The sequence below is a fragment of the Dipodomys ordii genome, unplaced genomic scaffold (assembly GCF_000151885.1).
Source record: "Dipodomys ordii isolate 6190 unplaced genomic scaffold, Dord_2.0 Scaffold201, whole genome shotgun sequence".
NCBI classification, from domain to species: domain Eukaryota; kingdom Metazoa; phylum Chordata; class Mammalia; order Rodentia; family Heteromyidae; genus Dipodomys; species Dipodomys ordii.
The window spans coordinates 591745-657400 of NW_012267417.1; the positions used below are offsets into that span (position 1 = coordinate 591745).

Consider the following 65656-nt stretch of genomic DNA (forward strand, 5'->3'; position numbering starts at 1 on the left):
CCTTTTAACTTAGGGCTTCCTAGATGGCACAAAAAAAGAAATCATTTTTGTTGTAAAATATTCCTCTAAAGGTACTGGAGCAGTACTGCTGATTGCTTTTTAATAATGATTGCTGTAATCTGAAGATTTTGGTATTCTAACTTCAGTAACTTCTGTAGCTAAGTTAATAGAGTAGGGGGCCTGTTTCCAATGTCTTGAGCAAGTTGATTAAATGACTCCTAACTCACACTCTCCCAAAGTCTAGTTGTGAGAATCTATGTTAACTTCTCTTTATTTGGCAAATAGACCTCTTACTAAAATGCATCATTAATTCTAATAGATCTTTTCTCTTCATTGTTGTGCATTGTTGTTCTAACGTTCAATGCAATTCATACTAATTATTTTGTTTTCCTTTCAAGCATTTCACTTGTACATTATCAAGTTTATAATGTGCCCAACAGTACTGATGATAACTAACATTCCATTAGGAATAACATAATTAAATCATTTTCAGGTTGGTTCTGGAATGGAGTTAGAATATCTTTGCCACATTAATGATGTACTTCTATTCATTTTATAATTATGTTTAGTGCAGCTAAGGAAATTTATCAAATGTCATTTTAGAAGATTATATGTTCTCATTCTCATTAAACCCTTCTTCCATGGAAACAGTGAACATAAGTTATGGGTAGTATTTCTTGGCCAAGGGCAAAACTTGTGATATCTATCAGATTTACAGCTTTGCAAAGTACTATGTGATCCTCTATGTTTACCTCACTTTTTTGAGCCCATAAATGTTGCATATGAATATAGATAATAGTTTTTTGTTGGTCTTAGGACTTGAACTCTGGGCCTGGGCACTGTCCCTCAGCTCTTCAGCTAAAGGCTAGCACTCTACCACTTGAACCACAGCTCCACTTCTTGTTTTCAGGTAATTTATTGTAGATAAGAGTCTCATGGACTTTCCTGCCCGGGCTGTCTTTGAACCACAATCCTCAGATCTCAGCCTCCTGAGTAGTTTGGATTACAAGCATGAACCACCAGTGTTCGGCTAGATAGTATTTATTCCTGCTTCTTAGGGTTAAGTAGATGGATAAATCCTATTCAGCCCTTAGAACACTGCCCTGCTCAATATTAATATAGAATAAATGGTATTTGATATTATTTTAATGAGAAAATTTCAGTTTAATATTTGATGTATTATTTTCCCTCTATACTCATAAACAATACTGTTCTATAGAGCTTTCATGGTGCTGAATCTTTAAAAGTTGTCTGTTTAAGTTTTATCTTTAAGAATGAAACAATGTTTAGTATTACTGCCTTTGAAAGTGAGAAATTTAGCTGGGCGCTGGTGGCTCATGCCTGTAATCCTAGCTACTCAGAAGGCTGAGATCTGAGGATCATGGTTCAAAGCCAGCCTGGGAAAAAAAGTCCATGAGACTCTGATCTCCAATAAACCACTAGAAAACTGGAAGTGGTGCTGTGACTCAAGATGTAGAGCACTCGACTTGAGCTGAAGAGCCCAGGGACAGCGCTCAGACCCTGAGTTCAAGCCCCATGACCAACAAAAAAAAAAAAAAGCAAGCAAGAAAGAAAGTAAGAAATTTAGCAATAGTTACCTGAATTCCATATTTGTTCTCACATTTTCTTACTTTAGCTTTAAAATTTTGGGTTTCAACAAAACACAGCTAATATAGCTAAATGTCTCAGGATCAGCTAGTGATCAAGAACTGTATTTGTGTGCATGTGTGTGTGTGTGTGTGTGTGTGTGTGTGTGTGTGTGTAGATATGTGTGCATGAGAGAGAGAGAGAGAGAGAAACTAAAATAGTGACCCAACACTTCTGTGGGAACTTATGAATATCAGAGATAACAGGGAATTATTGTTTGTTTTACGTGCCAGTCTTGGGGATTGAGCTCAAAGCCGGGGCACTGTTCCTGAGCTTTTAGCTCAAGGCTAGTTCTGTACCACTTCAGTCACATCTCTACTTCTGGCTTGTTTGTAGTTAATTGTGGATAACTGTCTCACAGACTTTCCTGTCCAGGCTAGCTTTGAACCACATTCCTCAGATATCCACCTCCTTAGCTTCGATTACCATTGTGAGTCCCCAGTACCTGGGTAAAATTTAAAAACAATTTTTTGTTATTATAGAGTTGATGTACAGAAAGTTACAGTTTTATGCCAGGTAAAGAGTACAATATCACCCCTTCACTTGCACTCTCCCAGAGATTTTTGTTTTTATACCTATAACATATCGCTCCACACCAGCAACAGGGGACTTCTGGGAGAATCAGAATGGAATAGTGCCTAGGAAGATCTCTCCCCATGAAAACTTGTGGTCCTTAGTGTGGGAATGATTAATATTAACTCCAAATGGTTGTGTCAATTCTCCCTGTAAGCATGGAGAGGCCAGAGAGGCCTCAATAAAGCACAGGAAGGCTGGAATGCAAGACGATCTGTTGAGTTAGTTTATGTATTTCCTGTCTGGGTGGGTAGAGGTTGCATATTTTCTGCCACCCTCAGGACCTGGGCGCCTCAGTCCTGTAGGTTCCCATGATATAAAATAGAGCAATTCAACATTTCAAACTCCTTCTTTGAACTAACAATAACAAAGAAAGTGGGCAGAATAAATTGAACACTTAGCCAGAGCTGCTAGCAGATGTCAACATCATAAAATAAATATATAAAATTATTGCCTGGTGCCAGTGGTTCATGCCACTGACATATAATCCTAGCTATTCAAGAGGCTAAGATCTGAGGACTGTTGTTGGAAGCCAGCCTTAGCAGGATAGTCCATGAGACTCTTACCTCCATTTAACTACCAAACAAAGTGGAGCTGTGACTCAAGTGGTAGAGTTGCTAGCCTTAGGCAAAAAATGCACAGGGACAGATTACAGGCCTTGAGTTCAAGCCCCAAGACCATCACACACACACAAAATTTACTTAATGGTTGTGAATGTGGCTTAGTGGTAGATTACTTGCCTAGCATGCATGAAGCCCTGGGTTTGATTCCTCAGTACCATATAAACAGAAAAAGCCACAAGTAGCACTATGGCTCAAGTAGTAGAATGCTAGTCTTGAGCAAAAGAAGCTCAGGGATGGTGCCCAGGCCCTGAGTTCAAGCCCCAGGACTGTCCAACAAAAATTAAGTAAAGAATGCGTAGAACTGAAATTAAAAAATAAAAACATGATTTCTGAGTTTAATAATTCAGAGAAGAGCTGAAGGAGAAAAAAAATTCACTGACCCTTGGGACAATTATAAGGGCAAAACAGATCATAGAGATAGGAAAATGTTGTTGGAGACTTAAAGAATATGTCCAGGGTATTTTCTGAAAATAATTGTATACCAGTAAAACAAAATACCATAGATAGAAAAGGGAAAATGAAATAATAAACTAAAATATCCTTGAACTAAAAAAAATTACTGATTAGGTGTATTGAGAAGTCTACATTGGTAAGAAGGATTAGACTATAGTACTATAATTTTTATTATCTAAAGAAAAAAAACAGCTTACAAAATTCCATAAAATGTAATTACTCAAAGCCCACACATTCACTAATTTTTTTCCTTTTCACATTCGCAGATGAAGGACAGTGGAACAATGTTTGTACTTCAGAGGAAATAAGAGTGCAATGTAATGAATACTACTATATCCTTCCAAGGTACCTTTCCTCCATTTATTCATTTATTTTGCTTTTATTCTGAAGGTGATGTACACAGCAGTTACAGGCAATCAATACATTTCTTTTAGAACAGTGTCACCCCTCCCTCATTCTCTCCTTTCCTCTATTCAGATGGAAGAAAAACAAGTAAGTATATATGGATATCTTAGTATATATGACTCATTCCTTGTCTGTAGCAAACATTGAAGTACAGACTGCACATAACTAACAGTTGGACCATGTATTAGGGATAGATGATGATATGATGTGAGTCACATATACAGGGTAATGAATGAATGATAGAGAGATAGATCAGCACAATAATTTTCTTTAATGTATCAGTAGTAAGAGAACCAGTAAGAAGGGTGTAGTTAGAAAAGAAACAGAGCCCCTAAAAGGAAAAGTAAACCAAACCCTTTTATTTACCAAGGAAAATAATGAAATAATAAGAACAAAACTAACAAGAAAAGCAGAGGAAGGAGGACTTGACTAAATTATAAACAATATTACTTGGAAAAAGTAAAGTGAACTGTTTCCATCATTACATTCACTATTACCAGTTTACACTTCCTTCTTCCAGAAAGATTTTCAAAGAGTTAAATAGAGAGCACATTTAAAATGATGGCAGGCATGAGCCATAGGTCACCTTGTAATGTCAGCTAAAAGCTGATATCTTAAAACATTTATTTCATTACATTGTTGCATCCATACATGTTCACAATGTATTCCAATCAATTTCAAATTCTCTTTCACTCTCCCTTCCCCTCTTTCTCCCACTACTTTAAATAATTTCATTGTTCTTTTCTTTGTTTTTGTCAGTTGTCCTTCTTGAACTCAGGGTCTGGGTCCTGTTCATTAGCAATTTTGCTCAAGGCCAGTGCTCAACCACTTTGAGCCATGTTTTCTGGTGATTAATGGAGATAAGAGTCTCTCAGATTTTCTTGCCTTGGCTGCAAGATCCTCATATCTCAACCTCCTGAATAGTTAAGATTACAGGCATGAGTCACCGACATCTGGCTAGTAACTATTTTAATAAAATAAAGCTTCTGATCTTTTAACTCAACATCTATCTAGATGTGAAAGATTAAAAAAAAGTCAGTAACTACTTGAACATGTTGCTGTTATGCAAACACACACATGTATATGTATATATAAATTTAAGCCAGATGAGTTCACTAATAAATTTAAGCCAGATGAGTTCACTAAGCATTGCTTTATCACCATATACAAATATATGATGACCATGCTTGGAACTATCTATCCATGCATGAACTTGTGAAAACACCCAGACTGAGTGGTAATATTAAATAAGCAACAGGGAACACTAGATTGCTGAATGCATTTTTGTGTGTTCTTTTGATTTGTTTTTTGTTGTTTTGGTGGTTGGGGTTTGGGGTGTTTTGTTTTTGTTTTTTGTTTCTGTTTTTGTTTTTAGTTTTTTTGTTGCTGATCCTAGTGCTTGACTCGGGGCCTAAGAGTGTCCTTGAACATTTTTTGTTTAAGGCTAGCTCTCTACCATTAGAGGAACAAACACTTCTACTTCTGCCTTCTTAGTAGTTGCTTGGAGATAACAATCTTGTAGATTTTTCTTGCCCAGGCTGGCTTTGAACTATGAACATCCGATCTCTGCCTCCTAAGTAACTAGAATTATAGGCATAAGCCACCAGCATCCAGTGGGTTTTGTTTCCCAAGCGGCTTATGTATTCTGGTCATTAGATTCTTCTCAGACATATTTCTGGAAAAGATTTTCTCCCCCTCTGGAGGCTCTTTTTTTTCCGGTGTCTGGATTTCTATTCAGGAAGTTACTGCCTGTGCCAGGAATGGGACATGATAATAGCAGGTACCTAAGCCATTTTGAGTTTGATTTAAAATCAGTTGTGTTGTGGTAATAAAATAAAATCAGGAATTGTACCAAAGGTAACATGGAAAACCTTTATCTTTGAACTCATCGCCCATGCCTCATTCTGTGTTAAAGTTTATTTTGTAATTTCTTGTTCTTACATTATTTTTTATTGCTTCTGGTGCCATACCTGTGGCTTGAATTCTTAGTCTGAGGACTATCTCTGAGCCTTTTTGTTCAAGGCTAGTGTTCTAACACTTGAACCACAGCTCCAGTTCTGGCTTTTTGGTGGTTAACTGGAGATAAGAGTATCAAGGAGTTTCCTGCCCAAACTTCTTTGGATATTGATCATCCTGTTTCAGCCTCCTGAATATCTAGGATCACAGGTGTGAGCAACCAATGCCTGCCTCATACTATTTCTGCAAATGGTGAATTCTAGTATTTTGGAAGAGTTGAAATGGTAGTTGTAGCAACTTTTCAAATTTGTCTTTTCTTTTCATTCAATAAAAAAACTCACATTGCAAAAACCGAATAACAGGAAAGACAATTTTCTATCACTTTCTGCAGTAGTAGCCCCTGAGGATTCTAACTCTGTTCCTGTTCTTGAACCTTTTTAATGATTTTTATGTAATATCCATGAGAGCTACCATATGAGTCATTTGTCATATGCTAGAGCCTTTTGTGTAATAGTTTGATTCTCACAGCCATTGGCAAAGATATCTTTCCTTGTTTATTCACAGCAAAATGAAGCCTAGTGAAGTTAAATTTCTTTTGTTTATGCTAGTAATCTGTAATACCTGGGCAAAAATATACAAAAATGGTTCTATAGACTCTAGTTTTGATCTCTGTACTATTGCATCATAAAGCCAGTCGGTGTTCACAATGCAGTATTGTGAAAACCAATGTGACATGGTGCGACCTTTTCATTAGCAAAGTATTTATTAGAAATCTAATTTTTTTCTGGATTCAGCCCTAGCCCACTGCAAATAATTCTCATTTCTCAGATGAGTAGCTTTGGCCTACCAAGCTGGACATAAAACCTCATGGTTTTATTGGCAACTTTCAGGTTTTCTCTTACTTAGTTTTGGATTGGCTGTCAGTTTCTGCTAGGCCCACAACATCCCTCCCTTCCAGATAGTCACAACAATCTTGAGCTCTTGGATATCAAGATTAGTCCAGAATAGATAGGAAGGATGCTGAGCATTAAATGCACCTGATGAATTACAGGGATGGATGATTACAGGGAAGAGAGGGAAGATTCTCTTACCAAAAGAAGGAGTAACCCTGGATATTTACAAAAAGCAGAACATAAGTTAAAAATGTTTGCACAGTGTAGTTGTTGACTGTCACCAGTGACCTTTGGATTGTTTTAATTGAAAGTAACTATTTTATATGGATTGGGTCTTCTTCCTTTCCTCACCATGATTTCTATGGAAACCTGTTTTTCACATTTCAACTTTTCTTTCACATTTTGACTCTGAATAGAATGTGTGTTTAGCCTTCAAACTCTATTAGTACTCTATTATCTATATATAGGCTATACAGTAAGAGTTTGATGTCATTTTCTTCCCCTTTTGAAGTGAGGACCTAGGACAAAGTCACACTCTCTTAACTCTAAGAAGTGTACTTTCTCTTTCCTTTGAATGTTTTTTAGCACAGGAAGGATTACTATGTGAAAAATTAAAGTTTTAAATGTACAGGTTAGAATGACTGCAAGCAAAACTGATTTTTATGGAAAGTAAAGGCAGCTGCAGAACTGGGAAGGACTAACAACTTATTTCTTCCTCCTTTAATGCACATTTCCTTTTTATTATTAAGTAATCATACAAAGAAGTTACAATTTCTTAAGTCAGGTTATTAATACAATGCATCTTGATCAATGTTACCCTTCACATCATTCCTTTTGTATTGTCAAATATTTTGTCATCCTAAGGACTACACAATTTGATCTGGGGGGTTTCTATTTTCTATCTGGCAGTTTGTTTCATACAACAGAACATACAAATATTATCTTCAGAACTTCCAATTTGATAGTAGACCTGTTGCACAGAAATTAACATATTTGCAGAGAAAAACATTTCCTGAATTAGGAAGCAGACTTTAGCAATTTATTAATTTATACTATGTAGAGATGTCTGTTTCTTGGTTAGAAGAGAATTGTAGTCTCACTAAAAAGCCGTATCAGCTTCAAATTCTCTAGTTTTGAGAATCATTGTTAAATTCCCCATTTGGATTTTCTTCCATAGCTTTGCGTTAGCACTACTTTTTTTTATGTTCATAACATTTTGAGTCTCAGGTAACTTTTAATTAGTGAATAGTAATCTCCCACATCTCCAGGACTTTTTCTCAAGTTTTCTCTGTTGTTCCTCACTGTCTCTGTCAGATCTTAGGAGGTCACAGTCATAGGAGATAAATAGAAACTGAATTCAGGGTACATCAAATCTTTCCCATTTTGAAGTTTTCTTTTTTATTCACTGACACTCACTTAATGGAATTAAAGTCAATAGAAATCTCTCTTCTCTCAAAAAAAGTAGTTAAGCTAGTTTAGTGTTTTTGTTATGATAAAGGTGCTTTCTTTAAATAATTTCTTTAGAAAATTGTAGAAAACTCGGCTTTTATTGATTTAGAATTGGTACAAAGAAATTATGAAATTCTTAGAAGAGAACAAGGATTTTTATTAAAAAAATCAAGTTCCATTCAAGAAGATTAATACTAATGTAAAATAAAGAATAAAATACAATGTAGGGAAAATTATTTTCTAATACAATCGTGCCAGCATCTTTGGTACTTCTAACTAGATTTATTCTAGCTCCCTGGGATGAAGAGCAGGCCCTGAGAGGCAGCTAATACACCCTGTGGGGGGGGGGAGTGTGGTGGAACAAATTCAGCCATTAACACCGAGTGATCTCCCAGGGACAGGTCCCTTAACTACTAAGAATTTCATCTTGAGTAGAGGTCCTGAGTTGTCTTTCCAAATTTTCTAGGTAAATGGAGAATCCCACACAGAGAGAAACAACTAGAATAATGCAAGGGGGGGCAGGGAATCTAACCAAATCACACTCAATTCAAGCAGCAGCTCCAATTGAGTTTCTGGTTGTATTGTTTCATTGGGATCAACACAGAAAACAAATAAATGAAATGGAGGTCTGGATCTTTCAGGTGTAGGGAAAATAGAGTATGTAGCTATCCTTGTCAAAGAATTAAACATAAGTCAACAGTAAGCTGCCATTGTAATCCCCTGCCAACAGCCTTGGGTACTGAGAGGCTGCCACACAAGGATAGTCAACAAGGAACCTTGTTTTGTTGATGAGGCATGTCAATGTGAAAGAAAGTGAACTTGAGGGATTCTGCAATGCATTTGATAGGCTTTTCATGTCTCAGAGATCAACCATGATGGTTCCATGGAAGGGAACTAGGAATGCTAGATCCTGGATACTCCTGTATTATCTCCTTTAACTTTACAAGGAATTTGCCAGTCTTAATTTTTGAACAAGAATAAAAACCTTTCAGAAGGTAGCTGGTCTCACAGGATTTGGTTTTGGCTGCAAGGAAACTAGTTTGAATAATACAACAAAATCGATCTTGTAGGGTGTTCTTTTTACTGTTATTTTTATTGTCATTTTAACTTAAAAACTGTTTGCATCAGAGCATTGAGAACTGTTACGTTTGCTCAGGTTGTTTTGGTAAGATATTTTGCTTCCTATAGTCTTGGCTTTTGAGAGTATAAACTGGATATTATAATAGATAACTGGCCAAGTTGTGTATTTTAAGGAATTGATGTTATAAGAGACTCATCCATGCCAAATATTCAATAGATTTATCAAATTTAATTATATTCCCTTCTCTCACTCCCTGTCTGGCCAGTTCTTCTACCTATAACACTCCATGACCAGTGTCTGGGCAAATCAAGTGAGGGCTGAATCCCCCAAATCCACCTTTTCTTCTTTTCTTCCTCTCATGGCATCAAACCTTAATTTTCATATGCCCACAGTCATACGGACACTGGTTTCCAATAACAAGCATCTCTCTCCTCCAATGGACATGGTATATTCTGACTGAATACTTGGAAATTCATAGCAAAAATTGTCTATATAAACCAAAGTAGATTTTACAAATAACTGCTAAAAATATAATATTATTGGGGCTGGGAAGGTAGCTCAGTGGTAGAGCACTTGCCTTGCATGCATGAGGCCCTGGGTTCGATTCCTCAGCACCACATAAGCAAAAAGAAAAAAGCCGGAAGTAGAGCTGTGGCTCAAGTGGTAGAGCGCTAGCCTTGAGCTGAAGAACTGAGGTACAGCACACATGCCCAGAGTTCAGGCCCTACAACTAGACCCCCCCAAAAAATATATATATACATATATAATATTATTAAAATGCACTAGTTGTTTTACTGCTGTGTATTATACATTTTGAACAGCTTAGTTTAATGACTCAAATACATTCTTAACTAAAATTGCATAAACATTGTACATATTCATGACATTTGAGTGCATGTATACAATGTGGAAATTTTAAATCAGTGCATATATTATGTATTCTCAAATTTTATGTATCTTGATAAAAATATTTTAAATCTAGAAGCTTCTTTGAACATTTATCTACTGTGCAACAAAATGCCAGAAAAATACTTTCTCTATTCAGTGATTGCTCTCAATATAGATAAGTGCATGTGTATCAATGTGAACAAATACAAAATTCATTAAATTTAGTTGCTATATATTTATATTTCAGTCTATATGTATGTTAACATGTATAATAACATTATATATATATATATATATATACATTTAAGAGTTCACATGTATACAATGAGATACGCAAGACACTATGTTGCCTTTGAAATTTGTATTTTACCAGACTGCTAAATAAATCACAATTACACATACTACTAAAATAAGGTGTTTGAATCAAACTTGAAAACAAAATTGAATGTAAATTCTAAAGAGTTTTCTTACTTTGGAAACTTTAAAATGTAAATGTATGCTAGACACACAAATATTCATACACATATACTCACTACCATGCAGGCATAATCACATCACTTTGCAAAAGGACATGATTTTTTATATTTAACTTAAAAACACACATCTACAATAAAATTAAACATCATGAATAAAGTAACTTACATTTATATAAATGAAGACCTTATTTGCTTTTGTGAACAAATCAATCTAGTAGTACAAGGAATTGGGAAAATTGCCAGTAAACTGCTCCATATATATGTATATGTATACATGTATATGTATATATACACACATATACAGATGTATATCTGTGTATATATATTCATACACAAGGGCAAACAATAAACAACATTCCCTACTATGACAACTTACAGACAAATCAAAGTAAGATGATTTAAAAATTACTGGTCTTGGTGGTGGTGACTGTCCTTATTTACAGGCAGCTGACTGTTTTACCATTGCTACACCTGTAAAATGATTAAGCAAGAATAGGTGGAAAAGCTGCCATTGTATGTCAATTACCTGGATTCAGGGAAATAATTTAGCACTACAATTTAAAAGGCTAGTTACCTAGCAATCCTGATAATTAAAGGAGGTAGGTCTCTAGAGTTTAAATTCAATGACAGAAAGCCCCTTCATTACAGATAGGTTACGAATTCCTAATTTGGAACATTTTCCAACAAGACATCAAACCAGAACTGCTATTGTTTAGATGCTGGGAAACCAGATGGAGCAGGGCATTGACAAGACACTTTCTCTATGTGGCTGTTAAGCTGAAACAATGTGTAGGAGCCAAGGAATGAGGCCCAACAATACAGAAGCAGAAAAGGAATAAGATAGAGGGGGTGAACGGGATAAGAAAATAAGGAAAAACAAGGCATCAAATGTATCCGAATATCCCATGGCAATAAAAGTTTAATAAAGAAAGGCAAAGATGAAGGAGTGCTGCATTCAAGTAATGACAAATATCTATATTTAATGCCTGCTGTATGGAATCACATGAACTCAGAACACTATGGGGACAGAGTGAGGCTGAAAAATCGCCCAGACTGTTTAATATTGCTGATGACTATACAAGCTGACAGCTGCCAATATTTCTGTCACGTAGGCTGACGAACATAGCACCTCTATTAAAAGGCTATTATAAACTGGAGCTCAAAAAGGTCAGATGATTGAGTTCAAAGTTATTTTGTCTACTTATAAAAAAAACTATTAGAAAGAGTTTTGAGAAGAATGAAGAATCATCATGATTGATTTAAGGGCAGTACGGGAATATAAAGGAAAAGCTAGAAAATTAAGATTATCTAAGACCATTCATTTAAAATATTTTTTAAAGAGAAGAGCTGAAGAAGAATATTGGGGATATGATTTTTACTTTTTATGGTTTTTTAGCTAGAAAAACTACACTTAGTTTGGTATTCATAAGGGAAGGGGTAACAATGCCTGACAAGAAATATACTCATTTCCTTACTCATGTAACTGTAAGCCCTCTGTACAGCATCTTTACAATAAAGTAAAAGTTAAGAGGCTGGCTCAGTGGTAAAGCACTTGCCTTGCATGCATGAGGCCCTGGATTCGATTCCTCAGTACCACATAAGCAAAAAGAAAAAAGCCAGAAGTGGCGCTGTGGCTCAAGTGGTAGAGCGCTAGCCTTGAGCTGAAGAGCTGAGGGACAGCTCCCAGGCCCAGAGTTCAGGCCCCACGACCGGATCCCCCCCCAAAAAAAGTAAAAGTTAAAATAGTAACAATAAACACCTTTTCCACTAAAGGATATGAAGAGATAATCTCTCCTAATTGGAAGGCTAAAATTAAATTCTTGGTTGATAATAATGTTAAATAACAATAAATAATAATAATGTTACACACAAACACAAAATACTGCCAATTTTTGAAAAGTGTCTTTAATATTTTAATTTTATATAATGCATATTAGAACTAAACTTTCTGTTAATCTTGTTAAACTAAAATGAAAGCATTGGAGTGCTGCATCTATAGACTTATTTTCCAATATTAAAAGAAAATTCATTTGATTAAGGAACATCATTTATTAAGTTTGTTTGTGTAAATGCTGCCCACCAAATCTATTACATCAGCAGTTTTTTTTTCCTTTTTGGTGTAATTACAGGACCTTGTACCCAGGCCTTACTAGTACTTTCACTCAGCTTTTGTGGTCATGGTTGTGTCTACCACTTGAGCTATGCCTCCAGGAGATCTTGCCTCATGAATAGCCAGGATTGTATGCATGACCCTTAAGTGCCCAGCCCTAATGTTTTTTAAAAACTGGAAACTGTCGAATTTTCCTAGAACTCTCATCCTGAAATTATTCCCTATTCAAAAATTCTGTGTAGTAGTTTTGGATAATTCTGATGCCAAAAATAGGTTTTTTAAAATTCCAAATAAGATTCTAGTTTTAGAAGCATAAATTATAGAATCCTATTCCAACATTACTGCTCTCATTCCTATACTTTGTAGAGCGGAATTAAAAGGGAACATAAGAAAAATGAAATAATATCAGAAATGCCTTAATATAATTTTCTGTAATACATTACTCCCATATCCTCAAATCTTTGTATCTCAGATAAAATCTTTAAAATCACCAAATACTCTTCCAATTGACCTACAAAATGCCATCAGTATCTACCATTTATTAAATGTCTTTTACTGACAAACTCACATACACCGTTTGATTTGGTCACCCAAATGGTTATCACAGCCTGTTTTTCAGTGATGAGGAAAGAGCCAGAAAAGAATTTGTAGCATTAAAATGCAACTATAGATGGAGTGACTTTATTGTAAAAAAGTTCCAGTTTCCACAGAAATAAAGTTGATAATCTGTCCCTTTTATCCTCTCTCTAAATTTAGGAAGAATCTAGAGTAAAACTAAACTCCTTTCAGATAATACTTCGCCTCATGAATATCTCTGAAAATTCCTTTCTTTTCATTCTTCAGTGACTTTGACACAAAAGAAAATCTTAAGCCAGTCAATAAGTCTAATTGCTTCTTTTTCTAACATATACACCTGATCTCTTTAATACAAAGATTCTTTAGTAAAAAGTTTTCATTGTCTGTGAAAAATGAGTTTCACTATTAAACACATAAGGAATATTGATTCTGGCATTTTAAAAACAGACGTGGACACAGATTAAAAAGGTTTTGTCTAATATCTATAAATGACATTAAAACTGAATTTCCTAAAGTATGTTAAGCTTAATAATGGAACTGAAATCAAGGTAAAAATGTGAAACTCTGTTCCATTTTCCTAAAAATATTTTTTCTCATGCTTGTTGGATAGAGAATCATTAGCACAAATATTAGCACACTGACTCATGTTATATAAAATATACACCCCAGCTCAATAAGAACTATGTTGAAAATGAACCATTTAACATGTGGGTAGGGATGGGAAGGAAAAACTAGGAGAGAATGAGAGAAGGGGTGACATTGTCCACAAAGAAATGTACTCATTACCTGACATGATACAGTAATCACTTTGTACATGTTTATAATAATAAAATCACAGAATAATTCAATGGTAATGAAAATTTCTAATAATCAAATAATAAAATATAATTCATAAAAATAAACAATAATAACAATACATAATAATAAATTTATAAGAATAATAATTAAAAAGAAACTCAAAAGGAAAATATGGTTAAGAAATAAAATGTAAGTCAAAAAACTCTATACCCAAAACATGTCTCATGTATGCTTAGCAAGAAAACGCTTGAATTTAGTATAAAATCACAGTTATTTATCAATAACACTGTAGAGCACTCTACCACATTTGATGTATTTCAGATGTACATTAGCCAATTGATTGATAATCTACAACAAAGTTTAACTCTTAACAGGCACTAGGTAAAATAGCTTTATCTTTTTCAAATCTTGAAGCCTAATATTGAACCATATCACTTCAATATTATGACGATGATTTTTTATACTTTCAGCATGGCTCATTCTTTATTACCAAAGCTAATGGAGGGGACTGGGAAGGTGGCTCAGTGGTAGAGTGCTTGCTTTGCATGCATGAGGCCCTAGGTTCAATTCCTCAGCACCACATAAGCAGAAAAAGCTGGAAGTAGCACTGTGGCTCAAGTGGTAGAGCGCTAGCCTTGAGTTGAAGAGCTGAGGGACAGTGCCCCGGCCCAGAGTTAAGGCCCCACGACCAACAAAAATAAAGAATAAAATTTTTAAAAAGCTAATGGAAGGCAAATGATCTCACTGTATTTACTGTGACTGTGTTCTAGAATTATAGAATGGAATATACACATTCAAAGCAAAAGAATAAAATCCAAAACAAACCCTTTAGAGTTGATAACCTCCTTTTCTAAACTAGTACAAAGTTTTCTCAGGAGATAAAAAAAAATCATGCTTACAAATTTGTTGCCCTTTTCCAAATTCTACCCTAGGCATCACTTCTGGGGAGAATTATTATTGAGGAATATATACAATAAATACCCATGGACTTTACATTTACTCTCAATATATATTATTAAAAGTAAATGTCAGAGATGTTGAGCATTTCTTCATGTATTTCCTCTTCAGAGAAGTCTCTTTTTAAGTCTTTTTTTTTTTTTGGTTGGTCATGGGTCCTGAACTCTGGGCCTAGGCACTGTCTCTCAGCTCTTCAGCTCAAGGCAAGTGCTCTACCACTTGAGCCACAGCCCCACTTCCAGCTTTTTCTGCTTATGTGGTGCTGAGGAGAACCCAGGGCCTTATGCATGTGAGACAAGCACTCTACTACTGAGCTACCTTCTCAGCCCCTCTCTTAAGCATACTTATTAATGGAGAGGTTATTTCTTTGAGGATTTGGGGGGGGGATTTATTTTTTTGCGTTATATTTTAGATGTGAGGTCCTTGTCTGTTGTATGACTAGTAAAAAAATCTCCCAATTGGCAGACTTTCTATTGATCTTGCTAGCTATGTCCTTTGCCATTGCAGAACTTCTGCTGGCTAATGCAATCCCATTTGCCCAAACTTTCTTTGATTTGTTATTTTTGAGTATTTTTTGAGAAAATTTTGGCTTGTGCCAAGGAGCCCTAGAGTTTCTCCTATTCCTTCCTGTAATGTTTTCAGGATGTCTGCTTTTACTTCGAGGTCTTTGACCCATTTGGAGTTGCTTCTCATGCACGGCGATATATAAACATCTAACTTTAATATTCTACAGGTGTTTAACCAATTTTGCCAGCACCATTTACTGAAGAGACTCTCTTCTATTCGATTTTTTTTGCTTCCTGTATGAAGATTAGGGGTAGCTATAGGTATACATGTTTGTTTCTGGGAGCTCATCTCTGGCCATAAAAAAGTGCATATCAAAACAACATTGAGATTCCAGCTCACCCCAGTTAGGATGGCTATAATCAAGAAATCTAATAACAACAGATGCTGGGGGGATTGTAGCCAAAAGGGAACCCTATTGTACTGTTGGTGGGAGCATGAACTTGTTCAACCACTCTGGAAAGCAGTATGGAAGTTCCTCAAAAGACTAAAGTTCCTCTATGACCTAGCAATTCCACTTCTGGTCATTTACCTAGATGACCACAAACAAGACCATACTAAAGCTACCAGCACAACTCTGTTTATTGCAGCATGATTCACCATAGCAAAGATATGAAATCAACCCAAATGCCCCTCAGTAGATTAATGGATCAAGAAATTGTGAGATATGTATATATATGATATACATGGAATTCTATGCTTCATTCAGAAAGAATGACACTACCCCATTTGTAAGGAAATGGAAAGACTTGGAACAATCATATTAAGTGAAGTAAGCCAGACCCAAAGAAACATAGGTCCCATGATTTCCCTTATTTGCATACATCTGAGATACATCTAGGATAATCTTAGCAGATGAGCAGAATAGCTCAATAGCTATGTACATATGACTATATGAGATGATGTTATGTGAAATGAACTCCAAAACCTGGGCACAAGAGGTTTTTCTTTGTTGTTGTTTCTTTGAAAGTATTATGTGATTTCTTGTTTCTTTTGTATGTTCTTCCCCCTATGGTTGATCCCCTATTGTATTTGATTTTGGTACCCTGGTATTGTATATACATTTATCTGAATTAGAGAAGGGATGAGGAACAACAGAATGGTGAGCCAAAGGACAAAGGGGAAATGAATGCACAAACGACATACACAAGACAATATGTTGGAAATGATTTGTATAACTGGTGGCAGGGTGGGGGGTTGTGGGAAAGAGGGAAAGGAGGAGAAAAAGGAGGAAAGGGGTAACAAGTTTGAGAAGAAATGCACTTATTACCTTACTTATGTAACTATAACCCCTCTATATATCAGCTTGACAACTTTAAAAAAGTTAAAAAATAAAAGTATTCAGTACATGCCTTAAGATTTCAAACTTTTTCCATAAAGGAGTTGGGTAACTAAAGATAATTCAGAGCTACTAAATAAAGGTAGGTAAGAACTACCCTGTTCAATCCTAGTTTTGTTGTTGTTGTTATTGTTGTTTTTACTTTTTACAGGTAGCTGTTAAGACAATTTTTTATGATTTCTTTTTTTTATTTTTTATTGTGAACATACTGTACAGAGGGGTTACAATTACATGGGCAAGATAATGAGTACATTTCTTGTCAAGCATTGCAGCCTCCTCCTTTGTTTACCCTTTCAATCCTAGTTTTATATCAATACTTCCCATTCTTAATTTTTATACTAATTAATATCAGCAGTACTGTATGTAGGAGCTATACATTAATATATAGATAGATGTTTCTTTAGCTCCCATTTTCATATAAAGTGAAACTATTTACAAATGGAAGTACTTTTCCTTACTTTTATTTCCCTTCTCCCTTACAACTTAAGGGAAAAACTACATAGAATTTTGAGCCTATGCAAACAAAGCAATGGAAACTACTATATTCTTTAAAGATGGAGGGCCCCCAGGAGTCTCTGTATCCCTCTTGGAGGATGCACTGGTTTGCATTGAAGGGACTTGACTCATCATCAAGGTAGACACCAAGATCTCAGCACTTAGCCCTCTAGAGCTGTTGTGCCGTACTATACAAATGCCTACACAACTGTCATTTATTTTAGGTCGCAAGTTCCACATTTTGGTACACCAGACATTTTAACTTATTTTTTTTCTGGATAGATACATGATATTGCTCCCAGTCTATTAAATTTTCACAGGATTTTTAGTAAATGAAGCTTGAAGAGGTTGCATTTTGATTAACAGGACAATGGAGTACAGCAATCTTATCCTGCATATTCACTGCACTTTTCCCAACGTAGCATCATTAATATTCCCTTTTCTTACCTACAAAATGGAGATAGGAAACAAAGAGCTTCCTTCTTGTAGGTGTTGCCATTTTAAGATCAAAATATAAATCAGATGATGATGATGATGATTGATGATTAAATTATTCCAAAGAACCTTCAGCCACTTTGTCACAGAGTTAGAAATCATAATATCTGAGTTTAGAGATTAGGTGCATTTTTCCTAACACTTCTATGTGAAGTAGTACATTAACTCAAGATGCTTCTCCATTCCTCCAGTCTGTATTTTAGCTCCATGAATACAGTGCTCAAGTTAGTTTCTCAAAAAGCATTTGGAAAAAAATGTAAAGAAGTTGCAGCCCTCCCCAGGCTTGCTTTACACAATATTAATCTACATAATTTGAAAGAATGTTTCATGCTTAGAGTTCAGCCCAGTGAAACCAACTGAGGCACCCAGCACAGGCCATTGGAGAGCAAGAGAAGACAAAGGGAGATGCACCTTTCCAGTGAGTGTAAGAAAACGCTGTAAGCCAGCACTGAGTGCACTCTTGAAGGGATGTTCAACAGACATACTAGAAAATAGCCCTGGCAGACCCAAAAGAGGCAGTTTTTTTTCTGTCACATCCAGAAACCACTCACTGCAGGAATGTTCTAGAATAGAACTAGCTCCATGGTCCTTACTTATACCTCCAGAGTGTAATGGATTCTTCCTAATCTACCAAAGGTTGGAGATACACAATCGCCCAGGAACTTCATATTGCTTGTGTGAAATCACAAACCAGCTCAGGCAGGAACACACATAAACACCGCTTCCAGAATACAGGGGATGAAAAGGAGACTGAACCATAATGGGGAAGAGATCTGTAATTGAACATTACACAGGAGGTGACACCAAGTTGCAGGCTTATAAGTGTTCTCAGAGCACAATTCACATCTGCAATAAAACTTCTCCCAAGGTGTGAGAACTCAAAAGATATGGCAGCCTGTGTTTGCACAAACTCTCTCTCTCTCTCTCTGTCTCTCTCTGTCTCTGTCTTTCTCTGTCTCTCTCTGTCTCTCTGTCTCTTTCTGTCCTCTCTCTGTCTCTGTCTCTCTGTCTCTATCTCTCCCTCTCTCTCTCTTCTGTCTCTTTGTCTCTCTCTCTCTTTCTGTCCTCTCTCTGTCTCTCTGTCTCTGTCTCTATCTCTGTCTCTCTCTCTCAAAATACTGGAGCACCAGTGAGGCGGTCCAACCTCTGGTTAGTGCAGATGATGCCCCTTGTGCCTCTGCATGCCTCTCAAATTCACTTGGCATCCTGATGCCCTGACCCGGCACAAGCTTGACCTCATGTCCAGGCTTAGATGATGCCTGAGCCCAGCATCTCTCCTTGGAGCTCAGCTTACCTGGGCTGGCTGAGCTCTTCATCTTCCTGCTGGCAGCTGCCTGCACCCTGGCATCCAGGAGCAGCACACCCCGGGTCTGTCTGTGTCTGAGGTTCCATGGCTGCCCACCTGTGGCTTTCTGAGTGGTAGTGGTAGTGCCAAGCACTGATCGGGGCCCACAGGGAATGGTGTCTGTTGTTCAGGTTCATGCTGTGCCTTGGTGCTGGATGGAGGTGGCTGTGCCCACTGTGCTGGACAAACCAACCAAGTGGCAAGTGGCAGTGCCACTGTGCTAGACAAACCAACCAAGGTTACACTGGCCCCAGGTACACTGGACTGTGGAAAGGGGCAGCCAATGTAGAGAGGGGCACCATCTGTGGGGCTGGAGGGAGACACCGGGTTCCAGCATAAGAACTGCTTTAAGGAGTCCAGTGCTGGGGTTCATACCTAGATACTCAGAAGCCTGAGATCTGAGGATTATGGTTCAAAGCCATGACTCTTATCTAGAATTAACTACCAGAAAACTGGAAGAGGCTCTGTGCTCAATGTGGTAGAGCACTAGCCTTGAGTGAAAGAGCGCAGGGATAGTGCCCAGGCCCTGAGGTCAAGCCCCATGAAAGACAAATGAAAAGAAAATTGCTTTAAGGGAATGAGTGGGTAGATGCATGTGAGAGGGAAATACTAGAAGAAATACATCCAGAGGTGCCTTCTGGAGGTCAATTGATTTTAAAATTGGACACTTCTCAAACCCCAGAAGTAGTATGTCTAAATGTAGGTTTCATTTCACTATGTCCCTACATCAAGAGCCACCATTGAGGCCGCTACTGTATGGCTGTCTTTACAGCCAGTCCTCCTCTTCAAATCTGTAACACTTTAGCTATCAGCTTACTAGAGAGAAGGTTCTGGCTCCATGGGACTGAGATAGGCCATGGTTTGGGGCTTGTATTTGCAGTACAGATTTGCACATGAAGACATGGGTCCCATACTCTGCACTACTTGCAATTGGTGTGGCTGAGACTCCTTAAATTTTCTTTCCTGAAATGTGGAGTAAGCACAAATATACTACATCTCTGACCTATGGAAAACATTCTGATAAATGTCAGGTGTTAACATTAGAGCAGTCAAGGTATGGTGAGCACAATCATGTCCCCTCTATGGGGCTAACTTTGGTTTTAGAAAGAGCAGAAAAGATTCTCCCTAGAGAAGTGATGGTTCAGGAGTCTACTATGGTGCTTCTCTTTGAAGTCCATCTATTGTGTTCCCCTTGATTCCTCTTGGGGTTCTGTCTCTCTCTCCAGCAGACTCCGGCCTGGCATGCTCTCATAAGTTCTACAGAGCAGAAGAGTACTACCTCTCAGCATTCCATCCTGGATACTAGGTTCAGATAATTCTTTTTTCTCTCCTTATTGCTATTAGCTTTAAATTTGTATGCTTTATTTGTTAAACGTTTTATAGACCCAAATGCATGCATATCATTTTAGAAATTGAGCTTTATTTTTCTCTGTATACCTGTAAGAAATGGTGTGGTACTTTGAAATAAATCACAGACATGTGGGTGGCTATGATTTGGGTTTGTGCTCCAGAAGTTCATGTGGTAATAAGAGAGAAGAATCAAAAAGAGGCACTGCCTTTTCAGCCATGGTTAATAAATAGATTTATTCTATTGATAAAGGTTCATGATTCAGAACCTCAGAAGTAATGCAATAGAAGGAAGTTCCCCCCCTCCCCAAACTGACCAATTTAAATTGATGCATGATGATCTCTTGTTTTTGTAGCTGGGACTTCGTCAATTTTTGATAATTTGTGAGCATGACCAATGAGTGTAAACCATGAGGATGCTAATCTGTAATACTAGATTTAATTTTATTAAACTTTTTTGTGCTGGTACTGGGGCTTGAGGTCAGGGCATTACGCTCATACTTGGCTTTTTTATTCCTTTTTTGTTGGTTGTGGGGCCTGAACTCTGGGCCTAGGCACTGTCCCTCAGCACTTCAGCTCAAGGCTAGAGCCACAGCACCAGTTCTGGGTTTTTCTGCTTATGTGGTGCTAAGGAATGGAACCAGGGCGTAATGCATGCAAGGCAAGCACTCTACCACTGAGCCACCTTCCCAGCCCCAGGCTTGGCTGGTCCTCTACCACTTGAGCCACAACTGTATTTCTGGCTTGTTTGTTTCTGAACTTGAGATAAATTCCACAGAAAAAACTCCTGTCTTGGGTAGGGAGAAACTATGAATAAAAGAGGATTACTGTACCATTAACTTATGTAAATGCAGTTATTGTTGTCTTCATTACATGCCATTCTCTTGAATATGGTGTGTCTGCTGTTTCCTACTGTCTGCCCTCTGTCCTTGACTGCTATTTCCTAGTCTCTGTCTTCTGTCCCTGCCTCTGCTCTGTCCATGCCTCTGCTCCTTCACACGGCAGGCTGGACAGTTCTGGAAGGTTCTGTCTTCTATTTTGATTAAATCTGAGCTCTCGTTGGAAGCTTTCTGAATTGCCTAGAGGGGTTCCATAGGGGATTCAAGGAGAAGAGTCCTGATTACTGTCCTCTGCTTGTAGGTGCCACAGATAAGGGTTTGTCATTTGTCTTATGAAATGTGTAGTAACCAGCTAATTGTGAGACTAAACCTAGAGTAGAATGTGGAAGGTAGATCGCTTTGGAGCCAGGGAAGCAAGCAGTGGCTTGGGGATGCCCAATCGTTTCCAGGGGAAAAGACTCCAAATCACCTATTGGATTTCAAAAAGGAATTGATAATTAGTGGAAAAACCAAGTCTAGGGTACTCAGGTTGTGATTCACCTCAGATGGATGGACCCAGCATCACTTTCAGAAGAGTAGGAACTTAAGAGGCTCAAGAAGCTGGCCTGAAATCTTCATCGAGGTTCTCCATGCTTCCACACCTCACCTGCCTAAAGACCAGCTTAAAAAGACCAGAAAATGTCAGCATTCAGAGAGATATTTCTCTATTATAGACAGTAATGTTGATTAAACAGATGCAGTGAGGGGCAAGTACTTCTGACTCTGGTGTGGTCAGTTCTGACTTCTGAGAGAACAATGAGGTACACCCACAGCAATCGCTAGAGACCCCCACTGAAACTCCTACATAACACTTCAGAGTCCTGAAAAGACTCCAGAGAGGCCTATACCAAAATTCTCAGAGCCCCCTAGCCACTTCACAGAGATCTTAACAGAGACCCCAGAGAAAATATCACAGATTAAATAATTTAAATAATGATTAAAATATGGTGAAATGTTAAGAAAATGCACTGATTGGTACTTGACATCTACTCTATAATTGTACATTAAGGATTCTTAATAATTGTAGGTGGTTGATTATTAATCAGACAACAGCATCATCTAGGTTGTCTGATGCCTCTGCACAAAAGTGCACAAAGTCTTCTCAAAAAGAAACAGGATGAAAGAAAGATTCAGCAAGATCCTGAATTCATTCATCCTGACAAATCCTAAAAGCTTTCTGTTGTCCTGAAGAGTACGTGCTTATGTGAGTGTGTGTGTGTGCATGCATGTGTGTGCGTGTGCGTGTGTGCATGTGTGTGTGTGTGTGTGTGTGTGTGTGTGGCATAAGGAGCAAAGAGAGAGAAATTTGGTGCAAGCGTTGGTCCTCAGAACCACTGTCCCATGCACCACCATACCTTCTAAAGAAGCTTCTAGGAAAACCACATGCTGACCTTCCTTCCACCCAAGCTGGCACAGAAAGATCATCTCTTTCATTTTAAAAATGAAACAAATTTATAGAAAAGTGGTACACATTTTATTTAAAGAAAAGCCATTAGTAAATTCAGGTCTTGCACATTTTAGAACACACAATAACCTTTTTCTCAACCATGAGCCATGATAAACATGCTCTAGTCAGATAGGACACATTTTTTTTTGGAACAGTCTGTTATTTAACTAGGAATGTGGTCTGAGATAATTACACCACATAGTCTACTTTGGCAGAAGCTGGCTGCAGACACGAGCTCTCTGGACATCTCTGACCCTGTCTGCAGCCCACTTGATCTTGATAGGGGGGTATCGTGGATCTTTGTGACCAGTCTGGTGACCATGACCCTTATTTCCTATCATTGAGCTTTCCTGGTAGTCACAGGAACCTGTCTGGTAGCTGAAATGTCTGTGCAGCAGTGTCTGAGGTTTTCCTTTATGCACCTCCGGTGGACCATCACCATGCTGAAGTCCCAGTTTGTCTACCACAATCTTCCCAACAGCCGTCATAAGTGTCTGGGCTTCTGTTGTTACACTGTGCATGAATGGTTTCCTCTGGGTAAGAACGGATGAACATTTGGCTTTTGGCAGGGGGTTATTCTGCCTTCTCTCTTTGGTACTAGCATTGGCAAAGTGCAGAAAATTCTGCACCCTTTTGTGGACATTACTTTCTGTAGAATTGTGTGCCTTCTGTGGGGAAGTTGGAAATGACTTTCTCCCAATGGCACCTTGTTCATTAACCTCAACAAGGGGGCTGAGCCCACAGGACTGGGAAGGCCTCACCACTGCCCGCCTTTCTTCGGGCAGTCCTGATGCAAGCTTCCTACAGCCCTGCCTTCCATCGGAGGCAGTGAACATTTTACTCTGATTCTTTCCTGTAACCTGAGCTCTAGAGCTCTTTGTTTCTGGCTGTTCCTGGCTGGGCCTCGTCCCCAGTTTGAGGCTACGCTTGATTTGAGGAGTTGATATTTTGCTGCCAGTCATGATCTGGGATGTAGAGCCAGAGGCCCAAGAAGGCAGGCTCACTTGGGTGGAGAGTTTGTCAGTATGGCCATGTTGAAAGATCCCAGCTTTCTGGTGCTGGAACTGTTTTTCTAATTTGAGTTCCACTTGTTTTTGAATCTCGCTAACTACCCAAGATTTCAGGTCTGTATATACTGGGTCTTGCAAAATAGACCTGCTAGATGGGGAGCAGCTTTTCTCGGTCTTAGGAGACCCTGAAATGTTTCCATTATTCATTATTTTGGAATTTTCTATTACACTGGCTCCCCCAGTTGGAGGAGGTGTCTCTTTGATCTCAACTGTCTCACTTGTCTCAGCTACTGAAAGCTGGGACATTCCTTTAATGTATGGAGATGTCCTGCTAAGGCAGGGCTCTTCGAAGGCTATGCTGCCACTCATCTCTCCTGGCTCATGCATAGACACTGCTAAGTTTGGACTTGGCTTAAGTCTTCCCTGTCCAGTCTCCAGAACAGGCCTGTTCTTTCTGGGGTACTGAACGTCTAGACTGTCCTGTCTAGATGGAGCAGCCTCTGCTGGCCCATGGATGTCACCAGATAGAGTACTGCTCTGAGTTTTTAGCAGCTCTGTAGGCTTATGGACAGAAAATGGATCTTGTACTGTGGGAGATAGCATTTTCTTAACCATCTTCTCCACTAGACCTTCCTGAAGATCTTCCTGGCTATTAGCCACCTTGGCAATGGAGCTCACCTGAGAGTCTGTGGAAGGTGGGGAGGAAATGGCAGGCTGTACCAAGGGCAAGGCTGGAGTCTCATGTAAGTTGAGAGTCCCTGGGTCACTGATCTGCATTTGTGGATCCCACTTGTGCCTCACCCGGTATCTCACAATATGCGTTTCTAGAATCAGGAGAGTTTGGGCATCCAGGAAGGAAAGCTCCTGGGAGGTGTTTGCGATGGCTGGCAAACACTTGTAGGATGATTGATTGGTGGATGTGACATGGGCATTGGGTTTGGGAGAGGCATGGCTAGCAGCGAGGCAGGACTGCCGCACACACACTGGGATCATGCCCTCCTTCATCTGGTTCAACTTCCTGCCCATGTGGAATGTCAGGACTTTTTCTACATGTTTCTTGTTTGAAGTATTAGGTAAATAACTGCTTGTCTGGTTCTGAGATGTTTTGGGGATGATACAGTCACCTTCTGAAAGGTTGGCCTTGCACCCCTTCACTAGGGTGCTTCCTGAACTCCAGGCTTGATCTTCAGACAGATCCCTTTCCTGATAATGCTCTACACCCTTGCTTGGGTCATTCAGTGCTACCATTGCTAGGTCTATCTTCTGCACACAGTTGCTGCCTTTACAAGGGATGGCAGAAGGCTGGGATGTCTGTGCTAAGAGTTCGTGCTTGCACTGTGCCTGGCGCTGACCGTTCACTGTCAGTTTGCCTGGAAGTTGCATCAAATCCTGGGATACTGTTTGTCTTAAGGAACAGCCATGCTGCTGTTCATCTCTAGTGGTTGTCTCTTTGTGCTCCTGGATGTTGGAGCTCATAGAATCACCAAAAAGGTTGGAGACCAACTTGTAAGTCTGGGAGTCCTTGCTGACCTGGGGAAGGTTGCCAGTGGGTGGGATAAGTGCTTCTGCTGTTGTTTGTAACTTAGAAGCTAATTCCTTCCTCCCATTTAATTGCTGCAAAGACCTGTCTAGATCTTGGTGCTCATTTAGAATGAATGGTTGTTTCCTCTGTTGAAGTGGAGAGTAAGGTACATTCCTAATCTTGGATGGGGAAGGTGGCGGGTGATTTTGGATAGAGCATGGGAGGTGGGGCTCAGTGTGGATCTGAGATACTGTTGGTGGAATGTTTTGTGACCAACGTTCAGATTCATCCATATTTGGGCGCAGGGTCTCTGCCTGGGAAAGACGTGGAGCCTCTTTAGGTTGAGGCTCAGTTGAGCAAATGTAATTAAATGCAAAAGATAGACGTTGGACAGAGGATGACCTCGTTTGCTTCCAGGAAAGATGCATCAAGGACTCACTGTGCAGAGAGGGCAGGCCCCAGAAAAGCTGGGTGCCATCCTGCCGTAAGTGATTAGCAGATATCCCGGATAAAATGAGCTGCTGGGGACGAGCAAGCTGTTCTGGTTTTCCTTTTGTGTTGCAAAAGGATTGTGGGGTAGCAGTGTCTTGCTCACTGTCCAGTGAGCTTAGTATATTCCTCAGAGATTTCTCCTCCTTGTCTTCTCCCTCCTTTTCCCTCCCCTGACAAACATCCAGTGTGGGTTTATTACTGATCTCTGTCTCCAACAGCTCCTGGATGTCAAGGTTGGTAGCAGGTGGGGTGGTACCAGGTGGGGTTTCCATCAAATCACAAGGAGAAAAACCCAGGATTGGATCAGGCATGGAAGGAGGGCAGGCCACAGGTTGAGAAGAAACTGGGCTAGAAGAATGTATAGGTGGGGATATACTGTCTCCAAGAAGATTCAAAGTCTCTGGAGGCTGAAACACACTCTGGGATGTGTGTGACCCCAGAGAACCTGAGGAAGAGATCAGCACTGTTGACAAGGGAACGTCTAAAGGCTCTAGGCAGTCAGTTGAAGGAGCAGGGGAGGCCACTGGGAACACAGTGTTGGTAAAACTATCCTCCTCAGTCTGCCAGGATGACTGATGATCTGCAGAACATTCTGAATCAAGCATTTCACCCAGGCCATTTCCTCCTAAGATATCATGAAAGCTGCTGCTGTCATGGAGCTTTCCTATGTAGCTGTAGGAGACAGGAGGCATAGACTGCAATCAGCAAGACAGGCTCCGATTGAAGGAGAAGAAGAGCAAGCATGGGTACCTGCTGTTCATACCTAAGTTCTACAAAGCCCTTACTACCCTGCGTCCTGAGTGTTCAGTAATACCCCAGACTAACTTGAAGTCTTCCCCAGCCCCGTGGCAACCCCATTCACTAGAGTAGAAATTCAGGCAAAGGGACAGGTGGAAAATCCTTACCTAGTTAGAAGTGTAATCAGGTCATAAATCTCTTCCAGCTGCTCCCGGGAACAACTTCGATCTAGAAACAGAGCCAGGAGTTATGGCAGACAAGGAAGGGACCAGGGTTCTTACAGGTGGCCAAATGAAATGTCTCTTTGCAAGAGACTGTTGGAATCTGAAACTAGACATGGTAAATCAAGCATGTAGCCCTACCTGGGAGGCAAGAGATTAGAGAATTCTGGTTCAAGGCCAGCCTAGCCAAAAGAAGTTTGTAAGTGGTGTCTGTTATCCTGATATGTCATTTCCAGACACAGGGAAGCACAAGTAGGAGAAACTCAGGCTAGACAGGCTTCCATGTCAGGTGAAACTATCTCAAAAGTATGTAATGCAGAAAGGCCCTGAAGGCAGGCATGATTGAAATGGCAGTTTGCCTAGTAAAAACAAGAAAGAAAAATGGATTGCAAGCCTCTGTCCACAGCCACAGTGCTAGGAAGGCAAAGCAGAGGGGCAGCACTTGGTTCCTTGTATGTCAAGCTCTCCCAATCTCCAGGACCTTCAGAACCTGCTGTAGGGGAAGAAGAACTTGTCCCCTGGGTATTAGGAAACTGAAAATCAGTTCACGTTGTGCCTTAAAGTCCCACCTCTGAATCAAGGCAGTATTATTCTCCAGTCTCCAGCCACCCTCCCTAGGCTCCATCCAACCATGGCCCACTGCAGCTTCATTCCAAACACAGGACTTGAGAAGTGTCCCCATGTCTGATGTCTACTGTAGGAGCCTCTCTCGAAGGGCACTGCCTTTACTTCTTCCAAAACCTGGCTCTTGTCAGAAACCAGCAATCTCCTCTCCCATTAGGAGGAAGGAAGGAGCCTACCTTTCATGGTGCTGCTCTTCCTCCGGCTCTTGATATGACCTCTCTTCTCCACATGACACTGAGAGACAAAGACAGAGACTTGGATCCTCTCCTCACCCTAGACATGCCACAGATATTCACACTTCCTGAACAATATTACATTCTGCTTTCCCTGTTTCCTTCTCTTATTTTCAGTGCAGGTGAAATTGATTTCTGCCTGTCTTCCTGAACAACACATTGGAATGTCTATGTAAAGTTAAGACTCCCCATGCACACCCTCAGTGCTCAGGGCCACATCTCTGCAGGTACCTCATAGCCACCAGTTTGACCTTTGCTTCTGAGGCCAGAGTTTACTCCAGCTTCTGACCAAAGCCTCTCAAGGACTCAGCACAGCCCTTATACCAACCTATCCTTGGGTAATGATGTGGCCTTCAGCCATTTGCCTTGACAAGGAGACAACTGAGCCAGTGCTCAAGTAGCCAGTGATTAGGATCCTAGTCCTTGGTCAGCAACAAGTAAAGTTTGGCTTTACTCTTGCACTTTCTGGCACTTGCTGACCACTATACAGGTGGATGGAGAGCTCAGTAGATGACCTCATGCCTACTGTAACCCTGCCCTGTCCCAGCAGTGCTGCTTGATTTGCAAAAGGGGAGGTGACAGTTTAAAAAAAAACGGTTATTTTTGCTGTGTCTGGCTCGAGGGCTCTTACCTTCCTGGGCTTTTTCCGTGTCTCAGGTGGAGGTAACGGTGGGTTACTCGGTATGTAAAGGGTTATTAGGTAGAAGAGCCCCAGTCCACACAGAAAGGCAAGGATCAAATCCATTGCCGCTGTGGTGATGCTGGGGCTCAGCCATGGGGTATTGTCGCTCTTCAGATTAAAGAGAAAGTTCTCCATCATCTGAATAGCACTGTCGCTCTTGAGCAACTGAGCTCTGGGAGTTGCCTTCAGGAGCAGGCAGTGATGCTCACTGTTGCATCACAGACTCAATCACCTGTGATGTGGCCTCCTCATCACAAAGGGATTCTGAGAGAGGGAAGGGCGGGGGAAGGAGAGGCTGCACCCCTCTACCCTGCCTCCACAGTAGCACATCCTTCACTCTTCTGGGCCTTGTAGATCCCCACATCCAATTCCACTTGCCCAATCTTTCAGACGGATGTCAGTCCATTCACCGTGCTTTCCCCTTGAACTCTAGCACTGCCCAAATCATTTCATCCTTTGGAGAATCTTGGTTTGAGCCGACCAATGTCACTAATTTTCAAAGTCTGGACCTCTCCTAGGGATGTTAGTTACTTTGTAGAGAGGTATTTAAGATATGTATTCAAATGTTTTTTTCTTTCATGCGATTGCTTCTAACACATAAGATGATTTCTTTGTTGCTTTGTATGACCCTCCCCCATGGTATAACCCCTGCTTTCACTGTATTTGATGTTGTTGTTATTTGTGGAGGGGAAGGGAATAAACATTTAAATAGGGATACAGGTGGACCCATTGCAACAATAAGACGTACAAGTCATTATGTCGAAAACGGACTTTACAACTTTGGTGGGGGGGGAGGGTGGGAAGGGGAAACAAAAGAGGAGGCTACAATGCTTGATATGAAATGTATTATCTTGCTCATGTAATTGTAACCCCTCTGTACAGTATTTTCACAATAATAAATAAATAAATAAGAACAAAAAAGAATCTCCTCCACCCATGTAATTTTCTTCGACGACAAGGTTTCATTTTTATTAATATGGAAAGTGAACTTATTTTATACATACTCAATTTTAAACATTTAATTGGTGTTTTCAGTGTTTAGAAACACCAAAATGGTTTAAAGTATTCTTGTTTATTTTTTCTTATTCTTATTTGTAAACAAAAGTATCTACTACTTTGTTATTTGAAAATTTGAACAGAATATAAGAAATTAAATAATTGTGCCAGTTACATTTATACTTCTGAATTAACAAATTTGTACAAAGCTTTACTGACATGCTTTTCACACATTTAATGAACCAGATATGTCTTTCAAACAAAAGCAAGCGTTTCCTGTTCCTTATTATTTTTTATGCTGGTTCTAGAGGCTTGAACTCAGGGACGAAGTGCTGTTCCTGAGCTGCTTTGTTTGCTCAAGGCTATCACTGTACAACTTGATCCACAGTGCCACTTCTAGCTATTTCTGTGAGGTTTATTGGAGATGAGTCCCATGGACGGAGGGGAAGCAAGAGAAAATGTGGGAGGAGGTAACACTTTTCCAAAAGAACTTTACTTATGTAACTGTAACACCTTTGTCCATCACCTTTACAATTAAAAAAGAAAAACGTGTCTCACAGATTTTCCTACCCAGGCTGGCTTTGGGCCATGTTCCTTAGATCACAGCCTTGTAGGTAGCTAGGATTATTGGCATAAGCCACCAGCACCTAGCTTACTTGCTTGCTGCTTCCTTCTTTTCTTTCTTGTACTGAGATTTGAACCTGGACCTTCTGCTTCCTAGATGGGTGGCTTATTATTAAAATAAACCTCCACCTCATTTTACACTATTTTTTTTCTGGTGCCAGTTCTGAAAGTCTCAAGAGGTTTTTATTTGAACATTAGTAGAAATTCACTTTTAATTTAGTTCTATGTAAGTCAAAACAAGGTGTAATTGTGAAGAAGTAAACACTTTTTTGTAAACTTTAATTATTACAAAGAAGAAAAGACATCTACTACCTAATGGGTGTACATTTAAATCCAATGTTTGCCACATTTTCTTTTTTTTTCTTTTCTTTTTCAATTGTGAAAATACCATACAGAGGAGTTACAATTACATGGGCAAGATAATGAGCACATTTCTTATCAAGCATTGTTGCCTCCTCTTTTGTTTCCCCTTCTATCCCTTCCCATCTCCCCCTCCCCTGGCCTGTCTCCCTCCGCCCCCAGGAACGCCAAAGTTGTAAAGTTCGTTTTTCACCATAACGACTTGTACATATCCTTGTTGCAATAGGTCCACCTGTATCCTTATTTAAACAATTTGTTTTTTCCCTTCCCCTCCACAAATTATACCAACATCAAATACAGTGAAAGCAGGGGTTATATCGTGGGGGAGGGACATACAAAGCAACAACGAAATATCTTATAAATATGTTAGAAACAATCACATGAAAGAAAAAACATTTGAATACTTATCTTGGGGTTCATTTTGCCTAACATCAACTTATCTCATCTTTTCTGGTTGTCTCAGACATATACTAATTATTGCAAATAAGGGAAACCATGGGGCCTGTGTTTCTTCGGGCCTGGCTTACTTCACTTAATATAATTTTTTCCAAGTCTTTCCATTTCCTAACAAATGGGGCCATGTCATTCTTTCTGATGGAGGCAGAGAATTCCATTGTATATGTGTATATATATATATATATATATATATATATATATATATATATACCACATTTTTTTGATCCATTCATCTACTGAGGGGCATCTGGGTTGGTTCCATATCTTAGCTATGGTAAATAATGATGCAATAAACATAGTTGTGCTGGTAGCTTTAGTGTGACCTTGTTTGTGATCATTTGGGTAAACGCCCAAAAGTGGGATTGCTGGCTCATAGGGGAGCTCTATGTGGAGTCTTTTGAGGAACCTCCATACTGCTTTCCAAAGTGGTTGAACAAGTTTACACTCCCACCAACAATGCAGTAAGGTTCCCTTCTGTCCACATCCCCTCCAGCATCTGTTGTTATTAGAGTTCTTGATTATAGCCATTCTAACTGGGGTGAGGTGGTATCTCAATGTTGTTTTGATTTGCATTTCTTTTATGGCTAAGGGGGTTGAGCATTTCTTCATGTGTCTATTGATCATCCTTTCCTCTTCAGAGAAGTTTCTCTTTAAGTCTTTAGCCCACTTATTTATTGGGCAGTTGTTTCTTTGAGGATTTGTTGTTGGGGGATTTAATTTTTTTAGTTCCAAGTATATTTTAGATATGAGACACTTGCCCGTTGTATGGCTAGTGAAGATCTTCTCCCAGTCTGTGGGCTTTCTAATGATTTTCCTAGCTATGTCCTTTGCCATGCAGAAGCTCTGTAATTGCATGCAATCCCATTTGTGCAATCTTTCTTTGATTTGTTGTGTTTCTGGGTCTCTATTAAGAAAATTTTGGCCTGTGCCAAGGAGACCTAGGGTTTCTCCTATTCCATCCTGTAATGTTTTCAGAGTGTCTTTTTAACTCTGAGGTCTTTGATGCATTTGGAGTTGATTCTGGTGCAGGGTGATATATAAGGATCTAGCTTTAGTTTTCTACAAGTGATTAACCAATTTTGGCAGCACCATTGACTGAAGAGGCTGTCTTTCTTCCATTCTATTTTTTTAGCTCCTTTATCAAAGATTATATGGCTATAGGTCTGTGGGTTCATTTCTGGGTTTTCAATTCTATTCCATTGGTCCTGAGGTCTGTTCTTGTGCCAGTACCAAACTGTTTTCATTACTATGGCTTTGTAGTAGAGTTTGAAATTTGGTATTGATATTTCTCCAGCACCATTCTTTCTGTTAAGGATCATTTTTTGCTATTCGGGGTCTTTTATTGTTCCATATGAACTTTTGGATTGCCTCTTCTATTTCCTTGAAGAATGAGGTTGGAATATTGATAGGTATAGCATTGAATTTGTAGATAGCCTTGGGAAGTATTGCCATTTTCATGATGTTGATCCTTCCAATCCAGGAGCATAGGAGGTTTTTCCACTTTCTAAGTTTTGTTTTGCTTTCCTTTTTCAGGTTTTTAAAGTTTTCATCTTAGAGGTCCTTCACTTCTTTGGTTAAGTTAAATCCTAGGTATTTTTTTTTTGTTGGGCTATTACGAATGGAGTTGCTTTCCTAATTTCAGCCACGCTTTTCTCATTGTTCGTTTGCCACATTTTCTCATGCTGCTTCTATAATTGTTTTAAATGCAACTTTTTTTTGTTTTGTCCAGGGTCATGTGCAGTGTAGGTGAGTGGACCACACTGAGTTACAACCCCACATCAGTGTTGGAATATTTTAAAATTCTTATTTCATTATTATTTGTTCTTTATTAGTAATTTGCAACTAGAGAATAAGCACAAATGATAATAGTATGGCTGTTTGTCCTGTTGCCTCTGTAAAAACTGCTTAGTAATAAGAAAACCAAAAATAACAAACCCAGAATCTTCTAAATTAATGAAGTAACCAATTAATTAATTACTAATTAGTATATACTGGATTTTATCTACTCAGTTACCACAGGTAAGATATGACCATTTAATGACAGTAGGTTTATGCCCAGGGCTTTCAGCCTCTTTGCAGTAAAAAAGAAAAAAAAATGCTGAACGAATGATCACACTAGCTAAACTGTTTTATGTCTATCAATATGATATTACTTTAGCAAAATGGCTTCTACATACTTGCTATTTTCCTCTTAAGAATCAGCAACTAGTCTCAAATTCAGCTCTTAAAAAAATAATCTGTAGTGAGTAGTAGTAGAACACATGGTTAGCAATCTATGGTGATTAGTGGTAGGACACATGCTCAGCTTGTCCAAGGTCCTGAGTTCAATCTCCAACAACACAAAGATAGGGAAAGAAGGAAGGAAAGAAAAAATTAATGAAGAAGGAAGGAAGGAAGGAAGGAAGGAAGGAAGGAAGGGAGGGAGGTAGGAAAAGAGGGAGGGAGGAAGAGAGGGAGGGAGGGAGACAGGAAGACAGGAAGGAAGATAGGAAAGAAGGAAGAAAGGAAGAAAGAAAAAGAAAGAAAGAAAGAACAAAAGAAAGAAGTTTTCTTCCTTTGTCATGTGAAGTTTATGAATTTTTTTATTAGAAGCAATTATTTTATTTCTCCCTCAACAGACTGTCTACCATTTATCTGTTATGCATAAGTGGCCATCCTGTTAGTACTGATAGCTACAAGCTCTCTCCTCTCCCAACACTTACTTACACTGCCTTTTAGCACATGGCCAGGTTTATCCATTATAGAAAATTTGCAAAAAGAGAATGTGTAGAGCCTTATCATTTTACAGTATTTATCTTCCAAAGTAACCCAAAGACACACTTCTGTCTCCCTCAGTCAGAGACCAAAGCCTGACTTCTAGTGGCAGATTTGGAATTACTCATCATATGTTCTTCCTCCCATAAAAGGATGTGCTCTCTGTGTGTTCTATCTGGATCAGTGTTTGTTCACACACTGTGCTTTGGGGTGATTCCCAGGTCTAACTTTAGAGAAAGTGACGCTAAGATTTTGAGGTCTATACATTCAACCCTATTTTATCATTAATACTAATATCTGTTGCTTTCTTTTCTAATTCCATTTAAATATTTAGAACTTACAAGGGTGAAAAAAGGTTGATCTCCTGAGGAACCATCACAAGTTTGATACTGTAGCATCTCATCAAATAAAATTTCTCTGTGCCCCTTTGCAGATCTCTCTTCCTCACATTCTCTGCTTCTCACACAATAGTCATCTGGTTGCTGTTATGTTGAACATTTTTGTTGTTCTCTCAACTTACCCTTGTCACTTTTCTTCTTCAAATTATGGTTGCAGAGACCCTAGGGATTAGGCTCTCCATGCAGTTCCATTCTGGGAGTGATGATGGACAATCCCATAGCATCAGAGGGCAGAAGGAAGATTTGCGTCATATGCATCTGTCCTGGCTTTATGCTTTTCTGTAAGTTGTGACATTCATTGATAAATAAGTACACATATTGAGACTCTTTCCCTAGGATTTTTTTAAATCTTTAAGTCATTGTGCAACAATTCACATCACAAGGTCTGTTTGATCAATTCCATTTTCCCAATTCATATTGTTTTGAAAATTAACTACTAACAATACATGATTTTTACATGGTATATAAAACAAAATTTTTTATTATATTTTGTATTGTGTACAAAATATAAATGTATATATAAATGTATATAAATATATATGTAATTTATATAAATTATTTTTTGTGTATAAAACAAATATAAATGTATATAAAACAAAAACGTATATAAAACAAAACAAAAAATAGCAAGGCAATCCGTAGGCAGGAACTTACTGTACAGGTCTACTTGCATAATGAGTTTTAAAGGCTTTCTGTCATGAGCTGAAACAACCAGGGACAAGATAACAGTGGACACCAGACCATGGATTGAGGTTTGGCATGGCAGGAGCCTCAAGTCTTCCACCAGCTTCAAGGGGTCCTGGGTCTATTTTACAAGGTATTCATTGAGTAGGGAACAGGTGCATCCATAGAAAGTGAAGTCACAGTTTCCTTGAAGTCACGAGCACCAGTAATGCAATACAATCTTAATCCTTAAAGTCACAAGCACCAGTCATGTGGTATAATTTAACTCAAGTGAGAAATAAGTCCTTTATCTTAAGAAGCAGGTGCAAGCAGCAAATGACTGACAGTTAGCATAGATTTTTGTCTGTCCCCATATTCCCAGAAAGTTTGGCCTACACCTGGGTAGAAATGCGAAGGTCCTTCAATCCAGGACTGATCCACCTTTTCAGGAAACTCTCAGCATTCTGAGAATTCATGTTGGTAGGAGGCATTCCATCCTCCCAATTCTTTTGGGTCTCACAGCTTGGCTTTTGGGGACTCTCACAGCTTTCTTTAGATATGGAACACTTAAGTTTGTCTTATACTTCATTGAGTAACACAAGCCACATGGAGCATGGTAAATTCTGTTCAGCAGGAAAATGTAGTCCTGCCTTAGGAAGGGCAATGACAACCTTCCAACAAAAACATTTTTTACAAAGTAGCTGCCACTATTTGTGCAAGATATCAATTAATTTTTAGCATTTTACTATTAAAACATTTTACCAGTTATTTCTAAGATATTCTTTATCAAATCAAGCAAAGCTATATATTTCTTCTTTATTATGGCTTTTATCACAAACCAAAATTTACTTTGATCTAATATTATTTATATCTGTCAATGCTCTTATAATCTTGTCTACTAAGAATTGAACATAATAAATCATACTCATATCATAATTACCTAATAAAAAGAGGTTGCATTACTCAAAATAGTAAATGATACTTGATCATTTGTTGTTTTCTGTAAGCATACTATTATCAATTGTTAGATTATTATACCAAGAATCATTTCATTAACTTCCTTCTTATATGAATGATAATATTACTAACAAAAAAACCCAATTATGTATTGTCAAAATGGTTAAATGCATAGGAAACTTACACAAAATTCTTTCTTGTTGTAATGATTATGTAATTGTGGTGGGGAACACAAGATTGAGTTAAGCTGATGGATTGCTAAATCACATAGAACTAAGGTTTTAGTAAGTTAATGACATTGTCTCAGTGTGCTCTATAATCCAGACAGTCTTCCTTAAATTAGTATTATTTCCTACTTATACTATTATGATTAGGAGATATTTATTTTCATAAACTCTTAATGACAGAAATATATTTATCTAGACCATTTTGACATTCTGTGTAGCACCAGCCCACTACTGAAAAACAGTGCACATTTAAAATATGTATTTCAATAATACATAATATATGTTAAAATATGGAGCAATTTTTCTGTGTATGTTTGTTCTGGTCCTGAGACTACATCTCAGAGCCTGGTGCTGTCCCTGAGTTATTTTGCTTAAGTCAAATGCTCTACCACTTGAGCCACATTTCCACTTCTGATTTTTTTTGATGGTTAATTGGAGATAAGATAATTTCCCATTAGAGGAGTATCATAATTTTACATAAATCCACACAGTGCAAATTATACATGCACCCAGATTGTATGGTAGAGCTATTGCTCATGGACTGCAGACAATTTTATTGTATGGGTAAGATAAATATATCTGTGGTTAGACATGTCTAAAAATACAAAGAGCATAGTAAAAAGAGGCCATAAAGGTAAACAATGCCATACAGATTAGTGTACTTACCATGACCAAAGATTGCAGAACTGGGACTTATTCTGAATCAGTCAGTGATGAGTGATGTGAAAATTCTGGCATGCAGAAATTTGACAGGCCATAGTTACAAAATTCATTCTGTCATGATACCTGCCATATGGAGGGAGACTGTTAGATTCTGCAACTCCGTAATTCTTCGTTGATCCTCTACTTCAAATTTACAAATTACATAGGTTGGGGTGAAGGGATGGAGAAAGAGAAAGGAAAAAAAACATAATCCTGGGAGATTTTTAGGGCCAATATATGAGGACAGTGTATTCAGCCAACATTTCATTAACCACAACATTTCATTGGTCAGAAGTAATCATAACTTGTCTGCCTAATGCTAGGCAGCAGGAAAAAGCAGATTTGTTATGTCCTTAATATGTAAAGTAAGGCTTCGTGATAATGAACACTTTTTCCTTGCCACCAGTAACTTTGTGTTTTTTTGATAGGAATTATCCTCTTCATGGTGAAGAGTTCAATATGTGAAGCAGAAGAATCATTGGCCTGGTACTAGACATCACTTCCAAGGTAAAGTCAAGGCACTTAACAAATTGATACAATCTTTATCTTGTCATCTTCTGATCTTGACCTCTAACTTCAGCAAACCCGTTAAAAAGTCATTGGACACCTGTTGTAACAAATATGCATGATCTTCCCTGTTATTAACATCTATTGCCTTCACACCCTACATGAGACCCTATGCTGACTATTTAAACAAATACAATCAAGTAAATAATGAATTAGGGAATTTCTATAGTTTTTTGTATGTTTTTATTGTAAAAATACTGTATAGAGGGGTTACAGTTACACGAGCAAGGTAATGAGTACATTTCCTATGGGGCATTATTGCCTTCTCCTTTGTTTTTCCCCTACCACCCCTTCCCTCCCAACTCCACAACGGCTCCTTCCCCCAACCACTCCAGCCAAAGTTGCAAAGTTCGTACAGTGGGTCAACCTGTATCCCTATTTAAGCATTTTGTTTTTTCCCTTCCCCTCCCCGCATTAGAGAAGTGTATATACAAGATGCAGGGCACCGACATCAAATTCAGTGAAAACAGGGGTTATACCATGGGGGAGGAACGTACAAAGCAACAAAAAAAATCACATACATTTTAAATACACTAGAAACAACAGCAAGAAAGAAAAAAATATTGCTGTCCCTATCTTGGGGTTTATTTCACTTAACATCATCTTATATGGTCATATGGAATCCAGGGAGGCCACAAAGGGAATGTTAAATGGAACCCATCAGAAAGAAAGGGAGTCCAATAAGAAACCATAACCAATCAACTAAGAGATTTGAGAATAAACATTGAAAACCAAATTAAGGAAGTAAAGAAGTCCATACAAGATCTAAAACAAAGCTCCAACAAAAAATTTGAAGCCATCAAAGCCAACCAATTAGAAGGAAAGGAAATAAAAAGTAGAAAGTCTTGACAGTAGGTTAGGCCATGCAGAAGATCGAATCTCTGGAATTGAAGACAGCCTAGATATTATAGAGAAAGAACATACAACTATCCAAGAAAAATCCAAGAAATATGATAGATCTATTCAGCATTTAGAAGACACCATCAGAAGGCCTAATCTGAGGATAATGGGTGTAGAGGAGCACCTAGAGACAGAAGTTAATGATCTAAGAAATTTATTTAACAGGATCCCAGCAGAGAACTTCCCAAACATGCAAAAAGATAGGCCTATTCAAATACAAGAAGCTTTTAGAACCCCAAATAGACCAGAACAGAACAGGACATCCGACCATCACATTATAATCCACACAGGATCAGTTCAGACCAAGGAAAGGATCCTTACAGCTGTCAAGGAGAAAAGATTTATAGTTTTTAAGACTTTTTGTTGTACAAAGTGAACTTCATTGTTTTCTTTCCCCTTCTATCAATCTCCTGTAAACCTCTTCAAATATATTGTCTCCTATAAGCAGGATCAAGAACTCAGCAAAAAATCAGTTAAAGCAAGTAATATATAACTAACATATTTTTATGTTTAATACATATGAAAGTGTACATTAACATCTAAATGCAGGCCATAAGCACCAGTGGGTGTTTATCATTACTTATCCTTTGTAATTTATGATGTGTGCTCTACCTACAGCTTACTATGATTATCTGCTCAATAGCTACCTCTTTCCCATTTGATAAGTACTTTGCTTCCTCTTGTGATCACTCCATCCCAAGTGAATTGGATGATTGTCTACCTTGCTAGTAAGTGGCATTAGATGTATAACCTGTTCCTCAACAATCATAGATGATAGAGTGTCTTTGTAATAAATTTTTGCTCTTTAAATCAATTTACAGAAAGGGGTTGAGTGCAACTGTTTCTTTTCTGCCTTTGGGAAATAGCTTGTAAATGTGAGGTCTCTCTACTGTTGTAAATATTTTGATATATAAATGATGTTCACCAATAAAATAGTGGATAAAATGGAGGAAATGATATAGAATGACTTAATTAAGCTGTTATCTTTCAAATATCTCAGGAGCTTTGCTACCTTAGAACTTCAGCCCAGCAGAAATGATGATTCTATTATTTTTATAAGCCATTAAAGTGTCTAGTACATACAGTTGAAACTATCTGAATTAAACTACCTTAACTCCTAGCTTGGGTTTTTTAAATCTTCAGCAAAATATTAAGAACACTCAAGGAAGTGGCGATGTGGCTCAAGCAGTAGAGTGCTCACCTTGAGCTGAAGAGCTGAGGGACAGCGCCCAGGCCCAGAGTTCAGGCCCACAACCAGACCACCCCCCCCCCAAAAAAAAAGAACACTCAATAAGACATTACGTGCCCAGAGTCCTTCAGATTGTTGTGATTTTTTCTGGTCTTTCATTAACATTTTAAAAATTTGAAAACTTTAATTTTTATAGATGTGACATCTTTTTCACAAAACATTTCATGAGCTTAATGCAATTTTTAACTAAAATAAATAACTTCAATAATAAGTAAAACCAAATTGGTTTAATTGTAGAAATTATATTACTAAACTCATAAGAGCAAGGATACATGAACTTTAGCCCCCTGGAAGCTTGGTGGAGAAGGGAAGGTGATTCTGATAGAATAGAGATCTGAAGGCTATGGATGAAGGCTGTTGTTGCATAGTGTTCAGTTAGCACCTAGAAACAGAGTTAAGTCATGTGTAATGACCAGTTTTGTCTTTCAGAAATGTTTAAAAAGTGACAATTTCATGGTGATCAGCCTAAAGAAACCTACAACACATATATAAATAAAATCTTATTTTGTAAATAAGGAAAATGTCACCATAAATACAAAATGCTGGGAGTGGAGGAAAAATTCCAGTGGTAGAGTTTCAGCCATAGGCAAAAAAGCTGAGCAAGAGTTCAAGGCCTTTAGTTCAAGTCCCAGTAAAGAGAAAAATAGAGAGACAGAGGGAAGAGAGAGGGAAAGAAATAAGGGAAGGAGGGAGGGGGGGAAAGGAGGAAGGAAAATTTCAAAATATTTGAATAACGTGCCAGAAACTGTGCCTGGTTCTTGGAAAGGAGAACATCTGAAGAGGAAGAGAAAAGGTTTATAATGTATCTTAAGCATTGTGTTACTGTATAATACTGACAGAATTGTAGCAATAACTACAGTCAAATATGTGTTTCCTGATGCACCTTTGACTAAAATATTGACTTTAGAAATAAAAAGCATTTTTATTTTGCTAAAAAAATTTGAATAATTATACATCCAAGAGAAGCAATAAAAACAAAACTGAGTGAATTTTTTAACTTACTCAACATCAAATTGATTTTATAGAACAGTCTCACAAAGGTTTAAAATAAAAAACCAGGAAACAGGGACTCAGAAGAGGTGGAATGGGTCAAAAGGAAAGGTGGAGAAGGGGGTGGAAATTCAGACAGAATATTATTTATAGCCTACAAATTTAAGAAAAGTGAGGGAAGGGGTGGATAAAGGCGGGATGGGTGAGAATGACGAAGGAGAGGATGTTGTCAAGATATGTTGTCCTCACAAACTGCTTTGCTAAATGGCAAGTCCTTTGTACTACTACTTAAAGATAATACTTTAAAAATTAAAAAAGAATTTAATACGGGCTTAATTTCTATGGAAATTAAAAATGAAAAGATAGAATGAAAGCAGGCAGAAAATGACAAAAGAGAATTTTCAATAACATTCCAATGTACCGATTAGAAAGCTGAAATTAAAATACATTAAATAGGCAAAAACTGAGTAAGTTCAGTGTCAAGAAGAAAGAGTGAATTTACTGCAGAGACAAACAAGGAGAAAAAACACAAAAAATAGTTAAGAGACACAAAATGTTATGCTTTAGTCTTTGTAGGCTGTTCATAATCTATGCTAACCATAAGTGTGACTAGTGACCATTTGAAATGGGGGTAGTATGGGATGACATGTGCTACAAATGATTCAGAACAGTCACTAGTGCTTGCTATATTAATTACATGTTGGTATATTTTTTAATATTTAGATTAAGATATATTAAAATCGACATCACCCATTTCTTTTTTTCATGCGGCTATCTAAATGGTTTGCATTATTTTATAGTTGACAATGTTGTTCTATATAGTACTTTTATATAAGTTCCCATAAATAATATAAGAGAAAAAAGTGGAGAAGCAATATTTGAAAAATGAATTAATGAGAAATTGGTATAATTGCAAAGATAGATATAAGCATATTAAAGTGGTATTACCAGGTAATATTTAACATTAGTTAAGTCATGCTTAAGAACTTTCCAGTGAAATTTGAATATCCTTGGGTATAAAGAGAATTATTATTTTTTGGGGGTCCAGTCGTGGGGCCTGAGCTCTGGGCCTGGGCACTGTCCCTCAGCTCTTCAGCTCAATGCTAGTGCACTACCACTTGCGCCATAGAACCACTTCCAGCTTTTTTTTCTGTTTATGTGGTGCTGAGAAATTGAACCCAGGGCCTCATACATGCAAGGCAAGCACTCTACCACTGACCCACCTTCCCAGCCCCAAAGAGAATTGTTTTAAAAGTAGAGGTTTGTACATGGCTGGTCGATGACAGTGAACTTGAATCTATTGATAGTACACTTTTCTGTAGGCCACAGAAAATGCATGGAGAAATACTTAAATTGGTGAGCAAAAATCACAATCCAGAAATTCTGAGCCAAACCAAACCATTGTTCAAAGATAAAGGAAAAAGGATATACAAGCACAATTTCCAGTGAATAACATTTATTTAATTTCACAGTTATTTTAACAACTGGTTAACTTTCCATTCTCCTAAAGAAGTAGTGGAATGCTATACATTGACAAGTACTTGGGCCAGATGCAGGCTTGACCTATGGAAACTATCATAGAAAATGGTGCGACATTACTGACTTGAATTAATTCTTTTTGATTACTTTTAAATTTTCATTTCTCAATTAAGTTAGGCTACAAAATAGTAAGACAATGAAGCAAATGATTGCGGCATACATAAAATGTGCTAATGCTAAGGATATAAAAACATTAAATCTTTGATTATTGTAGCATTATTTAAAACTTAATTTATCCAAGGGGAGCATAAAGTACAAAGGAAAAGGGAATGGGAGTGAACAGCAGGCAACAAGAAATAAAATTTCTTTAATGTCTAAGTGGATCAATAACCATAGTGTATATAAGTAGATTACAAGCATTGATAAAAGCCAGAAATTATCTGACAAAACAGGTAATCCAAATAAAGTCATCAGTAAAAAATTCCGATAAGGCAAGAAAAAGAATGGAAAAATCATACATGTTGCAAGATAGCTAATCGCCTGCTAGTCATTCAATAAATGGTACCTATTTCCCAAGTTCTTTTTTGTGTGTGTGGGTCCTGAACTCTGAGCCTGGACACTGTCCCTCAGCTCTTCAGCTCAAGGCTAGTGCTCTACCACTTAAGCCACATCGCCACTTCCAGCTTTTTCTGCTTATGTGGTGCTGAGGAATCCGAACCCAGGGCCTCATGCATGCAAGGCAAGCACTCTACCCTGAGCAATCTTTCCAGCCACTTCTCAAGTTCTTATTCTCAAATGTGAGATATTTTCATGTTCAAGTTATTAGGTTCTTCATTTTTACCATTCAGATTTAAGACCAAACAAAGAGAAACACTTTAGGAAATAGCAATGTTCTCTTCTATACAAGGTCAACCGAGCAAAGATGACAAATGCCATCTATGTTGCATTGCTCCTCTCCCATGGCCCAGAGATCAGTTTAAAAACACACCAGGCTGTTCTCTTCTTCCATGCAGCCTGTAGTCTGTCACTGACTACAAAATGAGGAACAACGGCATCACTTGTTATGCAAAGACTTTAGTCTAGGGGATAATCTCATAGCTCTGTGGAGGACCTCCATGAACATTCATGTTGGGCTTCAGAGGGGGAAAAAGGTTAAATTTTTCTGACTGACACACGAAAATGTGGCTATGTGTCATACAACAATAACATTCATCAAGTCCTGTAAGAAGATGATGTTTCAAGAAGCTTCTTTTATAACCTATTTTTAGCAAATATATAAAAATATTAAGGACTTAGGGCAAGATAGCGACTGAATGACATCACCTGGCATGCTCTCTCACAGAGGGACCTTATTGAACAGATGTTCTCACACCTGAATCCTCACAGAGCGCTAAAGAAGGTAGTGCTGAGAGCCAAGTAGTTTTTGATTCCATCAGCATCCCACAAGCTGACCTGTGACTGTGGGCAATGTGTTCTCAGGGCTAGGGCACAGAAGCATGGTGCTGCTGAAGCTGTATGACAGGCAGAGCAGTTGTTGTGAGAAACTGTCCATACAGAATGCCTTGGGATGAAACGCAGGTCCTTGGAATCTGACTGAGCACTACTATCAGCTCCAGGTCCATCTAGGAAACTGCAGCAACCTGATCTAAGCACTCACCTGGATAAGACTGTGCTAATATAGACAACACCTTGATGTGGACCAAGGGTATGGTTAAAGTCTGAATTCAGGATGAAGTGAGAGTGGGGGCTGAGAGCCACAGATTCCAGAGCCTTCACTAGAGATTGTATTCACATCTCCTATCCCAATTTTGAGAGAGCAGCTCAAGAGTATTCCAAAGTCAAATCTCCAGTTAGGCTGCCACCTACCAGACTCCAACTTGGACTTTGATGAGGAAAACAAACCCAGCTGCTCAGGAGAGCAATGGAAAAATGATTAGATTTGGTCATTGTAAGAGCCCTTGAAACTGTCTAAAATCAACTTAGTAGAGTTGTGTAAAAACAGAAGCCAGATCCCAAAGGAATCCACAGGACCTAAGGCTACATAGGCAATGTGTGTGTATATATGCACTTATATGTGGATGTGCCATTTTAAGATGCTTCTAGCAAACAAAGGCAGGCAGAAGGAGGGGACACGGCCTGGAAAAGGATGGTGGGAAACGCGTGCACTCGAAGTGAAGTGTTCCTTGGGCAACTTGTGCAGGAGGAGCAACAGAAGAGGAGCTGTGTGGAGATAGGATGTGCTATGTAGCACAACCCAGAGAATTATCTATTATTTGTCCAGTGAGTAATTAGTGATTAAATTATAGAGGGTCTCAGTGACAATAAAAGTTTGCAAGTAAGAAAAAAAGGGAAATTGCAAAACTTTTATGTTAGCGTATTCTTTTTACTATTCATTTCATTTTATATTTGCCAGTATTGATTGGTTTTTCTATATTTGATTTGAGTAATTTCACACTGTTTTACTTTCCTTTTTAGCACTTTCTTCTCTACTTCTTTCCTATGCAGTCATTGTGTATGAGCCATGACACCCAGATTCCATTACTAGATCTTAAAGTGTGTTCTCTCCTTTCCTCTGTTATCATCCTCTGATATTCATAACTTTCTGTCTACATATTTTCTCCCCATCAATAATCCTTTGTTAACTATATTTCATGGCCAGGTTGGTTTTGCTTGTCTATTAGCTTCTCCTCCTATTCTTTTTCTCCTTTTTTCCTCATTATAATAATAACTATGTCTTTCCACCTATCTCAATTTGCCTTTTTTTTCTTTTTTTTTCCTTTTGCTTGTCCTGGGGCTTGAACTCAGGACTTGGGTTTTGTGCCTGAGCTTTTGTGCTCAAGACTAGCGCTCTGTCATTTGAGCCACAGCTCCACTTCTGGCCTTTTGGTGATTAATTGGACATAAGAGTTCTATGGATTTTCCTGCTGTGGTTGGCTTTGAACCTCTATCCTTAGACTCAGCTTCCTCAGTAGCTAGGATTCTAGGTATGAGCCAACAGCACCTGGCTCATTTTGCTTTTTAAGTTGCCCAGTTCAGTAGCTTTAGCCTTCACCCTTGTTTTCCTTATAAAACCAAGTATCTTCTACTATTCATTGATATTTTATTTTCATCTACTTTCACCCTTTTAGGGCTTCCTATATCAGACAAAAAAGAAATCATTTTTCTTGTAAAATAGTCTTCTAAAGGTACTGGAGCAGTACTGCTGATTGTTCTTCAATAACAATTGCTGTAATCTGAAGATTGTGGTACACTAACTTCAGTAGCTTCTGTAGATAAGTTAACTCTCCCTGAAGAGAGTAGGGAACCTGTTCCCAGTGTCTTGATCCAGGTGATTAAATGACTTCTAACTCACACTCCCCCAATATGATGTTGTGAGAATCTATATTAAGTTCTCTATATTTATTTGGCAAATAGACTGCTTATTAAAATGCATTATTAATTCTTCTAATAGATCTTTTGACTTAATTGTTGTGAATTGTTGTTCTGCCATGCAGTACAATTCATACTGATTATTTTATTTTTAATTCAAGCATTTCATTTGTACATTATCAGGTTTATAATGTGCCCAACAGTAATGATGGCACTTAGCATCCTATTAGTAATAATCTAATTTAATCACTTCAAAGTTGATTCTTGGATGTGAGTGATAATGTCTTTGCCACATTAAGGATGTATTCTTTTCATTTTCCACTGAGTTATAATTATGATTAGCAGAGCTAATGATTATCAAATGCCATTTTAAAAGATTCTATGTTCTCATTGAGCTCTTCTTCCTTGGAAACAACACAATCAGATATCCACAATAAGTTAAAGGTAGTGTTTATTGGCCCAGAGAAAAACCTGTGATATCTATCAGATTTGAATACTTAACTTTACAAAGTATTGTGTGATCCTCTGTGTTTACCTCGCTTTTCTGAGCCTCCTTAATGTTGCATGAGAATATGGATAATATTTACTCCTGCTTCTTAGGGTTAAGTGAATGGAGAAATCATATTCAATGTTTAGCACACTGCCTGGCTTATTGTTAATATAGATAACATGGTATTTGATATTATTTTTAAATGAGAAACAGATTCAGTTTAATTTTTATGTATTATTTTCACTTCTATTCCCATAAATAATATTGTTCTATCGAGTGTTTATGTTACTGTATCTTTAATAGTTATTTATCTTCAAGTTTTATCTTTAAGAATGAAACAACGTTTAGTATTACTGCCATTGAAAATAAGAGATTTAGCCGGGCGCTGGTGGCTCACGCCTGTAATCCTAGCTCCTCAAGAGGCTGAGATCTGAGGATCGTGGTTCAAAGCCAGCCCGGGCAGGAGAGACCGTGAGACTCCTATCTCCAATAAACCACCAGAAAACCGGAAGTGGCGCTGTAGCTCAAGTGGTAGAGCGTTCGCCTTGAGCTAAAGAGCTGAGGGACAGCGCCCAGGCCCAGAGTTCAAGCCCCACGACCGACAAAAAAAAAAAGAAAAGAAGAGATTTAGCAATAGCTACCTGAATTCCACATTTGTTCTCACATTTTCTTATTTTAGCTTTAAACATTTGGATTTCAACAAAACACAGCTATTACAGCTAAAGGTCTCAGGATCAGCTAATGATGAAAAGCTCTGTGTGTGTGTGTGTGTGTGTGTGTGTGTGTGTGTGTGTGTGTGTGTGTGTGGCAGAAAATGACTAAACTAGTAACCCAACACTTCTTTCCAGCCCTTTATGCTAAATTCCCCACTTTAATCTGATTAAAGTGTATCAGAGATAACAGAGATTTTTGTTTGGTTTTGGTGCCAGTCCTAGGGCTTGAACTCAAAGACTGAGCACTGTTCCTCAAGGTTAGTGCTATAGCACTTAAGTCACATCTCCACTTCTGGCTTGTTTGTGGTTAATTGGCAATAAGAGTCTCACAGATGTGTCAGTTCAGGCTACCTTTGAATCACATTCCTCAGATATCTGCCTTCTAAGTACCTCGATTACCATTGTAAGCCCCCCAGTGCCTGAGTAAGAGAATTTTAAAAAATGTTTTTTGTTATTACAGAGGTGATGTACAGAAGAGCTACAGTTATATGTCAAAGAGTACATTTCCTTTTTATATAAGATTTTATTGTGAAAATACTGTACAGAGGGGTTACAGTTACATGAGTAAGGTAATGAGCACATTTCTTATCAAGCATTGTTGCCTCCTCCTTTGTTTATCTCCTACCATCCCTTCCCTCTCTCCTCCACAGTGGGAGTGTAGTGTCTTGTACATCTTATTGCTACAATGGGTCAACCTGTATCCTTATTTAAACATTTTGTTTTTCCCCTTCCCCTCCCCAAATTATACCGACATCAAATACAGTGAAAACAGGGGTTATACCATGGAGGAGGAACATACAAAGAAACAAAAAAATCACATGGCACCTAATAAATATGTTAGAAACAATAGCAAGAAAGAAAAAACCACTTGTGTCCCTATCTTGGGGTTCATTTCGCTTAACATCATCTTATCTGGTCAAATGTACATAGCTTTTGACCTTTTCTGCTTGTCCCAGACATATACTAGTTACTACAAATAAAGGAAACCATGTTTCTTTGGGCCTGGCTTACTTCACTTACAGGAAATGACGCTGTGGCTCAAGAGGTAGAGAACTTGCCCTGAGTTGAAGAGCTAAGGGACAGAACCAGGCCCAGAGTTCACCCTCATGACTAAAAAAAATAACTCAATAATTTTTTCCAGATCTTTCCATTTACTAACAAATGGGGCAATGTCATTCTTTCTGATGGAGGCAGAGAATTCCATTGTATATATATACCACATTTTCTTGATCCATTCATCCACTGAGGGGCATCTGGGTTGGTTCCATATCTTAGCTATGGTAAATAATGCTACAGTAAACATAGTTGTGCTGGTAGCTTTCTTTTTGGACAATATCACCCCTTCACTTACACTCTCCCAGGGATTTGTTGGTGGTGGTGGTGGTTGTGGGGCTTGAACTCCGGGCCTGGGTGTTGTCCCTCAACTCTTCAGCTCAAGGCAAATGCTCTACCACTTGAGCCACAACACCACTTCTGGTTTTCTAGTGGCTTATTGGAGAGAAGTGTCTCCCAGAATTTCCTGCCCCTGCTGGCTGGCTTTGAACCATGATCCTCAGATCTCATCCTCCTGAGTAGCTTGCTGGTACTTAGCAAGATTATATTTTAATAGCTATAGCATATCTCTTTGCACCAGCACAGGGAACTTCTAGGAGAATCAGAATGGAACAGACTAGAAAGATCTCTCCCCATGAAAACTTGTGGTCCTGGGTGTGGGAACAATTAATAATAACTCCAAATGATTGTGTTAATTCTCCCTGTAAGCATAGAGAAGCCAGAGAGGCAGACAAAGTTCTTTCTTTCAATAAAGCACAGGAAGACTAGAATGCAAGAGGATCTTGCATTACTGCTGGGTGCCAGTTGTTCATTCCACTGACATATTTTATAATTGTAGCTACTCAAGAGTCTCAGATCTGAAGATTGCAGTTCAAAGCCAGGCTGAGTAGGAAAGTCCCTGTTACTCTTATCTCTAATTAAATACCAAACACGTTATAAGTGAAGCTGAGGCACAAGTGGTAGAGTGCTAACCTCAGCAAAAAAGCTCAGGGACAGATCCCAGGCCTTGAGTTCAAGCCTCTAGACCAGCACACACACACACACACACACACACACACACAATATTAAGTAGAAAATGTGTAAAACTAACATAAAAAAACATGATTTCTGAGATAATAATTCAGAAGGAGAGCTGAAGAGGAAAAAATTCATTGACCCTCTGAACAATTAGAAGGGGAAAACAGAGATAGATTATAAGATAGGAAAATATTGCATGAGACTTAAAGAATATGACCAGGGCAATTTTTTTGCAAATAATGGTATACCAGCATAGATGGAAAAGAAAAAAATGAAATAATAGGTTAAAATATCCCTGAATTAAGAAATAGCTGATTAGGTGTATTAAAAACTCTGAATTCGGAGGACAAGATTGGACTAGAGTAACATAATTTTGGTTACCTAAAGAAAAGAAAATTCATACAAAATTCCATAACATTTAGTTACCCAAATCGCCAACATTTCCTGTTTTTTTCCTTTTAACATTGTTAGATGAAGGACAGTGGAATAATGTTTGGATTTCAGAGGCAACAAGACTGCAATGTAATGAATGCTACCGTATTTAGCCAAGGTACCGTTCCTTTATTTACTTGTTTGTTCATTTGTTTGTTGGTTGGTTTTAGTTTTTATTATAAGGGTGATTTATAGAGGGGTTACAGTTACTTAAGTCAGGTAGTATATACATTTCATTTTGAACAATATCACCCCCTCCCTTATTTTCTCCTTTTCTCAGTTTAGATAGCAAAATAATTAATATATATATAATTTCACTGTATATGACTCGTATCTGTGTCTAAAGCAAACATTGAAATACAGGCTGAAAATAACTTAACAGTTGGCACCAGGTGTTAGGAATAGATGATGAGTATGATATGAGTACATATATGAAGTAATGAATGAATGATAGAGCAATAGGTCAGCACAATCATTGTCTTTAAAATATCAATAGTAAAAGAACCAATCAGATGGATGTAGTTATAAATGGGCAGAGCCCATGAAAGGACATGTAAAACAAACCCTCTAATTTACTAAGGAAAAGAATGAAATAAAAAACAAAAATAACAAGAAAAGCAGAGGGGACCAAGGAGAACTTGACTATGTTATAAATAACATTATTTGCACAATATAAAAAGAACTATTTCCATTATTTCATTAACCATGACCAGTCTGCATTTCCTCCTTCCAGAATATTTTTCAAATTGTTAAACATAGGTATTGTTGTACGGACTCGGGACCCCTGAAAGACCACCAGAGATCATGACCAATGCAAACAGAAGACCAATGCAAACAGCAAAAAGTCGTTTATTTGCAAGCTCCAGCTTGGTCCTCCGCGCATTCAGTAACCGGTGACGCTAAGAGGCCCCGAGCACAAAATCAGCACAGCTTTTATAGCATTTAACAAACAAGTTTAGGGGATTTCCACACAAGCAGCCACATGATTGGTTAACATTCATAAAGACTGCATAGTCATTTTTTATTGGCCCATGTGCCGAGGTTTGAGTCCACCCTAACCACACTTCCCTTTTTCTGAACTATTGGTCCACATTTGACAGTCATTATGTTCTGTTCCTGAAACACTTGTACAATTGTTCTGTTTCTTAAGGGTGTGCAGGGTTGATGGCCACCGAGAATTGTTTTTTCTCTCTCTTGGGGTTACTCTGAGGGCAGCCCAGCACAAGATGGTGGGGTTAATCTCAAAATGGAGTTACTTTAGCTCTTCAGTATGTTACTTACACAGAGCACATTAAAAGTGATTCCAGGCATGAGCCACAGGCCATGCTTGTAATGTCAGCTGGAAGCCAATATCTTAAACATTTTAGTTTTATTATTAGCTCCCATTAGTTATATGGAAGGGCATTCCATTGTTGCACCCATACATGTTCACAGTGTATTCCAATCAATCTCACATTCTCTTTCACTTTCCCTGCACCTCCTTTTCTCACTACCTTAAACAATTTCATTGTTCTTTTTTTCTTTTTGTTGTGTGTGTGTGTGTGTGTGTGTGTGTGTGTGTGTGTGTGTGTGTGTGTGAGTTGTTGGTCTTGAACTCAGAGTTTGGGCATTGTCCCTGAGCTCTTTTGCTCAAGGCTAGCACTATACCACTATGAGCCACCGTGCCACTTCTGGTTTTCTGGTGTTTAACTGGAGATAAGAGTCTCTCAGACTTTCTTGCCTGTGCTGGCTTTGAACCACAATCCTCAAATCTCAGTCCTGAATAGCTAGGATTATAGGCATGAGTCACCAGCATCTGGCTAGTAACATTTTTAATAAAATAAACATTGTAAACTTTTAACTTGGTATTCATCTTGTTGTGAAGATAAAAAAGTCAGCAACTAATTCAACATATTCTTTTTTTTTTTTTTTTTGTCGGTCGTGGGGCTTGAACTCTGGGCCTGGGTGCTGTCCCTCAGCTCTTCAGCTCAAGGCGAGCACTCTACCACTTGAGCTACAGCGCCACTTCCGGTTTTCTGGTGGTTAATTGGAGATAGGAGTCTCACAGTCTTTCCTGCCCGGGCTGGCTTTGAACCGCGATCCTCAGATCTCAGCCTCCTGAGTAGCTAGGATTACAGGCGTGAGCCACCGGCGCCCGGCTCAACATATTCTTGATATACAAATATATATGTAGATAAATTGAAAACAGATGAGTTATTTAATATAAGCATTTCTTTATTGTCATGTATAAATATATTATGAGCATGCTTGTACCTATCTGTCCATGCATTGTCAAAGACCCTAGACTATGATTTGCAATATTAAATGAGCAACAGGGAGTCCTAGATTGATGAATGCATTTTTTTTTTGGGTTGGTTGTGGGGCTTGAACTCTGGGCCTGGGTGCTATCCCTCAGCTCTTCAGCTCAAAGCTAGCACTCTACCACTTGAGCCACAGCGCCACTTCCTGATGAATGCATTTTTTGTGTAGTGTTTTGTTTTGTTGTTTTAGGGGGTTGGGTTTTTTGTTGTTGTTTATTTTGGTGCTAGTTTTGATGCTTGAACTCAGGGTCTGGATGTGTCCTGGAACACTGTTGCTGAAGGCTAACTCTTATTCACTGGAGAAACAAACACTTCTATTTCTGCCTTTTTAGTAGTTCATTGAAAGTCACAATCTTGGAGATTTTTCTTGTCCAGGCTGGATTTGAACCAGATCTCACCTTTCTGAGTAGCTAGAATTTTTAGGTATGAGCCACTAGCATCCAATGGGTTTTGTTCCTAAGCTCCTTATGTATTTCTGGTCATTATATTTATCTGGCAAAGATTTTTCTCCCATTCTGTAAACTCTTTTTTAACTGTGTCTGGATTTCTATTCAGGAAGTTCCTGCCTGTGCCTGGGGTGGGATGTGATCATAGCAGGGTCCTAATTCCCACATGTATATATGCAGAATTCAGATTTTGCAAGGGTAGATATCAGAAAATGCAGAGGAGCAATACACAAGAGTGATAGCACAGAGAAAAAAGGAGGAAGAAGAAACTATCTGGAAAGACAGGAGAAAACATGAGTTAACAGGAAAAGAGAAAAAATGAATCTGCTTTTCTAGTTGTAGAGGATGAGATTTCCTCTCAGCGTGCTCTGGGCTACATGGGTGTAGCAGTAGTGCGGGAGGAGGAACAGGACTCTGCCTCTTCACCTCTTGCCCTTTTCCCTGTTCATGTTTCTCTAAGAGAGCCTTGGAGGCTCCCCAGGATGAGAGGTCTGCAGCTTCTCTGGCTCTGAAGTTTCTTTCTTTATGTTGTCCCTCAAGGGGTGACCAACTGTGTGTCTCTTAATTCTGACACTGGATTCCCAGTGTCTGGGGGAAGCAGGCTTCTCCGCAGCAAGTGCCAGGAAGGTTTTCCAGAGTTTGAAATGGAAGGAATTTTGCTTAGCGTCATCTTACATAGTCATATGTACATAGCTTTTGACCTTTTCTGCTTCTCTGGTAAGATTATCCTATACATATACTAGTTATTGCAAATAAGGGAAACCATGAGACCTGTGATTTTTTTTGTTTCTTTTTTTGTTCTTCCCCCATGGTATAACCCCTGTTATCACTGTATTTGATTCCGGTGCCCTGCATCCTGTGTATACATTTTTCTAATTTGGGGAGGGAAAGGGAAATAACAAAATGCTGAAACAAGGATACAGGTTGACCCATTGTAACAATAAGATGTACAAGACACTATGTTGAAAACAAACTTTACAATTTGTCGGGAGGGGAGGGGATGGAGGGGTTGGGGAGGTGGGGAGGGAAGGGATGGTAGGGGAAAAACAAAGGAGGGGGAAACAATGCTCCATAGGAAATGTACTGATTACCTTACTCATGTAACTGTAACCCCTCTGTACATTGTCTTTAGAATAAAAAATACTTTAAAAACAAAGAAAGAAATGGAAGGAATTAGCTCAGCATTAGCTTAGAGGGTCTTGTGAAGATTCCCAAGAGATTGCCTTTGGGGACCACACCCTCCAAGCCCACCTTGGGTGCTTTATTGTACAGAGTGGGAGATGAAGGGAGTGCTTCTGGGTCTTCCCTGGTGTTGACATAAGACTATCTCCCACTCTGCTTTATTTCCTTCATGCTACACGAAGCATCTCTGTCCCCATGGGTTTGGTGTCAGGATCTGTGCCCTTTCACTGCTACTCCATTCTGTGACAGGACTGCCTGCTAGACTCTCCTGACTCACAGATCACAGAGGTTCAGAGGCATGAGGCAGGTTGTAAACACATCCTGATGTAGCATGATTCCCTTGCTCAGAAGGCTGGGGTGAAGGGTGCTGCTGCCACTGTGAAGGAGTCACTCTGCAGAGAACACATGTGCAGTGAGAGGTTCTCCTGGGTCAGCCAGATGGGCTGGCTACAAGCAACTCACGGCTCTGCTTTCCCTGAGGATGAGCACACAGGGCTTGCAACTTACGCCTTCACAAATGTGTAAATGTATATTTATTGGTGAAAGTGATACATTTTATTTCATTTTTTCTCTCTATGCTTGCTTGGGTTCCTTTCCAGGATCCATTGATTCAGTGACTTCTGGATCTGTGTAATGGGTTGTTGTGGGGTCAGTACTTTCTGTCCTAGGTCTTTTGTGGGTGTCTGTGTGAAGAAATAACAAGGATCCAACCACTCATTCCCAAAATGAGGGAAGCAGAGATCTTCTGTCCCTCATTTCAGGGAACATCTTCAATATCTAAAGCTTTGGAAAGGAATATTTTGTTTTCTGCTAGTCTCTATCTCTTCTACTCTTTGGCATCTTTGCCTAAGCTAGCCTCTCTTTTCATTCATGTACCTGTTGCTGGTCCCATAAAGGAGGATGGCTGTCAGCAGTGTGGCATCCAGCCACCTCCACAGAAACTGGGTTCTTACAGGGTGTGTGTGTGACATGGCCTCTGTCCTCCAGACTGCAGCTGGAAGACTCAACCTCACCTGATACAATGGCTTTCCTAATTTCATGGGCAAAAGGTAAGTAGGAAGAAATGCGATGAGCATCTCTAGACACAAATGATAGTAAGACAAGCTTGAGAAACACTGAGCTGGAGTGACTGGGAGAGAGAAAAGGGGAGGGAGTTGCTAATATTTCTCAAAGTGATGGGATCCAAAAAAGAAGAAGTCCTGGTTAAGATTTATTTAAGGTTAAGATGTTATACAGAGGGGTTACAGTTACATGAGTAAGGCAGTGAGTACATAACTTGTCCATCATTGTTACTCCTTCCCTTCCTTGTTGTTGTCCCACTATCCCTTCCCTCCCCCAGCTCCCACACTTTTGCAGCCTTCCAGGATCACAAAGCAAGAGGATGTGTGAAGACTGAGCTAAAATGAGGACACGAAGCAAGGAGGAACAGACAAGGCTGGTGGAAGAGCTGGCCTGTCATCTGGGAGCCTGTCCATTCCTACAGGAAGATGGATGCTGAACTTTCTAATTATATAGCCTAACCATTCCCTACTTTTGCCTAAGCCATTTTGAGTTTGATTAAAAATCAGTTGTGATGTAGTAATCATATAAAATGAGGAACTGTACCAAAGGTAACATAAAAAACGTTGATCTATGAACTCACCACTCATGTCTCATTCTGTGCTAAATTTTATTTTGTAATTTCTTCTTCTTGAACTCTGGGCCTGAGGACTATCCCTTAGCTTTTTCTCCAAGGTAATTGTTCTAACACTTGAACCTCAGCTTAAGTTCTGGCTTTTTGGTGGTTACTTGGAGATGAGTCTCGAGGAGTTTCCTGCCCAAACTGGCTTTGAATATTGATCATCAGATTTCAGCCTCCTGAGTAGCTAACATGAGCAACTGATGCCCCTCTCTCCTCATACTATCTTTGCAGATAGTGAATCCCAGTCTTTGGGAAGACCCATTTCAGGTCTTCCTGAAGCAACTTTTTAAAAATGTCTTTTCCCTTCAATCAATAAAAAAAATTGTTAAATTGCAAAAAAGAAAAACATATAACAGGGAAGATAATTTTCTATCACTTTCTGCATTAGTAGCCCCTGAGGATTCTGACTCTGCTCCTGTTCTTGGTCCTTTCTGAAATTTATCATCACCCTAGTGGTTTTGTGCTTTACTTGAAATTCTTTTCCATTAGAGATGGGGTTCTTGACTGATCTGCTTTCTAAGCTCTTTCTTTTAAGAAAGGTTAAATATGGCATCTATTTGACATTTTTCAATCAATTTCTATTACTCCAGCATAAATAGTAATTTATTCATAAATTAAATTTAGTTCTCTTCATATTGTCTATATCCTACTAAGATTATGAGATTTATCTGTTTATATGAACATTGTTTTATTTAACTTTGTTTCCCCAGGCTCATCACAAAGATTAATTTAATTTCCTAGCAAATTTCTTGCATATCTACATATTGCCTCAGCATTTATGAATAGAAAAGGTAGTTAATTATCAGAATGGTAGCTTCAGAAGCTAAAGAAAAATCTTATCCAAGTGGGAAGAGGCTCAGAATTCCCTGAATGATGAAATAAAGCTTCCACATACAAGCAGTTATGTGAGAGTGAGTGAAGTGTCTGTGGGTAGTGAGAAAACCTGCAGAAAAGAAAGGCAATGGTACTGAGGAAGGGTAATTGTAGGAGCCCAAGAGCCCCCAAGTCATGTTCTACTGCATATGCACACACTGGGACCATGTGTCACACCCTACACAACTACTCCACTAACGGTTGCAGAAATACAGCGTTGTAGTGCAATATCAGGGTAATTCATTCCATAGACTACTAGCAGCATAAGCTTTTGTGAAGCTTTAAAAGTACTAGATTTGTGTCACATCGTGAGACAATTATACATTAGCATTACATCCTGCCTCTTTTGTATTGTGTCTTCAGGCAGAAGCAATATTTCAACTATGTATACATTGGACCTGAAGATAACTTATAGTATCTGTATTTATATATTTATTTTTTATCTTCCTAACTTTGTCTAGGTTTGACTAAACATAGTTTTAAGTATAAGAAGAAAATATATCTGACAAGATTAAATAAAGAATCAGAAACTGAGATGAACTTGCCCTACAGAAATGAAAATGCATTTTCTTGTGAATATGTATTTGGGAAAACTACATAGAATATTGATAGAATGATAGAATATTGAGAATGTGGAGAATAATAACATTAAAATGCCACTTAACAAATTTTTTAAATATACCATGTCACAGAGAAAAAAATCCCATTGAGTAAAATTAAATTACTTCTTGTTTCCACTATACTTCATCTAAATAAAAATGAATTAAAGTGTTTAATATGAAAGGCATTAATATTCAGGCACTCATTTACATCTAAACCTAGTATACCTTTTAAGCCTAAAATTATTGGATAATACTACAAAGAAAAAGACTCATTATTGACAACTTCAAACTTTAAAATCTCTTTAACATCAAATGCAGACAAATTTTAAAGGTGAAATAAATATATAAATATATATTATATTTAATATATTTAATATATTTAATATATAAATATATATTATTTATAATAACAACAGCAAAACAAATGCCATTATTATAAAATTATACCTAGAAAGCAACCTGAAAATACAATTTTGTGTGGTGGAACAGATTGTATGTATGTCAACACAAAAATAGAAAGCAAACGTGTAAAAGAAAAGTTACCAGTTATAAAATGACACAATGGAAACAATATATTTAAATTTGATTTTCAGTTTTCAAGTCACCTAGAGAAAATATTCCTAATTGTGGAATAAAAAAGATAAAGAAACAGAAATAAACTAGTCCATGTCAAAATTCAAATTAATTCTCCCTATTGAGGTAGAAATTTAAAGGTAAATATTTTTTAAATTGCAAATATTTATTTGATACAATAATTCTACTTCTAGGATTTTAACTTAAATATTTAATAACAAATGCTTCTGTGAGGTTACTTGCAATAATATTTACAAAAGTGAAAATCTAGATATAGTAAAAATTGGTAATGGATCAAATGCTTATATCTTCACAATACGAATATCGACCTCTTTTTTTAATGATTTTTAACGACGCAAGAGCTGCCATGTAAGTCATATGTTACATGAGAGATCCTTTTGTGTAATATCTCATTTCATTCTCATAGTTACTAGCAAAAGTAACTTTTCTTGTTTCATCCATAACATAGTGAAGCCTAGAGAAGTTAAAATTCTTTTTTTATTTTCATCAGTAATTTGTGACACCTGGGCCAAAATAGACAAAAAAATTGTTCCATGGACTCTTTTTTTGATCTCATCAAGCCTGTCAGTGTTCACACTGCAGTATTGTGAAAGCAAACATGACATGGTGTTTAATCAGGGCAACATCTTCATTAGCAAAGTGTTTATTGGAAATGATTTCTTCCTGGATTCAGCCCTCGCCTACAGCAAATATCTTAATTTCCTAGATGATTATTTCTGGCCTACCAAGCTGGACATCAAGCCTCGTGGCTTTATTGGATATTTTCAGGTTTTTCTCCTATGTAGTTTTGGATGGTGTCAGTTTCTGCTGACCCTACAACATCCATCCCTCCCTGGTAGCCAGGGAAACCTTGATATCAAGCTAGTCCAGATAAGTGCTGGAAGGATGCTTTGTAGAAGAGGATTGTGGGGTTCATTGAAGAGGACAACGATGTGATGGCCATGTGGCTGGATTGCATTTCTGAGTAGTAGCACTGGAGGAGCAGTTAGGCCATCAACTGGTGGTGTTATGAGTACTGGGACACTCCACGAACAACTATTGTTACATTGTCCATTAGAGACACCTAGTGTGGAGTGAAGGATGGCTCTTGTATTGGAAAGATCTCCAATATTGTGGTTTGGTCTCTGCATAATCTGGGACTGTGAGCTTGAATTGGCAGGTCCTCACATGGCAGAAATTATGCCACTATGTAGCAGATTATTAGAAGCAGGAGGCATCTGGTTCAATGCAGGCTGGTTCTTCACTGAGACAAGAGAATGAAAAGTTGATACCTGTGAAGGTGGTATTGTACCCATAGCATCATCATCATCCGAGGGTTGTTTAGCTGGTGAGGAGGCATTGCATGCAGAAATGGGGACAGTGACTGAGGCCATGTTGGAAAGGACAGAAGGAACTGCACACATGGGAATAAACACACTGTGCTGGGATGACATTGGTGGACCAAGGACAGCTCTGAGGCACAAAGGATTGATTAAAAACTAGGAAAGGATAGGGGACCGTAGGTTGAGGTAGATTAGTGGAAACTTGCCCCATCATGAGCTGCCCCTGGTCCAGGCTACAGGGGACTGGAGAAAAAGGATAAGGTTGGGGTAGAGGGAAGGTCCTTGGGGACTGGCCCATTCAGAACATGCCCCTGGCACAAGATGTAAGGGACCTGGGGGAACTGATAGGGTGGGGTATAGGTGGGCTGGTAGGTACTGGCCCATTCAGAAGGTGTCCCTGCTGCAGGCTACAGGGGCCTTGGGGAGATGGATAGGGGTTGGTGCTGGAAACTGGAGGTGATGTAAAAATGACTGCCTGAGAAGGCAGTGTTGTAGCCATGCCAACAGGGTCATCATGTGTAGTCAGCTGCAGAGCCACAGGAGAAGATGCCCTAGAGGCAAGCATAACAAAAACTGGGGGTGTCAATGGTCAAACATGGCATACGTTTTGGGACGAAAGTCCAGGGGGAGGAGGTTTGGGGAAGACAAAATAGAAGGTGTTGGAGACTTTGATCCAAGAGGATGGCCTACATTCTTTAGAACCCCCAAATTAGCAGCAGGGGTGCTATGAGGAGCAGAGTCAGTAGGGGCAGACAAACAGCCAAGGGGGATTTTAGGGGTCAGTCCCTCTTTAGGATTTGATGAGTCTGCTCTCAGGCTGTGGGCCCCAGTGGCATTCCCAGTGCTGGGAAGAGCTGTAATGTCTGCAGTGCAAGTAGGCAGGTAGCGGGGGACACCGGTCCCCGCATCAGGTGGGCAAACAGAAGAGGCAGACACGGTGGCCCTGCCATGTGTCACTGCCTCTGGTCTACCCTCCGAGGCTTTTGCCTTACAGTTTTTTCTCTTAGGAGACAGATGGCTCTCACTAATGCCCCGGTCTCTCTGCATTTCAATACAAGGAAGTTTCGCGGGTGGGGGGAGCTCACCTCGACCCCAGGGTACAGGCCGGGGCAGTGGCAGTGGCAGGGGAAGATCCGATGTCAGGGATGTTTTCCTCTTGGCGGCTGTCCGCGCAGGTGTCTTTGGGGGAGCATGGCTTGCTGGGGGACTAGCTGTGGGCTTGTCAGCCTCCACCTCCTTCCCTGGCTCCTGCGAATCTGAGCAGATGGGGAGGCGGCTCTCGCCAGCCATGGCGGAGCTTTGCGAGCTGGGCATGTCACAGCCGTGACATGAGGTGCTCGTAGGAGGCGCACAAGCCCCTCTGTCCTCTTCAGGAAGAACTCGCTGCTGGGGACGAGAACAGCTTCCCTGGAGAGCGAAGGTTCTCCTGATCCCCACAGGAGGGCCTGGCGCGTCGTCTGCCAGGCTCGGGCGATCCCCCTGCTCTCTGGCCTGTCCCGTGGGCTCTCCCTGCATTCGGATCTTCCTGGAGGGGCCTCCTGGGCCCTTGGCTTCGGGGTCCTGGCAGTGAGGGCGATGCGGATGGGCTGGAGTCTTCGGATCCACCACCTCGTCCTGATGAACCTTCTTAACATTTTCTTGTTTGCATGTGGTGTTACAATGTTATGTTTACATCTCAGATTAGTGTTAGAGCAACTTTTTAGATGATCTTTGTTAATGAAATTTTTATGAGGGTCTCATTACCAAAATATACAAAGGAGATTTTAAAAAGCTCAAACCTTAACCTCCAAAAATTCACATCGTAATTAATAAATGGGCAATTGGTTCATAAATACATGAAGAAATGCTCTAGATCCTAAGCTATAAAGGATACAGCAAATAAAAACAATACAGAGAATGCATATCACTCCAGCCAGAATAGCCAACATCAAGAATACAAACAATAGCAAGTGCTGTCAAAGATGAGTGGGAAAAGAAGTTCTAATACACTGTTGGTAATAATGTAAATTCGTACAATCAATGGAAAATGTTATGGAGATTTCTGAAAAGAATAAAAAAAGAACAACCCTACAAATTGGATACTCTACTACTTGAGCTATGGTGCCACTTGTAGCATTTTCTGAGTAGTTTATTAGAGATAGGAGTCTCATGAACTTTCTTGCCCCAACTGGCTTTGAACTGCATTCCTCAGATCTCAACCTCCTGAGTAGCTAGGATTACAGGTGCGAACCATCATCACCAACTCTTTAACTTTTTTTATTAAAAGGAAGCTTTTGAGCAATATAAACTCATGACACATTGATCACTAAAGCTTTATGGAAACTCTCTCTAGAAAAGGTTAGACACTCACTCAGTCCACTAGTGGGTAGACAATAACATGACTTTATGGTGGACTCCGGTAAACTAGACTTGCTTTATTTTCCCTTCATCTATGTTTATTTTAACATCTGTCTTTCTTTTTCCTGCCATATACTAGTTTATTTGTTTTTTCCTGGTTTGCTGTTTTGCACTTTGTTAATCTTGCAATTGAAGAGCATTTCAAGAGGCAAGTTAGAACAGTGAGAAAAACACTGTTTTTGTTCATTTGGCTCCAGCTGAATTTATACCTGGTAGCAAGAGAGCTTATGGTTCTTGTTTATGTGGTTAAATTCTGTACTGATTACTTCTGTTCCAGCTATTAAGTCACTGACCTTGTTTGCAGTTCCTCTGCCTATAGGATTCGATTTGTCACTGAGGAGTTGTTTCAGAACATTTACTTTTTGCTTGGGCACCTGGTGGAGGGCAGGGTGATGGGACTTCCCTCTACTCTGCAGGTCATGCAAGCAAGGGACACAGACCTGAGCACATTTCTCCCTTCACTCTCCTGCAGTTCTTTGCTGTGAGAAGGAAAATGCTCCCATTTTCTTTTCCTAATGCTTCTTGGATTCTCATCAGTGACTTTTTGCAGTCTATTGCTTGCCTATCTGATTAGAAGACCATTGTCATAATTAACATGCCTGGGATTCAAGCAGACTTTGTTTAACAGAAAATTAAATTTGAAATGCTATCAGAATAAAGAAGACAGAGTGAGGTTGAGCTGCCCTCCTTCCAGCCCCTGAGTATGGTGGGCTCCTACTAGTGACTACACCTGACCACAGCCAGGTCCTCTCTTGAAAACAGTTTGGTGCCCACCAGTATGAAAAGAGGGTGTCTTTGTTGGTGTACTAATCCTCCTGCTTGCTCATTGATACCTATCTAGAATTCACCTACTGGTTACTTGGTAGAGGCAAACCAGTTTCTGTAGATTCAAAACTATAGGAACGCTGGATGACTTAGGATTGGTGCAACTGTAGCCCTGAGTTTATGGATTTCAATCTTCAAGTTTCCAAGGCAGAGAGCTCTAACTGCCTGTGCTTGTGTTTAAGTTTCTTATCTGGGCCTGACCATGTGATTTACACCAGTGGAAAGCAGTTTTCTTCCAAATAACCATTCCAATTTAAATGATATTCCAAACAGGTTAGTTTTCAGATATGGATGACCAAGCAATGGTGGGGGGGAGGGTTACCTTTGAAATTCAGACATCTTGGTTGTACATTTGTTGGTGACCACATCTAAAGCTTCCAGGCAGCAAAATAAAAACAGGCTAGGAGTTGGAATTACTAACTGGTGAGTCCATAACCAGATAGTTCGGATCCAAGTAAAAATTGTAGCTCAGCTAGTGGTGTCTAATGGAAAATCTGCTCACTGGCCAGTTCCAGTTGAGGTCAGTAGACTCCATGTATTGCTTCTTCCAGTGACCATAAAGCTGGCCTTTGTGTTTCAAAAGTAATTACAGTGGGGCATTTGTTTGTTCATTAGCTTGTTTGTTTGTTTTTTGGGTCCGGTCGTGGGGACTGAACTCTGGACCTGGGCACTGTCCCTCAGCTCTTCAGCTCAAGGCTAGTGCTCTGCCACTTGAGCCACAGCGCCACTTCTGGCTTTTTTGTTTTTGCTTATGTGGTGCTGAGGAATCAAACCCAGGGCCTCAGGCATGTAAGGCAAGCGCTCTACCACTGAGCCACCTTCCCAGCCCCTGTTCATTAGTTTTATTGCTTGCTTTACTCCCATTTCTGCAGGTGGTACATGTCAGAGTCCTGCTCTCCAGGGCTGGTCAGTCCACCAGCCCCCACTTTGCAATGGTCACTGGTATCAAACCATTTCTTCCTTTCCCACTTACCACTGCAGCTACAGTCAACCTTTTCCCAAATTTTAATGTGGTAGATACTAACAGCTAAAATTGTATCTGCCAGAGTCATTAATATTGGAACACCTTAGAGGATAGGGGTGATGCAGTCACTGCTTCTGTTTTATTCCTTGACTTCTCTGAAGTCATGATGAAATCAGTTGTCTGCCTGGTCATATATTCCACAGAGCCAGGCTTCTTAAGGGAAAAGAATGATTATGAGTCATTTTCCCCCTTGATGTCCTCCACAGGTAACATCAGTGCTACTTTAATTTTGTTGAAACATGTCAGATTCAAGTTTAGCAAATTTATTAAAGAAGTTAAAATTTAAGTAGATACATAACAAAGTATGTGTGTGTTTCTTGAATTGCAAACTTCTAGGTATGTCTTCCAATCTGACTTCTTTACTAAGTTAATGAGAACTCTGATGAGAAAGTCATCATTTCCATGTACCCAGCACTATTTCTTACCTTAGAATAACTCAGTGCTCTTCTAGAACATGTTTACTGCTGTACTTCCTTCTTGCTGAGCCATGGGGCTCTGTCAAGCCATGGGCCTACTTCCAATTAGTTCAATTATTTTCTTACCTTTATTTTCACCTTTAAGCTATCTTTATAAGCTGCCAGACATCATATTCATCATAGTTCTTTTTCATATCAGTGTTTTAGGATGGAAACTGAAAGAAGAGTTGGAAAGAGCAGAAACATTTAAGTGACAGCTCTTCTAAATATCACCTGATTCAACTTGCAGCAGTTGTTATCATGACTAACTGGGCTTACCATGGATAGGAAGTGTCAACCCAACAAAGCAAAGATGCCCAGTGATCTAAACAACACTGTTTCCTTATTGCAACATCTTACTCCCATGATAGAATTTTTAAAAGGATCTGCCCACAATTGAACTACTTCTCAAGGGAGATAAACAAGATTTACTTTTTTAGTACTTCTTACAGGGACTTTGGAGGCTCATGGGGGAAGGGAGCCATTGCTAAAAAGCAATGGAGAATAAAATATTATATCGTAAGAACTTTGTTTGAAATGGATAAGAGGGAAAGTGGAACATCCTAAAAACCATAGGTACAAAATACAGGTTTATAATCCTAGGTATCAAGAGAAAAGAGAAATTGTATGTTATCAAATCTTGTGTGTTCATTTATATACTGTTACTTGGTGAGAAGTGTTTACCAAAAATCTATGAAAGTTTTGGTGAGATCCTTAGGGTCTCTCATGAAGAAATGTTGAATTTTTTATATACATTGAGTCAAGCATGTAACTTATGCCCTGATTCTCTTTGTGTGCTGTATTACATTGCAATGAAACCAACTTTATCATGGTGAATGGTGTTTTGAGACAGTTGTTTATAAATTTTTATTGACAATTTTTGTATCTTTGTTCACCAAGGAAATTATTCTATAATTTTCTTTTTCTTCCATGTCTTTATAGATTTTGAGTATCAGGATAATTTTCCTAGAATGTGTTCCTTGCATTTCACTGTATATGTCAGGTAATCATTTGAGGAGTCCTGGTGTTACTTTTTAAAGTCTAATAGTTTGTTAGTGAATGCAGCCTGTCTTAAATTCTTCTTTGTTGGGAGACTATTACTGCTCATTCTCATTGCTTGTTTTTGCTCTATTTAAAGGCTTATATCTCTTATTTCAATTTTGATAAGTCAAATGCATTAAAAATGTATCATTTTCCACATTTCCAAATTTATTAGCATATAAGTTTAAAAATTTTTCTTAATCATATCTTGGATTTTATAGGTATTTGTTATGCTGTTTGCTTTTCATGTCTAGTTTTATTCATTTAGGTCTTCCTTTTTTCCTCTCAGCTTAACTAGGGATATATCAATCTCACTTATATTTTTTAAAACTGAATTTTTGTTTTATAAATTATTTGTATGTGTTTAGCCTCTTTAATTTTTCTGTCCTTATTACTATTGTTTTCCACCTATTACTTTTAGAGTTGTTGTGTATGTGTGTATGAATATCATATTTTCTCTTTCCAGTGGTAGGTTGTATGGCATCTGGGCTTTTCCATGACTCGTGCTATAATTCATCCTAAATCTCCACTTGGAAGAAAGCTAGCAAGAAAGTACTCAGGCACATTCTTTCTCTGTTATGCACATTGAATGTTACTCACATTGAATGTCCTAGCAATAATCAAAACATTCACCTCATCTAGTTACCAATTACCTGAAGCAAATTTTCACTAGAGGGAAGGTAAAAATCTGCCAGTTACCTAAGCAATGCTTATGATCATTCCTGGTGCCTGCCACAAATATAAGGCTAGAGAAGAAATCCTAGATGTGTCACAGTAAGGGGTTTTCAGATGATTAATTACAAATATTCCTCTGTACCTTGGGCTCCTGTAATACTGCTCAGAAATACTGCCTCATGGGAAATCAAAAGGCTTTGCCTAGAACTGTTCATGACAGTTAACAGCTAGTAATAAAGAGCAGGAGCCATGCAAAGAAAAATTGAAACAATGTATCTCCACCAAACCAGCCCTACAAAAGATACTTAAAAATGTCACACACTAAAAAAAACCAGCAAGAGCACAATAAAGACCAAGAAACTGCACCCAAACTGAGAATCCAAGAACCATAGGGAAAAACCCAGTTGCCACAAATCCCAAGAAGGTGGATAACATGGCAGAAACTACCAAGCACCTCTCAGTCCTAACTCTCAATATTAACAAACTTAACTCTCTAATTAAGTGACATAGACTGTCTTGTTGGATTAAAAAGCAAGATTTTTCTATCTGCTGCCTTTAAGAGTCACACCTTGCCCATGAAAACATATTCTGAAAGAGAAAGGCTGGAATAAAATCTACCACACAGGCAGGTAGGAGTTGTAATCCTAATATCAGATAAAATAGACTTCAAATTAAAATTAGTGAGAAGAGATAAAGAAGGTCGCTACATAGTAATTAAGGGATCTCTCCTTCAGGAGGATATTACAATTCTAAATATCTACTCGCCAAACAACGGAGCACCGAAATTTATCCAAGAACACTACTTTCCCTCAAATCTCACATAGATCCAAAGACATTAATTGTTGGGGACTTTAACACACCACTACCCCCACTAGATAGACCAACTCAGCAAAAACTCAACAAAGAAAACACAGATCTAAACAACAGTGTAGATCAACTAGATTTAACAGAGATCTACTGAATATTTCACCCAGCAACATCAGAATACACATTTTTCTCAGCAGCACATGGAATATTTTCCAAAATAGACCACATTTTAGGTCACAAAGCAAACTTGTCCAAATTCAGAAACATTGAAGTTATGCCCTACATTCTCTCAGGGAAATAATTAGAACTCAACACCAAAAGCCACCAAAGAAAGTTCTGTAACACATGGAAGCTGAACAAAACACTGTTGAATCACCAGTGGCGATATTCAACAAAAATGGACACACAAGTTTCCAGCTCCTCTGGGACACAGCAAAAGCAGTACTCATGAGTGATAAGTACTGATGAGTTCCTACATCATCAAATTGGAGAGATGTGAAACCAACAATTGAATGAGACATCTGAACCTCCTTGAAAAGAGCAGCAAGATAAACCCCAATCAAGTAGATGGAAAGAAATAATTAAAATTAAATCAGAATTAATCGAATTAAAATCCAGAAAATCCATAGAAAGAATCAACAAAACAAAGAATTGGTTCTTCGAAAAAATTAACAAGAGGCTGGGAAGGTGGCTCAGTGGTATAGCGCTTGCCTTGCATG

General features: G+C 38.8%; 1 protein-coding gene across 1 annotated transcript; it reads right to left on the reverse strand.

Moving 5' to 3' along the window:
* Window positions 1-22998: 22998 nt before the first annotated feature.
* On the reverse strand, window positions 22999-57764 carry LOC105999793 (spermatogenesis-associated protein 31E1-like). Its single transcript, XM_013034918.1, has 5 exons — window positions 57663-57764; window positions 28267-28500; window positions 27579-27675; window positions 26725-26785; window positions 22999-26491 (listed from the first exon to the last, which is right to left on the reverse strand). The coding sequence occupies exons 1-5, from the start codon at window positions 57762-57764 to the stop codon at window positions 22999-23001; spliced, it is 3987 nt and encodes a 1328-aa protein (XP_012890372.1).
* Between the last annotated feature and the right edge of the window lie 7892 nt (window positions 57765-65656).

Excerpts from the sequence above, each read along its gene's own strand:
- LOC105999793 (XM_013034918.1), bottom strand. The coding sequence starts at position 57,764 with ATGGCCTCAGTCACTGTCCCCATTTCTGCATGCAATGCCTCCTCACCA. Across the intron at positions 28,501-57,662 it reads GTACAATACCACCTTCACAG|GCAACTCCCAGAGCTCAGTT; the intron begins GTATCAACTTTT and ends CTGCTCCTGAAG. Across the intron at positions 27,676-28,266 it reads CACGGAAAAAGCCCAGGAAG|GGTGAGGAGAGGATCCAAGT; the intron begins GTAAGAGCCCTC and ends TGGCATGTCTAG.